Genomic DNA, 72089 nt, shown 5'->3' on the forward strand with positions numbered 1-72089 from the left:
AAGTTATTAAAATCACTGATGTGGCTTGAAACTATTTTTCTTTTGGTTTACGGATGATAGAGTAACCGATATTGAACATATATACCAAGTTTGAAATATTTTTAAATTCCAGAAGTATTTTTTCTCGATGTTTTGGTATGTGACTATTTCCCTGTGCTCCCATTGGTGCCAAATTGGGTCCACTTGAGCACAGTGTTTGAACATACGAAAAGATATTATAATTTAGTGACTTTTTTCTATTTTATATCACTGTGCTCACTGGCGCGCGCCAAATTGGGTCCACTTGAGCACAGTGTATTAACATATACGAAAAGATATTAAAATTCAGTGACTTTTTTCTATTTTATATCACTGTGCTCCACTGGCTCCAAATTGGGTCCACTTGAGCACAGTGTATTAACATACGAAAAGATATTAAAATTCAGTGACTTTTTTCTATTTTATATCACTGTGCTCCCCTGTCTCCAAATTGTGTCCACTTGAGCACAGTGTATTAACATACGAAAAGATATTAAAATTTAGTGACTTATTTCTATTTTATATCACTGTGCTCCACTGGCTCCAAATTGGGTCCACTTGAGCATAGTGTATTAACATACGAAAAGATATTAAAATTCAGTGACTTTTTTCTATTTTATATCACTGTGCTCCCCTGTCTCCAAATTGTGTCCACTTGAGCACAGTGTATTAACATACGAAAAGATATTAAAATTTAGTGACTTATTTCTATTTTATATCACTGTGCTCCACTGGCTCCAAATTGGGTCCACTTGAGCACAGTGTATTAACATACGAAAAGATATTAAGATTCAGTGAATTTTTTATTACGAAAATATATTAAAATTCAGTGATTTATTTCTATTTTATATCATTGTGCTCCCCTGGCTCCAAATTGGGTCCACTTGAGCACAGTGTTATTAACATACGAAAAGATATTAAAATTCAGTGACTTTTTCTATTTTATATCACTGTGCTCCACTGGCTCCAAATTGGGTCCACTGGAGCACAGTGTATTAACATACGAACATTTCTTTTGTAAAAAAAAAATACTCCTTGATTTCAATATATATTTCTTGGTATATTTTTAATTTAAGTTGCTCAATTTACAGGGAAAAAAATCGAATTTCTAACCGTTTTTTTTGTTGTAAAAATCATGATTAGATTTTAACATATGTGTCGGAATTGTATGTTTTTTCATAAGTATTATCTTAAGCAAACGCAAGTTATTAAAATCACTGATGTGGCTTGAAACTATTTTTCTTTTGGTTTACGGATGATACAGTAACCGATATTGAACATATATACCAAGTTTGAAATATTTTTAAATTCCAGAAGTATTTTTTCTCGATGTTTTGGTATGTGACTATTTCCCTGTGCTCCCATTGGTGCCAAATTGGGTCCACTTGAGCACAGTGTTTGAACATACGAAAAGATATTATAATTTAGTGACTTTTTTCTATTTTATATCACTGTGCTCACTGGCGCGCGCCAAATTGGGTCCACTTGAGCACAGTGTATTAACATATACGAAAAGATATTAAAATTCAGTGACTTTTTTCTATTTTATATCACTGTGCTCCACTGGCTCCAAATTGGGTCCACTTGAGCACAGTGTATTAACATACGAAAAGATATTAAAATTCAGTGACTTTTTTCTATTTTATATCACTGTGCTCCCCTGTCTCCAAATTGTGTCCACTTGAGCACAGTGTATTAACATACGAAAAGATATTAAAATTTAGTGACTTATTTCTATTTTATATCACTGTGCTCCACTGGCTCCAAATTGGGTCCACTTGAGCACAGTGTATTAACATACGAAAAGATATTAAAATTCAGTGACTTTTTTCTATTTTATATCACTGTGCTCCCCTGTCTCCAAATTGTGTCCACTTGAGCACAGTGTATTAACATACGAAAAGATATTAAAATTTAGTGACTTATTTCTATTTTATATCACTGTGCTCCACTGGCTCCAAATTGGGTCCACTTGAGCACAGTGTATTAACATACGAAAAGATATTAAGATTTAGTGAATTTTTTATTACGAAAATATATTAAAATTCAGTGATTTATTTCTATTTTATATCATTGTGCTCCCCTGGCTCCAAATTGGGTCCACTTGAGCACAGTGTTATTAACATACGAAAAGATATTAAAATTCAGTGACTTATTTCTATTTTATATCACTGTGCTCCTCACTGGCGCCAAATTGTGTCCACTGGAGTAGTTACCGTAGTACTATTTCTAATTCGGAAGTAAATAAAGGTATGGAACGCCGTTTACGCAACATTTCGATGATATGAATTTTATGACGCGATATGTGAATGAAATGCATCGATATGAATTAAATGGTGCGATATATGAATGAAATGTTTTGAATTGAATGCTTTGAATTGAATATTTTGAATGAAATGTTTTGAATGAAATGTTTTGAATGAAATGTTTTGAATGAAATGTTTTAAATGAAATGTTTTGAATGAAATGTTTTGAATGAAATGTTTGAATTGAATTGAAAAGTCAAACTATTGGTGGCGTATGTCATTCTCGCTCGCGATTATTTTCTCAACCTCTTAGGCCTAAGCCTGGGTACCCTCATCTCCTTTCTTCCACGCTGCCTTTACAGAGAATCCTAACAGACCTGGGTTCGGAAATATGTATTCCAATGTTTCAGGTCTGTTAGGGAGTCTCTGTAAAGGATTCATATTGATGACAGCGTTGAAAGGAGATGAGGGTACCCATGCTTAGGCCTATTAAGAGGTTGAAAAAAAATCGCGAGCGGGAATGACATACGCCGCCAATAGTTTGACTTTTCAATTCAATTCAAACATTTCATTCAAAACATTTCATTCAAAACATTTCATTCAAAACATTTTATTCAAAGCATTCAATTCAAAACATTTCATTCATATATCACGCCATTCAATTCATATCGATGCATTTCATTCACATATCGCGTCATAAAATTCATATCATCAAAATGTTGCGTAAACGGCGTTCCATATAAAGGCATAAATGGCGCTCCGTAGAAGTAGAGAATTGGTCGATCGTCGAAATGACGCTCTGAATATACCTCCTGTGTGTACAAATGATGTTATTTATGATAGGCCTACCACCGTATTAAAAGTTCGCTATTTGCCTGTTTTTGAGGAGCGAGTCGAACCACAGCTAAGTTTTAGCCTTTGTTTAGATTTATAAAGAAGATGCCCCTGCCTTTACCACTTCATCAGCAAATATTTATGCAGGTAGGCCTATTCCTAGCTAGGCCAAATACTAGGCCTAGGCCTAGGCTAGTAGATTCGGCCCTGCTGAGACAATTTGGCGCGACTATTTTTGGCCATGAGACGATTCGGCCCACTTTTTATTTAGGCCTACGTACGCGTGCATCATAGTCGCAGATGCAATCCAACAAAGAATGTAACAGCCGAGCCGGTCAAGTCGGCCCTACTGTCTCGGCCCTATACGTTTAGCAACAAAAATAAGAATGCTTTCACCAACTTTCTTTTATTAATTAATAATAATTATAAATTGATTTCAAATTGCGCAAATCATTCAAATTGCTCATAACAAACAATTTAATAATAAACATTAATAAGATAATATTAGTATATAGGCCTAATAGTCCTACTAACAATAAACATTTGGATAATATAATAGGAATCAATTGTTGTATTTTACCGTTGAGTACAGTTTTTCTGTTAACTTTATTTTTATAGCTCACGCATGTATTTTTAATGCTTTTATATAAACTTTAAATCATCGTTAGTGCAATATAATAATAAATCATATAATATAATTAAATAATAATAATTTTTATCTAATTTTAACAATTTTTAGCCTCTTAACTTTTTGTGTGTGTTTTTGTAAATTGTATTTTATATTTTTGTATTTTGCCAGTTTTCAAATCACATTTCTGTTTTTTAAATGGACAATAAAGTATATATGACTATGACTATGGTTCCAGATGATGTTGCCTAATGCATGTTGTACTGAAGAAATATCATTAGGCATAATTGTACATTTTTTGTAAATGGTGACGCTACGATTTACTAAAAAATACCTGCATGTGTTTATCTTACATGAGGTACTTCATACCGTAAAACCTCAAAAAGAAGCCCATGGGCTTAAACTTCGAAAAGAAGCCATCTCGAAAAGAAGCCCCCTCTACAGTTTGCAAATGTACTCCCGAAAAGAAGCCCATCTCGAAATTAAGCCCCCTGGGCTTCTTTTCAAGATAGTATGGGCTTCTTTTCGAGATAGACTACTATAATATTAAGAATGTAGGTTTATTAACTGAACGTCAAAGGAACAGAAATAAACAATACAAACACGTGATTAAGAGTTACTGTAGTAGGATAATTTAATGCCAGATACTTGTGATGCAGACTGATGATAATAATTAATATGTATGATTGCGTTTATCATACATTTATTTTACAGTTTATTGTCGTCCAAATGGTGCTTTGATCGCATCTTGTATATTTTTCTTGTCTGCTTTGTAATAATAATTGATGATTATGTGATGGGTAAGATATGCGCAAGCGATAGGCGAATTCTTATAACAAAGTGGGTTGGCAATGCCTGGTCGGTCCATGATGAACACAAATCCATCGCTGCAATTCGGTCGTTCAGAAAGTGTGAGATAAATGTAGCCCTTGATGGTTCTGAAAACAAAGAAGTATATGAGATGCCATCATCGACAGACAACACTCTTGAATATTCCATTGTGGATGATGACGACGATGATAACGAAATGATTGTATTTGACAGTGAATCATAGGACTTTTTTTTGCTTTTTATATTGTTTTTTAATTGGTATATTAAACATAATTTCATGGTTGAAAAAAGGTCTCAAAAGTCATATATTATTGTAGTAGAAATTCACAAAATTTACAGCATTTATTTCGAAAAGAAGCCCCCTCTACAGTTCGCAAAAGTACTCTCAAAAAGAAGCCCATCTCGAAAAGAAGCCCACCCAAGAGCGCTAAAAAAAGAAGAAGCCCATGGGCTTCTTTTCGAGGTTTTACGGTATTCATATCGGCAATGATATAATTTTTTTATGAGTATTTTGAAAATCGTGTATAGTCATTCATAATCATAATAAGATTAAATAATAATAGACATTGCACTTTTTGCGTTTTATACTTTATTGGGGCCGAATTGGATCGAAATCTTCAACCGACCAATCAGAACTGGGGAAATGGCAATAACTGGGTCCAGAGAGATAAATAATAATAAAGAGTTACAGCATTGGGTTAGGGGGCATAATTGTTTGATTATACGGTATTCGTTTACACTTTCATTATTTTATTTAATATATCAAAGGCTGATGAGAACCTTTGTTTTCAGGCAACAATGTTGTGTTAAAAAATTATAAGAACACCACAAATGATAATGATCTGTTGTTGTTCAATACTCATTGTTCACTCCTCTTAAAGGCACTATGGGCATGCCATAGACACTTTAGTTTCAATGAACAAAAACTTGTTTGTTGCTAAATTCAACAGTTTTAACATAAATTCAGACGATTTTTGCTAAAGAAGTTGGGTTTTGATCATCAATAAACAATTATCTACAGTACTCTTGTTTGATAGGTACTGTATTGCAACATTCTGAGTCTCGTTTGTTTTCATTTGTTTCCGTTTGGTAATTTATTTTCAATCATATCTAATACCCCTATCACATCAAACTTTGCTGTGATCTCCATAGACACTCCCAGGTTTGTGATCATTCACAACGTTGAGAAACTCCGGAGAGACGAGATTCAAATTGTAATTACCACCCTCTGCTGTTTGTTTACATCGCGATAATAGAATAATTTTGATGAAGAAGATAGTTACAAATAGTGCAGATAGAAAAGGATGTTTCGCTTATCATCCTCCTAACCTATTTGCCATTATGTATAGGTTTACTAATTAACTTGTAATAACTTGTATTTTAGGGCCCAGTTGAGCCTATGCAGGTTGATGCCCAACCAGAAGCTGAGGAAGTGGTTGAGGAACAATCATTTATTGTGGAAAACACTACATTGGTAACTTAGCTACTGTAGTCTTTTTAGTTAGCCTATTCGTATCAAAATTTATTGACAGATTCTGAAAGTAGAGCCAAAATTTATAATTTATTGCTTAAATGCCAAAATATTAAGTGGTTTGAAACCAAAAATAGAGGTGGGTGTGGCATAGCTTTAAACTACTGCAAATTGCATCTTAAATTTTGTTTAGCAAAATCAGAGAGGATAAACATAGACATATCTGTTGAAATTGATTGCTTACATGACCTAGTAGAAAATTCAACTTAAATAGATATTACTCAGCTATGCTTGATCAGATGATTTTTCTTAATTTGTATGTAGGACCTAGAAATGTACGGGAGTAGCTATACTGGCCTAGCTAAAGTCAACCGTCTTCTATTTATAAGTGACCACTGTCCAATTCTGAAAATAGAAGCATTAAGAATGGCATTGTCTTATATTCAAACAACATTCAACACACAGGCCTATCAAAAGATTCACAGAGAATTAGCAGAGGCATTGTAAGTTCAATCATGTTTATTGCATGTCAAAATCAATATATACAGTTGATATAAAGTTTGTGGTACACCACGTATAAGTTCTGTACTCGATTGTAATTCTCACTCCTGAGGATGATCTAATGATATGTACAGTTGATATAAAGTTTGCGGTACACCACGTATAAGTTCTGTACTCGATAGTAATTCTCACTCCTGAGGATGATCTAATGATATGTACAGTAGATATAAAGTTTGCGGTACACCACGTATAAGTTCTGTTCTCGATAGTAATTCTCACTCCTGAGGATGATCTAATGATTTCAACGTCAAGAAACACAACAGTTCTTTTCAGAACACTATATATGTGGTGTACTGCAAACTTCAATATGTTGATTTTCATCTTATGTTCTCCGCAATGTTTTTGATTATTCAGTGGGTAGACTCTCTGTTCTCTGTTATCAATTGTCTAGATCTGGATCATCAATTCTGCCAGATGCAGTAGCTGGTGCTCTTCATAACGTTCCGCCATTGGATTCACAATGGGTGGAAACAACTAACAAAAGTGCTGCTCTCAAATTGGAGAAGTTAGACTCTGATCTTAAGAACTATAAAACAAACTCAATTAAAGAAAGCATACGGTAAGAACATACAGTATATTGTTTGATGACAAAATTAGTACCACCCACATTATCTTCCCACGACTATATGAAAAACATGACTTTTTTTCATTTTTTTCATAAGTTGAATTGATTGTAATAAAAAAGAACTTGATTGCTTATTGATATATGATTACTAATTTAGGAGAGGTCATGATGACCTTGGAGACCATTATCTTGATCAAGGTGACCTAAGTAATGCACTCAAGTGTTACTCAAGGGCTCGTGATTATTGTACCAGTGCTAAACACATAGTGAATATGTGTCTCAACGTCATCAAAGTAAGTTTAATATCATTTCATCTACTAATATACCTAGATGCATTATATTTTTTACACCTAAATAGATTCCTATCATTTGATTGGATGATTATGCATCACATGATACAAAATAAGTGCACTATTTCGTGCTCGAGAGTGCATTGTCATTTTATATAGTTGATCAGAAAAAGAAATTTCTATATGGGCTAAGCTGAAATTGATGTGGATATAACTCAAGTAAGGTCTTCAAAGAAAGTTTTAAGACTTATTAATGGTAAACGATGTGGATATAATTCAAGTAAGGTCTTCAAAGAAAGTTTTAAGACTTATTAATGGTAAATGATGTGGGTATAACTCAAGTAAGGTCTTCAAATAAAGTTTTAAGACTTATTAATGGTAAACAATGTGGATATAACTCAAGTAAGGTCTTCAAAGAAAGTTTTAAGACTTATTAATGGTAAATGATGTGGATATAACTCAAGTAAGGTCTTCAAAGAAAGTTTTAAGACTTCTTAATGGTAAATGATGTGGATATAACTCAAGTAAGGCCTTCAAATAAAGTTTTAAGACTTATTAATGGTAAATGATGTGGATATAACTCAAGTAAGGTCTTCAAATAAAGTTTTAAGACTTATTGATGGTAAACGATGTGGATATAACTCAAGTAAGGCCTTCAAAGAAAGTTTTAAGACTTATTAATGGTAAATGATGTGGATATAACTCAAGTAAGGTCTTCAAAAAAAGTTTTAAGACTTATACCATACCTTCCAGAAATGACAATTTAGAACAACAGTTGATGTATCCATCTTCTGAGGGACAATGCCACTGAAATATAATTTTTGACATTTTCTATTAGATGTGATGAATGTTTTGTAAGGGATATAATAATACATTTTCTCAAAATCAGGTCAGTATACATCTTCAAAACTGGTCACATGTTCTCAGCTACGTAAACAAAGCAGAAGCGACTCCAGAGTTGTCAGAAGTAAGTGTAAGATCTGTGATGTATTTTAATTATTTATTTCAACACATTTTAAGAGGGTGACTCGGATAGTCATGAGCTAATTTTATCAACAAAAGAACCATAAAATATGAAGTATGTTGAATTAAAAAACTGTATAAAGCAGTTTTGTAACATTTAGTTTTTTCCATGTACAGTAAATTAACAGTTTAAAACTGTTTTTTATGTAGCAGCTCCACTAATATTGGGCTGATTTTAGGCATTTGAATGAGACTTCGTCCTCCCAGTCCGGTACAGATTTTTTAATATCAATTAGATAAAACTCTACATTCTTCAAGTCATGTTTCATGTGAATAAACAGCAGCGTCAATTAGAAGTGTTCAAAATGATTTTACGATCTTTACTTTACAAGATGGCCATAACCTGTTACTATTATCCTAGAAATACAAATGTTATTTGTTTCAGAGAGAATCAAAGGATAATCAAAAGATAGTAGCGGTTTTGAAGTGTTCAGCAGGATTAGCAGAATTAGCTAATAAGAAATACAAATCTGCTGCCAAGTATTTCCTCCAGGCTCCATTTGATTATTGTGATTTCCCATCTGTAAGTGTGTTTAAATTAAAATGCAATAAGATCAATTATTCAACCCTTGAATATCACTAAAGACGCTCCAATGTTTCGTTGAAAATTACAAAATACTGTGTATATAAGAAAAAACATGTACTTAAAAGTAGGCAAACTGGATTATTATTATTTACTAACTTTTTTTTTAAAATAGTGTATATATATTTTACCATTTATTATTATATTTATTTCTCTTCATAATATTATATAATAATTTGGTTTACTAAGAGAGACAAAAAAAAATCAGAGCTTGTGAGAGGCAGCCCATATATATGTACAGTATATTCAAACAAACAATATTAATTTCTACTACTTCCAAGATGTTATCTGCCAGCAATGTTGCCATTTATGGAGGACTCTGTGCATTGGCATCATTTGACAGACAGGAATTGCAGAAGAACGTCATCTCTAGTAGGTAATTATAGGTTTTCACTCAATAGACTAATAGGACTCTGTGCATTGGCATCATTTGACAGACAGGAATTGCAGAAGAACGTCATCTCTAGTAGGTAATTATAGGTTTTCACTCAATAGACTAATAGGACTCTGTGCATTGGCATCATTTGACAGACAGGAATTGCAGAAGAACGTCATCTCTAGTAGGTAATTATAGGTTTTCACTCAATAGACTAATAGGACTCTGTGCATTGGCATCATTTGACAGACAGGAATTGCAGAAGAACGTCATCTCTAGTAGGTAATTATAGGTTTTCACTCAATAGACTAATAGGACTCTGTGCATTGGCATCATTTGACAGACAGGAATTGCAGAAGAACGTCATCTCTAGTAGGTAATTATAGGTTTTCACTCAATAGACTAATAGGACTCTGTGCATTGGCATCATTTGACAGACAGGAATTGCAGAAGAACGTCATCTCTAGTAGGTAATTATAGGTTTTCACTCAATAGACTAATAGGACTCTGTGCATTGGCATCATTTGACAGGCAGGAATTGCAGAAGAACGTCATCTCTAGTAGGTAATTATAGGTTTTCACTCAATAGACTAATAGGACTCTGTGCATTGGCATCATTTGACAGACAGGAATTGCAGAAGAACGTCATCTCTAGTAGGTAATTATAGGTTTTCACTCAATAGACTAATAGGACTCTGTGCATTGGCATCATTTGACAGACAGGAATTGCAGAAGAACGTCATCTCTAGTAGGTAATTATAGGTTTTCACTCAATAGACTAATAGGACTCTGTGCATTGGCATCATTTGACAGACAGGAATTGCAGAAGAACGTCATCTCTAGTAGGTAATTATAGGTTTTCACTCAATAGACTAATAGGACTCTGTGCATTGGCATCATTTGACAGACAGGAATTGCAGAAGAACGTTATCAAATAGGTAGACTTGGTAAAGTCTATTGCATGCATATTGGCATATAAAGCCAATCAAATAACTTGGTAAAGTCTATTGCACGCATACTGGCATATTAAGCCAATCAAAAGACTTGGTAAAGTCTATTGCACACATACTGGCATATTAAGCCAATCAAAAGACTTGGTAAAGTCTATTACACACATACTGGCATATTAAGCCAATCAAAAGACTTTGTAAAGTCTATTTAAGCCAAGTTGATCAAGTCTTTCAAGAATTTCATGTCATAGATAATGGTTTATACAGAAAAATGGCAGCAAAGCTGAACTCATACTTATTTTGGAAAATAATGAGTACTCCTACAGTACCTTCTAGGGAACAATGTAATGTAATATTTTCAAATCACATTTATTTTTATTCTGTAAATGTCACATTTGGTACGTTACAATGTTTGTTTTTGAATATTAAATTAGTTCTTTTAAGCTGTTTCTGGAACTTGAGCCTCAGTTACGTGACATAATTCTGATGTTCCATGAATCAATGTACGCATCATGTCTGAAACTGTTGGCTTCAATCAAAGACAACCTCTTGTTGGACATGTACCTGGCACCACATTTGAACACTCTGTACTCACAAATAAGAAATCGTGCTCTAATACAGGTATGTGTAAGATGTATGGAAAGTATGTATGAATGAATGTATAGATTTGTAATACATTGTACTGTGGCTTCTATTTCAAGGTATTTTAATATTACACACACATCCATAAGTGAATGATGATGACTTGATTTGTTATTTTAGATTACATGGCCTGAGTATATAAAGTTAAAAATAAGATTTATTCTTATGAATCTATTACAGTATTTCAGTCCATATGTATCGGCAGACATGTGCAAGATGGCCACTGCCTTTAACTCAACTGTTGGTGATCTCGAAGATGAGTTAATACAGTTAATTCTTGATGGTCTCATCAATGCTCGAATTGATTCTCACAATAAGGTGTGTATGCACAAACAACCTACTGTATATGAGTTAAGATGAGTTGATACAGTTAATTCTTGATGGTCTCATCAATGCTCGAATTGACTCTTACAATAAGGTGTGTATGTACAAACAACCTACTGTATATGAGTTAAGATGAGTTGATACAGTTGATTCTTGATGGTCTCATCAATGCTCAAATTGACTCTTACAATAAGGTGTGTATGCACAAACAACCTACTATAGATGAGTTAATACAGTTAATTCTTGATGGTCTCATCAATGCTCAAATTGACTCTTACAATAAGGTGTATATGAGTTAAGATGAGTTGATACAGTTAATTCTTGATGGTCTCATCAATGCTCAAATTGACTCTTACAATAAGGTGTGTATGCACAAACAACCTACTGTATATGAGTTAAGATGAGTTGATACAGTTGATTCTTGATGGTCTCATCAATGCTCAAATTGACTCTTACAATAAGGTGTGTATGCACAAACAACCTACTATATATGAGTTAAGATGAGTTGATACAGTTAATTCTTGATGGTCTCATCAATGCTCAAATTGACTCTTACAATAAGGTGTGTATGCACAAACAACCTACTGTATATGAGTTAAGATGAGTTGATACAGTTAATTCTTGATGGTCTCATCAATGCTCGAATTGACTCTTACAATAAGGTGTGTATGTACAAACAACCTACTGTATATGAGTTAAGATGAGTTAATACAGTTAATTCTTGATGGTCTCATCAATGCTCAAATTGACTCTTACAATAAGGTGTGTATGCACAAACAACCTACTATATATGAGTTAAGATGAGTTAATACAGTTAATTCTTGATGGTCTCATCAATTCTCAAATTGACTCTTACAATAAGGTGTGTATGCACAAACAACCTACTATATATGAGTTAAGATGAGTTAATACAGTTAATTCTTGATGGTCTCATCAATGCTCAAATTGACTCTCACAATAAGGTGTGTATGCACAAACAACCTACTATATATGAGTTAAGATGAGTTAATACAGTTAATTCTTGATGGTCTCATCAATGCTCAAATTGACTCTTACAATAAGGTGTGTATGCACAAACAACCTACTGTATATGAGTTAAGATGAGTTGATACAATTAATTCTTGATGGTCTCATCAATGCTCGAATTGACTCTTACAATAAGGTGTGTATGCACAAACAACCTACTGTATATGAGTTAAGATGAGTTGATACAGTTAATTCTTGATGGTCACATCAATGCTCGAATTGACTCTTACAATAAGGTGTGTATGTACAAACAACCTACTGTATATGAGTTAAGATGAGTTAATACAGTTAATTCTTGATGGTCTCATCAATGCTCAAATTGACTCTTACAATAAGGTGTGTATGCACAAACAACCTACTGTATATGAGTTAAGATGAGTTGATACAGTTAATTCTTGATGGTCTCATCAATGCTCGAATTGACTCTTACAATAAAGTGTGTATGCACAAACAACCTACTGTATATGAGTTAAGATGAGTTGATACAGTTAATTGGTTTTAGTTTTTGTCTTTAGTGTTATAGCTTTTTTTTTTTGTATTAGATATTATATGCACGGGATGTTGATCAACGCAGTTCAACTTTTGAAAAGTCGCTTATCATGGGAAAAGCATTTCAAAGAAGAACAAAGGTATTTTTAATTAAAACATAATATTGTAGCAAATGTTTTGCTAACAAAATTGTTTCAAAATATTTAATTTACATTTTTTTAGGCATTAATTATGCGATCTGCAATGTTGAAGAACCAAGTCCACGTCAAGGTATTTATACATTTATACATTTCTTTTCAAATACAGTACTCACCTCTGTGTTTTATCAATGGATCCAATATCATAATCATATCAGATAATTATTATCTTTTGTGATCAGATCTTTGTAGTATTTTATTTTAGAAGACCTTTATTTCCTGCACACCCAGCCCACTATGATGTAACTGCTTTGTTTTTGTTTGTGTGCAGTTTTCCAATATGGCAGGCAATGGAGGTGAGACTGCATGCCCTTCCTTCCCTGCTCTAAAATGTACTTTTTATTTCCCAAATTAATTATTTTTTATTCATTTTTGCTGTTTTGTTAATTTTGTGCGCAGTAACCTGTTGATGGCATTTTGTCTATTCAGTGTTTTTATATTAAATATTTATGTATTTTTTTGGAAGCTTGGCCAAGCAGCCAAACATACTTGTATAGATACAAACAGTTTATATCTTTGTTGATATAGACAGAGTGAAATAAATGTATAGATATACCATTATAATTGCTCCATGCTTGAATTTTCTTTTTTATTTAATTAGAAAGCTGTTGTCAAGTAATATGCTTACTTATTTTTATAAATTTATTACAAAATGAATCCATTTCCTTTATAAATCCTTTTTAAATTAAGTATAATATTCAGTAAAATGGTTAACCTTTTTACTGTAAAGGGACAGTAAAAGTAGTCCATATACTTTGCTTCGTCTACACTGTTAGAGAATAATTGAGGGACAGTAAAAGTAGTCAATATACTTTGATTAGTCTACACTGTTAGAGAATAATTGAGGGACAGTAAAAGTAGTCAATATACTTAGATTAGTCTACACTGTTAGAGAATAATTGAGGGACAGTAAAAGTAGTCAATATACTTTGATTAGTCTACACTGTTAGAGAATGATTGAGGGACAGTAAAAGTAGTCAATATACTTTGATTAGTCTACACTGTTAGAGAATGATTGAGGGACAGTAAAAGTAGTCAATATACTTTGATTAGTCTACACTGTTAGAGAATAATTGAGGGACAGTAAAAGTAGTCAATATACTTTGATTAGTCTACACTGTTAGAGAATAATTGAGGGACAGTAAAAGTAGTCCATATACTTTGCTTAGTCTACACTGTTAGAGAATAATTGAGGGACAGTAAAAGTAGTCAATATACTTTGATTAGTCTACACTGTTAGAGAATAATTGAGGGACAGTAAAAGTAGTCCATATACTTTGATTAGTCTACACTGTTAGAGAATGATTGAGGGACAGTAAAAGTAGTCCATATACTTTGCTTAGTCTACACTGTTAGAGAATGATTGAGGGACAGTAAAAGTAGTCCATATACTTTGATTAGTCTACACTGTTAGAGAATGATTGAGGGACAGTAAAAGTAGTCCATATACTTTGATTAGTCTACACTGTTAGAGAATGATTGAGGGACAGTAAAAGTAGTCAATATACTTTGATTAGTCTACACTGTTAGAGAATAATTGAGGGACAGTAAAAGTAGTCAATATACTTTGCTTAGTCTACACTGTTAGAGAATAATTGAGGGACAGTAAAAGTAGTCAATATACTTTGATTAGTCTACACTGTTAGAGAATAATTGAGGGACAGTAAAAGTAGTCAATATACTTTGCTTAGTCTACACTGTTAGAGAATAATTGAGGGACAGTAAAAGTAGTCAATATACTTTGATTAGTCTACACTGTTAGAGAATAATTGAGGGACAGTAAAAGTAGTCAATATACTTTGATTAGTCTACACTGTTAGAGAATGATTGAGGGACAGTAAAAGTAGTCCATATACTTTGATTAGTCTACACTGTTAGAGAATAATTGAGGGACAGTAAAAGTAGTCAATATACTTTGCTTAGTCTACACTGTTAGAGAATGATTGAGGGACAGTAAAAGTAGTCAATATACTTTGATTAGTCTACACTGTTAGAGAATAATTGAGGGACAGTAAAAGTAGTCAATATACTTTGATTAGTCTACACTGTTAGAGAATATTTGAGGGACAGTAAAAGTAGTCAATATACTTTGATTAGTCTACACTGTTAGAGAATAATTGAGGGACAGTAAAAGTAGTCAATATACTTTGATTAGTCTACACTGTTAGAGAATGATTGAGGGACAGTAAAAGTAGTCAATATACTTTGATTAGTCTACACTGTTAGAGAATGATTGAGGGACAGTAAAAGTAGTCAATATACTTTGATTAGTCTACACTGTTAGAGAATGATTGAGGGACAGTAAAAGTAGTCAATATACTTTGCTTAGTCTACACTGTTAGAGAATAATTGAGGGACAGTAAAAGTAGTCAATATACTTTGATTAGTCTACACTGTTAGAGAATAATTGAGGGACAGTAAAAGTAGTCAATATACTTTGCTTAGTCTACACTGTTAGAGAATAATTGAGGGACAGTAAAAGTAGTCAATATACTTTGATTAGTCTACACTGTTAGAGAATAATTGAGGGACAGTAAAAGTAGTCAATATACTTTGCTTAGTCTACACTGTTAGAGAATAATTGAGGGACAGTAAAAGTAGTCAATATACTTTGATTAGTCTACACTGTTAGAGAATAATTGAGGGACAGTAAAAGTAGTCAATATACTTTGCTTAGTCTACACTGTTAGAGAATAATTGAGGGACAGTAAAAGTAGTCAATATACTTTGCTTAGTCTACACTGTTAGAGAATAATTGAGGGACAGTAAAAGTAGTCAATATACTTTGATTAGTCTACACTGTTAGAGAATAATTGAGGGACAGTAAAAGTAGTCAATATACTTTGATTAGTCTACACTGTTAGAGAATAATTGAGGGACAGTAAAAGTAGTCAATATACTTTGATTAGTCTACACTGTTAGAGAATAATTGAGGGACAGTAAAAGTAGTCAATATACTTTGATTAGTCTACACTGTTAGAGAATAATTGAGGGACAGTAAAAGTAGTCAATATACTTTGATTAGTCTACACTGTTAGAGAATAATTGAGGGACAGTAAAAGTAGTCAATATACTTTGATTAGTCTACACTGTTAGAGAATGATTGAGGGACAGTAAAAGTAGTCAATATACTTTGATTAGTCTACACTGTTAGAGAATAATTGAGGGACAGTAAAAGTAGTCAATATACTTTGATTAGTCTACACTGTTAGAGAATAATTGAGGGACAGTAAAAGTAGTCAATATACTTTGATTAGTCTACACTGTTAGAGAATAATTGAGGGACAGTAAAAGTAGTCAATATACTTTGATTAGTCTACACTGTTAGAGAATAATTGAGGGACAGTAAAAGTAGTCAATATACTTTGATTAGTCTACACTGTTAGAGAATGATTGAGGGACAGTAAAAGTAGTCAATATACTTTGCTTAGTCTACACTGTTAGAGAATAATTGAGGGACAGTAAAAGTAGTCCATATACTTTGATTAGTCTACACTGTTAGAGAATGATTGAGGGACAGTAAAAGTAGTCAATATACTTTGATTAGTCTACACTGTTAGAGAATAATTGAGGGACAGTAAAAGTAGTCAATATACTTTGATTAGTCTACACTGTTAGAGAATAATTGAGGGACAGTAAAAGTAGTCAATATACTTTGATTAGTCTACACTGTTAGAGAATAATTGAGGGACAGTAAAAGTAGTCAATATACTTTGATTAGTCTACACTGTTAGAGAATAATTGAGGGACAGTAAAAGTAGTCAATATACTTTGCTTAGTCTACACTGTTAGAGAATAATTGAGGGACAGTAAAAGTAGTCAATATACTTTGATTAGTCTACACTGTTAGAGAATAATTGAGGGACAGTAAAAGTAATCAATATACTTTGATTAGTCTACACTGTTAGAGAATGATTGAGGGACAGTAAAAGTAGTCAATATACTTTGCTTAGTCTACACTGTTAGAGAATAATTGAGGGACAGTAAAAGTAATCAATATACTTTGATTAGTCTACACTGTTAGAGAATGATTGAGGGACAGTAAAAGTAGTCCATATACTTTGCTTAGTCTACACTGTTAGAGAATAATTGAGGGACAGTAAAAGTAGTCCATATACTTTGCTTAGTCTACACTGTTAGAGAATAATTGAGGGACAGTAAAAGTAGTCAATATACTTTGATTAGTCTACACTGTTAGAGAATAATTGAGGGACAGTAAAAGTAGTCCATATACTTTGCTTAGTCTACACTGTTAGAGAATAATTGAGGGACAGTAAAAGTAGTCCATATACTTTGCTTAGTCTACACTGTTAGAGAATAATTGAGGGACAGTAAAAGTAGTCCATATACTTTGATTAGTCTACACTGTTAGAGAATAATTGAGGGACAGTAAAAGTAGTCCATATACTTTGCTTAGTCTACACTGTTAGAGAATAATTGAGGGACAGTAAAAGTAGTCCATATACTTTGATTAGTCTACACTGTTAGAGAATAATTGAGGGACAGTAAAAGTAGTCCATATACTTTGCTTAGTCTACACTGTTAGAGAATAATTGAGGGACAGTAAAAGTAGTCCATATACTTTGATTAGTCTACACTGTTAGAGAATAATTGAGGGACAGTAAAAGTAGTCAATATACTTTGCTTAGTCTACACTGTTAGAGAATAATTGAGGGACAGTAAAAGTAGTCAATACAGGGCTCGATTTTTGAAATTTTACTAGCTAGACCACTGGGCTTGTTCAATGTGAGTTTCACTAGCCCACTGGATGTTTCACTAGTCCGCTTATTGACTAAATCTTACTGGGTATATACTGCACACCTGAATCAAAACTAACTAAACTACTGTAAGTTCTAGTTAGTTTATACAGTAGGCCTATGCTGTAGTTTAAAGGTCAATAACCATACTATCGGCTATTCTTGTACAAAATGTGCCATTAGACTGGATAGAAACACACATGTTTTAAACAATTTAAAACGAAAAAAAAATTCATAAGACCACAATTTTCAAAGTTATATTATTATTATATTAATATATTTGACTAATAGTTCAAAGGTCAATAGTTGTAGAATCGGTCATTTTTTGTAAAAACATTTCATTATAATAAATATGAATGTATAGTTTCTGAACAATTTGAGCCCTATTTCGTTTCTCTCCGAATATTGGTTACTGAGATACGATAAATCAAGGTCAAAGGTCAAAATGCCAGAAATAAGACTTGCATCCATTTTTTGAGAAAATGTGTCATTAAAGTGAATATAAAAACATATATTTAAAACATTTTGACACCAAAATTAATTATCTGTGACAAGTGGTTCTCGAGATATAGGGTAATTATAAAAAATGGCCGCCATTTTTAATTATGCAAATTAAAGGCTTAGATGGCCGAATTTCGCTTGGGATCCGCCATATTCGTAATCAGCAAGGTCGAAATATCCTACATCAAGTGGATCCCAGCTTCTACCCAAAAATGCTTCTTGATTCGTTTTCTAGGCTGTTTTTTCAGAAATCTACAACTTACAAGGCCTAGGCCTAGCTAGCTAGGCCTATAATAAATAATATAGGCTAGGGCTAGGCCTAGAACTAGGCCTAGAAATTAAAAACAAAAATTAAGTACCTGTATTTCACAAAGTAATACAAAAAAAATATTAATGACAAGTTACTAAGTATCATTTGAATATTACATCTTAAAAATGTAATTAAGGAAAGGGTATTTGGCTGTGTTTACATACGGCGGTCACACACGCGATGCTTGCTATACCCTAGACCAGCTGCTGGGATGGTGAGACTAGAGCACATGTTTTGTCACTAAATTTGGGTAACCAAATTGGTTGATTTTTTTCGGAGAAAAAAATTAATTAAAATTCCAAAGACAGAAGTGAAGAATCTTCCTCTAATTAATAAAAATAGGCCTACTTCTATTAAATTTTTTTTTTATTAACTATATTTTATACATTAAAATTGATTTGTTCAATAAAAGCAACCATTTGGTTGGTACTTGTTCTGGCTTAAAAGACTAGTTGAGGCATTTATCTGACACCGCACTGGATACACTGTGAGGTGTAATGGAAGTAAATTGGCACTTGAAAGCAGACAGGGGAATCCCCTTATTGATTGGTGATCGACTTCACACGCTGATTTAAGGAGCCTGATTAGTTGCTCTCCTTCGTTAACTTTAACGAGGAACGTGATTGCGAAGGCGCTCTATAAAAATGATGGACTACAAATTATTAGGCCAGTGGCTAGAGTATTTTAATAATGCATTTTAAAAGTCTAGGCCTAAATATTCTCTAGCCTAATTATTTACACACTAGACACCCGGGCTTGTTGGGTGGAAGATTGACTAACCCAGAGCAGTTTTAACTAGACATTGTACGCCGGACTAGTGAAATATCGAGCCCTGCAATATACTTTGCTTCGTCTACACTGTTAGAGAATAATTGAGGGACAGTAAAAGTAGTCAATATACTTTGATTAGTCTACACTGTTAGAGAATGATTGAGGGACAGTAAAAGTAGTCAATATACTTTGCTTAGTCTACACTGTTAGAGAATAATTGAGGGACAGTAAAAGTAGTCAATATACTTTGATTAGTCTACACTGTTAGAGAATGATTGAGGGACAGTAAAAGTAGTCAATATACTTTGATTAGTCTACACTGTTAGAGAATGATTGAGGGACAGTAAAAGTAGTCAATATACTTTGATTAGTCTACACTGTTAGAGAATAATTGAGGGACAGTAAAAGTAATCAATATACTTTGATTAGTCTACACTGTTAGAGAATAATTGAGGGACAGTAAAAGTAGTCAATATACTTTGCTTAGTCTACACTGTTAGAGAATAATTGAGGGACAGTAAAAGTAGTCAATATACTTTGATTAGTCTACACTGTTAGAGAATAATTGAGGGACAGTAAAAGTAGTCAATATACTTTGATTAGTCTACACTGTTAGAGAATGATTGAGGGACAGTAAAAGTAGTCAATATACTTTGATTAGTCTACACTGTTAGAGAATAATTGAGGGACAGTAAAAGTAGTCAATATACTTTGATTAGTCTACACTGTTAGAGAATGATTGAGGGACAGTAAAAGTAGTCAATATACTTTGCTTAGTCTACACTGTTAGAGAATAATTGAGGGACAGTAAAAGTAGTCAATATACTTTGATTAGTCTACACTGTTAGAGAATAATTGAGGGACAGTAAAAGTAGTCAATATACTTTGATTAGTCTACACTGTTAGAGAATAATTGAGGGACAGTAAAAGTAGTCAATATACTTTGCTTAGTCTACACTGTTAGAGAATAATTGAGGGACAGTAAAAGTAGTCAATATACTTTGATTAGTCTACACTGTTAGAGAATAATTGAGGGACAGTAAAAGTAGTCAATATACTTTGCTTAGTCTACACTGTTAGAGAATAATTGAGGGACAGTAAAAGTAGTCAATATACTTTGATTAGTCTACACTGTTAGAGAATGATTGAGGGACAGTAAAAGTAGTCAATATACTTTGATTAGTCTACACTGTTAAAGAATGATTGAGGGACAGTAAAAGTAGTCCATATACTTTGCTTCGTCTACACTGTTAGAGAATAATTGAGGGACAGTAAAAGTAGTCAATATACTTTGATTAGTCTACACTGTTAAAGAATGATTGAGGGACAGTAAAAGTAGTCAATATACTTTGATTAGTCTACACTGTTAGAGAATAATTGAGGGACAGTAAAAGTAGTCAATATACTTTGCTTAGTCTACACTGTTAGAGAATAATTGAGGGACAGTAAAAGTAGTCAATATACTTTGATTAGTCTACACTGTTAGAGAATAATTGAGGGACAGTAAAAGTAGTCAATATACTTTGATTAGTCTACACTGTTAGAGAATAATTGAGGGACAGTAAAAGTAGTCAATATACTTTGATTAGTCTACACTGTTAGAGAATGATTGAGGGACAGTAAAAGTAGTCCATATACTTTGATTAGTCTACACTGTTAGAGAATAATTGAGGGACAGTAAAAGTAGTCCATATACTTTGATTAGTCTACACTGTTAGAGAATGATTGAGGGACAGTAAAAGTAGTCCATATACTTTGATTAGTCTACACTGTTAGAGAATGATTGAGGGACAGTAAAAGTAGTCAATATACTTTGATTAGTCTACACTGTTAGAGAATAATTGAGGGACAGTAAAAGTAGTCAATATACTTTGATTAGTCTACACTGTTAGAGAATAATTGAGGGACAGTAAAAGTAGTCAATATACTTTGCTTAGTCTACACTGTTAGAGAATGATTGAGGGACAGTAAAAGTAGTCAATATACTTTGATTAGTCTACACTGTTAGAGAATGATTGAGGGACAGTAAAAGTAGTCAATATACTTTGATTAGTCTACACTGTTAGAGAATAATTGAGGGACAGTAAAAGTAGTCAATATACTTTGATTAGTCTACACTGTTAGAGAATAATTGAGGGACAGTAAAAGTAGTCAATATACTTTGATTAGTCTACACTGTTAGAGAATGATTGAGGGACAGTAAAAGTAGTCCATATACTTTGATTAGTCTACACTGTTAGAGAATGATTGAGGGACAGTAAAAGTAGTCAATATACTTTGCTTAGTCTACACTGTTAGAGAATAATTGAGGGACAGTAAAAGTAGTCAATATACTTTGATTAGTCTACACTGTTAGAGAATAATTGAGGGACAGTAAAAGTAGTCTAATATACTTTGATTAGTCTACACTGTTAGAGAATAATTGAGGGACAGTAAAAGTAGTCAATATACTTTGATTAGTCTACACTGTTAGAGAATAATTGAGGGACAGTAAAAGTAGTCAATATACTTTGATTAGTCTACACTGTTAAAGAATGATTGAGGGACAGTAAAAGTAGTCAATATACTTTGATTAGTCTACACTGTTAGAGAATGATTGAGGGACAGTAAAAGTAGTCAATATACTTTGATTAGTCTACACTGTTAGAGAATAATTGAGGGACAGTAAAAGTAGTCAATATACTTTGATTAGTCTACACTGTTAGAGAATAATTGAGGGACAGTAAAAGTAGTCAATATACTTTGATTAGTCTACACTGTTAGAGAATAATTGAGGGACAGTAAAAGTAGTCAATATACTTTGATTAGTCTACACTGTTAGAGAATAATTGAGGGACAGTAAAAGTAGTCAATATACTTTGCTTAGTCTACACTGTTAGAGAATAATTGAGGGACAGTAAAAGTAGTCAATATACTTTGATTAGTCTACACTGTTAGAGAATAATTGAGGGACAGTAAAAGTAGTCAATATACTTTGATTAGTCTACACTGTTAAAGAATGATTGAGGGACAGTAAAAGTAGTCAATATACTTTGCTTAGTCTACACTGTTAGAGAATAATTGAGGGACAGTAAAAGTAGTCAATATACTTTGATTAGTCTACACTGTTAGAGAATGATTGAGGGACAGTAAAAGTAGTCAATATACTTTGATTAGTCTACACTGTTAGAGAATAATTGAGGGACAGTAAAAGTAGTCAATATACTTTGATTAGTCTACACTGTTAGAGAATAATTGAGGGACAGTAAAAGTAGTCAATATACTTTGATTAGTCTACACTGTTAGAGAATGATTGAGGGACAGTAAAAGTAGTCAATATACTTTGATTAGTCTACACTGTTAGAGAATGATTGAGGGACAGTAAAAGTAGTCAATATACTTTGCTTAGTCTACACTGTTAGAGAATAATTGAGGGACAGTAAAAGTAGTCAATATACTTTGATTAGTCTACACTGTTAGAGAATAATTGAGGGACAGTAAAAGTAGTCAATATACTTTGCTTAGTCTACACTGTTAGAGAATAATTGAGGGACAGTAAAAGTAGTCAATATACTTTGATTAGTCTACACTGTTAGAGAATAATTGAGGGACAGTAAAAGTAGTCAATATACTTTGATTAGTCTACACTGTTAAAGAATGATTGAGGGACAGTAAAAGTAGTCAATATACTTTGCTTAGTCTACACTGTTAGAGAATAATTGAGGGACAGTAAAAGTAGTCAATATACTTTGATTAGTCTACACTGTTAGAGAATGATTGAGGGACAGTAAAAGTAGTCAATATACTTTGATTAGTCTACACTGTTAGAGAATAATTGAGGGACAGTAAAAGTAGTCAATATACTTTGCTTAGTCTACACTGTTAGAGAATAATTGAGGGACAGTAAAAGTAGTCCATATACTTTGATTAGTCTACACTGTTAGAGAATGATTGAGGGACAGTAAAAGTAGTCAATATACTTTGATTAGTCTACACTGTTAGAGAATAATTGAGGGACAGTAAAAGTAGTCCATATACTTTGCTTCGTCTACACTGTTAGAGAATGATTGAGGGACAGTAAAAGTAGTCAATATACTTTGATTAGTCTACACTGTTAGAGAATAATTGAGGGACAGTAAAAGTAGTCCATATACTTTGCTTCGTCTACACTGTTAGAGAATGATTGAGGGACAGTAAAAGTAGTCAATATACTTTGATTAGTCTACACTGTTAGAGAATAATTGAGGGACAGTAAAAGTAGTCCATATACTTTGCTTCGTCTACACTGTTAGAGAATGATTGAGGGACAGTAAAAGTAGTCCATATACTTTGATTAGTCTACACTGTTAGAGAATAATTGAGGGACAGTAAAAGTAGTCCATATACTTTGATTAGTCTACACTGTTAAAGAATAATTGAGGGACAGTAAAAGTAGTCAATATACTTTGATTAGTCTACACTGTTAGAGAATGATTGAGGGACAGTAAAAGTAGTCCATATACTTTGATTAGTCTACACTGTTAGAGAATAATTGAGGGACAGTAAAATAGTGCTTATGTATTGACCATGGTTATGCTTTTTCAGAGGGACAATATTTATATCTTTAAAAGATCAAGTTATAAAGCAGTACACCCTTTATTACTTACTAAAGGATAATACTTGTTGAACATCAGATATCCTTCAAAGGTCAAAGTAAATATGTCTACTTGAGAAAGGTTTCTATTTACAACAGCTTCACTAGAATAGTAGAAGAAAAACACATTTTTTATTGCAAATATAAATTGATATTTCGTGCCGTTCTAAATGCCTTTAATTTATATTTTATTTATAATTTATTAATTGGCAGTATTTTGTATACAAAAAGTGTTACATTTTTTGTTTTAATCTGAATCATTTTTATGTGTAAAAGTGGGTGCCATGAAAGGGAATAAAAATAAAATTTTTCTTTCTATTTTAGAGTCTGCCCAAGGAAGGTTTTAGCAATGAGCAAGCCGATCCAGTTATTGCACCGGCTACAACAAATCGATAATGATGTGACACTGACAGTAAATAATACAAATAGTAACAAGTAGTGCACTCGGTTTATTGCATGTCTATTGATAGACAAAGGGTACACGTTGTATAACCAGTAATTTCTCTTGCCTTGTATAACAAATTAATGTTACTCTAAACACTGTTAAAACACTTTTTTTTATAGCATAGCAAATTAACAGAAATAAGACTTCAAAGTTATATTCAATAGAACCAACGAATACACTTACTGTGTTTATACATGATAATACAATATTACACATATTTTGTAGTATAATATTCAGGGTACACCCATTGAAAATTAAAATGTACTAATTTATTCAGATTTCATAGACGGACAGAAGGTAGCAAATGCTGATTGTATAAAACTATACAAGATAGACCAAACTAGGCTACAAATAATTATTATTGTTCATGAATTCTGTGACAGGCTACTCAGTATAAGAATAATATTCTGTAGTACAAAATGGTGGTTATACATTAAAGTTTTGTTCATTGAAATGAATATACAGTCACAGAATTTCCTACCACCAAAGCGAGGTATTTGGGATTACAAATCGAATGTATTATCCACCAAAAACATAAACAATTAAGATTAATAAAATCAGACTTTGCATAGGCCATTTTGCAGTTTTAATCAAGTTATTCACTGATACATGTATAAAAAGATGAAATAAAGTTTAGTTTTTGTCACCCTTCATTAACCGTGTACATTGTGGCATAACGGGTAGTGTTTTAGTAACTATCATTTGAATTCTCTAAAAGCTGGGGTTTGAATCTCTACGATTTTTTTTTTAATGTATAAAAAAATGTTTTTCTTAGTCTATTTTATCTGATGAAATACCAACTGACACGCGTTACCCTTATCAATATCAGAAATCAGATATTTTGCTAAGAACTGGTAAAATTGAGATACTGTAGGACGGTATTTCATTGGACCCCTTTTTCAAGACTGGTTGAACTCGAGCACACTTTAACAGATTTAGAAATAGACAGTTATTAAATGATAAATTTAAATATATAACACAAGGGATTTAAAATATGTAATGATGCAATTGAAATTAATTTTGCTGGTAGACCATCTGATCCAGTTGCTTTATTTTGGTCGATTTTACAAATTAAATTAAATAAGTACCGCATTAACAGTGATAGATTCAAGAAAAAAAGAATTTGGAAAGGGATTGGCCAGATACCGAGAAAAACATTTTTGTGAGGGGGGAATTTCGTTTGCAAGTATATAATTCTGCTGCGGACTGCGACTATAATCGCAACCCACCTATCATCTAGTTTACACTGGATCTCCCGTTTGTAATGGAAAATAGAAAAAAATAAAATAACAGAAACTAAAGAGTTGAACGTAATATAAACGAGCCTATGTAATGGTATTAAAGAGCCACAGATGTTTTGGGAGAGGCGAATTGTAAAAGGACGAAAGGTAAAACAGCGGAAGAAGGCAGCAACGGCGTTCCATAGATCTCTACCAACGACGACACCGCCAGCTCGAGCTATATTTCCTATACCATCCTGGCTAGTTGAGAATTCTCAACTATTTTATGTTTTTTTCTACCTTTCTGGAAAATGATATAATCCAAATTGTATTAATACTACCAGTAGTAAACATTTAGAAACACTTGCATATCTTCACTAATTTTAGTTGTTTGTAGTTTAAGACAATCTTAGTGATATTTAAATGAAAACAATACGATAAAAACTATTGTGTCTGTATTTTACAAGACTATGACTTCCGTATAACGTGCATTGTGGGTACTTCAATTTTTATAGAAAAGCTAGGGAATCCTAATTTAGTAGGCAGCATATGGGGGCGGGGCAACCAAACTTGCTCATCAAATCAAAGCACAGTAAAGCAAAGGATAAAATTAATGTACAATCCAGTTTACCACTGTTCTCAACTATAGTCATTTTGGTATACTTGAGCACAGTGATAATACAACAGAAATTTAGCACAGTGTTTTACTATATAACCAGATAAATAATAGGAAACATTTAATAATTTGATAAATGACATTTAAATAGCAATTTAGGTAAATGTCTTTTGAAATGAAATTAAATAAATTATAACCAATTTGGTTAGAGTAAAACACAATGATAAAGAATAGGAAACATTTAATAATATGATAAATTACATTTACATAGCAATTTAGCACTGTGTTTTACTATAACCAATTTGGTTAGAGTAAAACACAATGATAAAGAATAAGAAACATTTAATAATATGATAAATGACATTTACATAGCAATTTATCACTGTGTTTTACTATAACCAATTTGGTTAGAGTAAAGCACAATGATAAAGAATAGGAAACATTTAATAATATGATAAATGACATTCACATAGAAATTTATCACTGTGTTTTACTATAACCAATTTGGTTAGAGTAAAGCACAATGATAATAGGAAACATTTAATAATATGATAAATTACATTTACATAGCAATTTATCACTGTGTTTTACTATAACCAATTTGGTTAGAGTAAAACACAATGATAAAGAATAGGAAACATTTAATATGATAAATGACATTTACATAGTAATTTATCACTGTGTTTTGATAGTGTTTTTGTAGTTTTTGATAGCACACATTGGTTAAATAATTTCTTTCTCAGTGACATTGGTATACTTTTGTCAGTCAAGTTATTAAAATCACTGATGTGGCTTGAAACTATTTTTTCTTTTGGTTTGCGGATGGAGTAATCGATATTGAACATATATACCAAGTTTGAAATATTTTTAAATTCCAGAAGTATTTTTTCTCGATGTTTTTGTATGTGACTATTTCCCTGTGCTCCCATTGGTGCCAAATTGGGTCCACAGTGTATAGTATTAACATACGAAAAGATATTAAAATTTAGTGACTTATTTCTATTTTATATCACTGTGCTCCCCTGGCTCCAAATCGGGTCCACTTGAGCACAGTGTATTACCATACGAAAAGATATTAAAATTCAGTGACTTAATTCTATTTTATATCACTGTGCTTCACTGGCTCCAAATTGGGCCCACTTCTTGAGCACAGTGTATTAACATACGAAAAGATATTAAAATTCAGTGACTTATTTTCTATTTTATATCACTGTGCTCCACTGGCTCCAAATTGGTTCCACTTGAGCACAGTGTATTAACATACGAAAATATATTAAAATGCAGTGACTTATTTCTATTTTATATCACTGTGCTCCACTAGTGCTAAATTTGGTCCACTGGAGCAGCTACCGTAGTACTATTTCTGTTTCGGAAGTAAATAAAGGCATAAATGGCGCTCCGTAGAAGTAGAGAATGCTCGATCGTCGAAATGACGCTCTGAATATACCTCCCATCCCACCACCACACACACACAGCATGCAGCACAAACTAGCACACGTCGTCACACGACACGCACGGGACGCGACGCGACGCCTAGGCCTCTAAGATACTCTGCTGGTAAAATGGAAGAAGACCTAACTTTGGAGGATTCGACGGTTCCCAGTAAATCTACTTATACTATTGAAAGTAACTCATCCATTATATATATAGTTTTATTTGATGATATAAGCCTTAAATTGTTTTGTATATATTATATTGAGAGAATTAATATAGGGCTAGGCCTAGGCCTACTAGGGAAACTTGTGTGCTCAACCATATGTTCATTAAATCATCGAGGAGGAGTCTAGGCCTTAGCTCCTCGTCTAGTAGGCTAGGCCACATGTCTAGACCTTGGCCTAGAGTAGTAGAACTAAGCGATTATTTTTGTCGCGATTTTTTTGGTAGCACATTTTGGACTGTGATAATGTAAATGTTAATCGCAATTTGAAATTGTGCAAAGATTTATTTTCCTTTGTCCAATTTTAACCAAAAATACTTTTGCGCATAAAATTAATTCGGATTGATGCAAATAAATCACGGTCAGTCTAATTACCAAAAATAACCGAAAACAACCATAAACAACCGAAAACAACCATAAACAACCGAAAACAAACCGAAAACAACATAAAATAATCTAAATACTGAAAACAAATTTGTATAATATTTTTTAAATGTCGCCCTCTATTGATGGGTGTTTCTAAATCTAAGACCATAACAGAGACAAAAAACCGCGCGCGCAAAAGCCAAGGAAGACCCTACGATGGTAGTGTGCACAAAATACAACTAAAAACCGTACAATCAATCAATTGATAACATCGCATTTACTTGCAGAATTTATAAAAATATTTTAATTTTAGTCTTTCGATTTTTGATCCAGAAACCAGCGCATTACTCCTTTACAATAATTATGAATATGTTAATCCATAGTATAGAAAGTAAATTGACTATGGTTAATCATGATCAATTTAATTATAGATTTTCAAATATAATTATACAAAGATACTAGGGACTATAAAGTATACTTAAAAGAAGCTCACTATAAAGGATTCACAATAAAATCTATTCAGTAAAATTACTGTAGTCGAGTAAATAACGTTTTTATCCTTAATCGCTTCAGTATTCACTTAAGTGACAAAACCGGGGACGAAAACGCAAAGTTAGGTAAAAATCATGCTTTGTTTTTTAAAAGACTAAAAACGAAATGTGTTTATAGATTTTGTAAGTAAATGTAGTCTACGGTGTATTTCATTGAATTTGTACGATTTTGAGTTGTATTTTAATTTTGTGCACACTACCATTTCGTAGGGTCTTCCATGATTTTTGCGCCTCTGTGTATGGTCTTAGCTTTAGAAACACCCATCAATAGAGGGCGACATTAAAAAAAATATTATACAAAATTTGTTTTTGGTATTTAGATTTTTAAAATTTTGTTTTCGGTTTGTTTTCGGTTTGTTTACGGTTGTTTTCGGTTGTTTGTGGTTATTTTCGGTTGTTTTCGGTAATTAGACTGACCCAATAAATCATGCATAACATAATTATAATATTCGCCGTGCGGCGTGGTTAGGATTCCGGCACCGGAACTCAACTGCCCACCGTTAGGGAATCCGACACGCTATTGCGCATGCTCAGAGCGAAGTAATTACAGCTTGCACTTCTAGTGCAGTGCTGCCACAGACCGCGCACCACACACGCCACCGAGAGTCGGAGTGTTAACTAGGGATTTACTGTAGCCTAGTTAGTCGTTGCACGGGGGAGAGAGCGATGGATGAAACTTGGCCTTGGCCATAAATGAATTAATAATTAAAATACGACTACGCCACGCGTTTAAATAATTATTTTGATATTGATAATAAGAATCAGTATCTATCTAGGAATCGTAATGCTGTAATTTTATTAGACAGAGGAAGTATGAAGTTCGAAACGGGAGAAAAACACAGGCCTGCCCTAGTGTCATAACGCTTGCGTATTTCAAGAAATGTACGAAAGTGAATAGCGTACTGTAGCGCTGCGACTAAGACTTCCCGAACAGTTCTGTTTTATCACATCGCCGCGCGGCGGCTGCTGTCAACAATTAAATCAACTTGTATACGATTGCATGTTATGTACAGTATAATGTATTATATGAAATCTTTTATTTTGTACTTGAAAAATCATAAAACTAGTCCTGTCAGATCGAGATATGCCTTTGTTGCAAATGCTATTCATATAATTAATTCACGTCACCATCGATAAAATTTTATGTAATACAAGACTACAGTATGTGTAAACAATGAAACTTTATAAAATGTTTTTATATATTTTTAATATTTTTAAACGTTTTTAGCATTTTTAGCCTATTTGAAATTTTAGCAATTTATAAATTGTAAGGTTTTAGGAACATTCTAATGGTTTGAATCCTTTTAAAGCTGTTTTAAACTATTTTAATCTCCTGAATCCTATTCAATTTTAATACCTTGTCATTTTTACACCGTGTTTCATAACTTATATTTTTTTTTTTTTGCAATTATGTGTGTGTACATAATATATTATATTGTATATATCTATTTATTATTTTACTAATAATTGTCAATCTTCAAGAAGAATTTCTGTTGTTATTTTATGATGATGGACAAATAAAGCTATTCAGTATGTAATTATAATTAATATTCATAATTATATGTAGTTTATATATGAATGAATTAAGCAACCACTTTTTAATTAATATTCATAATTATATGTAGTTTATATATGAATGAATTAAGCAACCACTTTTTAATTACGAAATAAATAGGCCCACTGGTCACATCTAGCTGGTAGGCCTACTACTAGTACTAGTATTAGTTAGTAGGCATCTAGGCTAGTTCGCCGCGTGGCGCAACCAACTATTAAATGATCCATCGCTGTTACAGTAGTCTTCTGTGCAGAGTATAGAGAGCCGCCGATTACCTCGCTCTGAGCATGCGCAATAGCGTGTTGAATTCCCTATCGGTGAGCAGTTGAGTTCCGGTGCCGGAATCCTAACCACGGCGTATAATATTTCATATTCTCCACTAGGCCTATATACAGTACATATTATAATATTATACCACTTTTTAATCAACTAATCAAAACTGGATTTATGTGCATCAATATTAAAGTAGAGGGCAATTCCCCCTTTTCCCCACAGGACGTGCTGACCGTTCGTGGGCAACCCACATTGTTTTTTTTGTACAACATAATTTTTTTATAATGTTGTCTGGCATTATCATCGTACATTTTAAATGGTTACCAAACTGACAAGCACTCGCTTCTTTTGGTATACTATTAAATATTGTAATGTACAATTTGTGAATAAATGTGTACATGAATTTATTTAAGCTGCTGATCATATCATTGAACAGGTGAAGTTTAAATTGTTTAGTTTGTTTGTTGCATTGTAGTTTTACAGATTCTTAAGGAAACCCAACAACAGCACGGGTTGCGTCATGGTGATTACCAACGATACAGGTATGTAGTGTGTACACTTTTTGTATGTTCACATTTTACTGTAGATGTAAGTGTGTATTTACTGTACTAACCAACTTTTCATACTTTTTTTTATAGAGGGTACTGTTCAAGACGATTGCGTAGAATGCGAAAATCTCTTAAATTTCTTCAAGGAAAGAGAAATAAGTTCATCAAACGTGAAATTACTGAAGAAATAGTTACAGATGTTCGGTAATTTCTTTTTTTTTTCAATATTTGACTCCCAGTAATGAGATTTAAAATAAATCAACATAATAATTTTCAATGTTTATGCAGCTGCTACTGTAGAAGCTACGATTTTTGTCCTAAAACAGTAACCAAATGCTACAGAAGACCTAATAACTTTTCTCTAAACACATAATATTGATTGTATAAAACAACAGTTAAAACATATATATTTTTGTATGTGTGCCTTAGGTTTCTCTATTTACCACTTATTCATTCGGAACGAGCATGGGGACATGCAATGCAACTGAAACAGGAAGCCAACACTGAACCAAGGAAACGATTTCATCTGACTGCTAGGCTATGTAAAGCTGTTAAGTATGCTGAGGAGCTAGAACTACTGTCACGTAGTGCAAAATGTGATGCCAGATCAAAGCTAGAAGCTCAAGTAAGTAAACAAATTAAACTATTGTTTATAGTGTTATTCTAAAGTCTACATATCCAAACCTGTATATTAACAACCATAGCAAATGCGTCCCACTATGCAGTACCATTTGTAAATTTATTCTGAATAACACGTAGGTTCTTGTTTTTTACTGTATGTTTTATTATTTTAAATGCTTGTTTGTAGGCATACCATGCCTGGATGCGAGGGACATTACTTTTTGAAAGAGAAAAATGGCAGGAATCAATAGAGGCTTTTACTACAGCTAAGTAAGTTTATTTATATCCTGATCACTTACAGTTACACATCTTCCAGTTTATCTCAAATTTATTGTTAGTATTGTTTTCAATAGTTGTGAAAGGAAGGTCACCAGTTATGATTAGCCAATTGAGTCATCAAGCCCTAAAATAACAATTCTATCAAGATTGTTACTTTTGTGCATACTGCAGTATGTTATAGATAAATTCTAAAAATAAAAGTTTTTACTTAATATTCAGTGTTCTCCCCAGGCCTTTTTAGCATCACTTTACCGTATCGTGATGCTTGAGCTCAATCCTGAGGAGAACACTGAATATTCATAATTTATTTCTGCAAATTTTTAGGACTATATATGAGAAACTAGCAGAAGCATTAAATGAAGAACAACGGGCAATTTATTTGCAACGAGTGGAAGAAATAGCACCAAACATCCGATACTGTGCATACAACATTGGAGATGAGACTGCTATTAATGACCTTATGCAAATGAGGGTCAAATCTGGAGGTGAAATGTCTTCTAATCTTGATGTAAGTACAGGTCAGGTAGATAGAAATAATCAAAATCAAATGACATTACTTTGAAGGCAGCAAGATAGTTCACTCACAATGTGAAAAATCTTGTACCAGTGTCAAATATTAAGACCAATTTTATGCTTCATTGAAATGATTTCTTTTGTAGATCCTACTTGCTCAAACAAGAGAAAAGCAGGCTGCAACTTTAAGTGAGGTTACTTGGCGAGGCAGGACTGTTCCTGTAAAATCTGAGCAGATTCGAGGATTTTTCTTAAGCGTACAAGAAACTGACAAAGAAGTTACTGCCGCCCCTGATGTAGAGAGCAAGATCTCTGTGTATGAGAGTCTACTCATGGGATGTAAAGATGCTCTTCAAATACTTAGGGATGAACTAAAAGCAGATGGAGTAAGTCAATATTATCAATATAGGATGTAAAGTTGGTCTTCAAATACTTAGGGATGAACTAAAAGTAGATGGAATAAGTCAATATTATCAATATAGGATGTAAAGATGGTCTTCAAATACTTAGGGATGAACTAAAAGTAGATAGAGTAAGTCAATATTATCAATATAGGATGTAAAGTTGGTCTTCAAATACTTGGGGATGAACTCAAAGTAGATGGAATAAGTCAATATTATCAATATAGGATGTAAAGTTGGTCTTCAAATACTTAGGGATGAACTAAAAGCAGATGGAATAAGTCAATATTATCAATATAGGATGTAAAGATGGTCTTCAAATACTTAGGGATGAACTAAAAGTAGATGGAATAAGTCAATATTATCAATATAGGATGTAAAGATGGTCTTCAAATACTTAGGAATGAACTAAAGGTAGATGGAATAAGTCAATATTATCAATATAGGATGTAAAGATAGTCTTCAAATACTTAGGAATGAACTAAAGGTAGATAGAGTAAATCAATATTATCAATATAGTATGTAAGGATGAACTTCAGTATGTATTTACCTTGTAACCATTTGTTTTCTATTAGAATGCTAAGCAGCGAACTCAAAGAGCAGAGAGCCAGGTATCAGGAGTACAATACCTCTACACATATGTCACATATATACGACTCACAAAAACCATTGAGCGCAACATGCTATTAGCAGAGTCTCTTAAAGAAAACTTGGTTGGCAGTCAAACATTTACAGAGAATCGTAAAGTCACTAAGCCTCAAGACTTGATAAGGATCTATGACATCATCTTGCAGGTAATGTTTATGAACTATCGGTTAGTGTCAGGCTTTCAAAAGTATAACATATTCCTCATTCAATCAATGCAAAACATTATGAAACAGTAATTTTTTATTCAATTAATCTGCTTCTTGAATCAAGGGCAGTCAAACAGTTGCCGCTCTTATTTTATAGATAGGTTAGTTTTCACGTTAAACCAACCAAAGTATACGTGTAGGTGTGTTGTTATGTATTCTATTATGAACTGTGTTCATTTACAGTTTATAAATTAAGATATATAAATATTTTCTTTGTACATTCATTTGTTAGAGTCTTGGTGAGTTACCATTGTTACCAGGTCTAGAAAACGATGAAGATATTCAACGAGAAGTAGAGGCTAAGACTTTAAAGTCTAAAGCATTTAGGTAAGTGAGTTAGGATAAAACAATTGTCATCACCACCCTTGAAGAAATGAGAAATTTCACTGCCATTTCAAATTAATACTAGTATCCATTGCAATTAGTCTCATACTTAGCTTACTTAGTGGTCAAGGAGGCCTTTAAGCTGGTTTTTGATAAAAGCATGCACCTAGAAACACCTGCTTGAGATTTTAGGCATCCTAATATGAAAAATGGTAACGTGTAATTTATTTCCAGATGTTTCTATCTTGCACGATCATACGCTTCTATAAAGAAATGGCGCGAGACATCTGCTCTTTATGAACAAGTGCTGACTTATATAAGTGGTGCTCTAGAGTTGTTTAAGAAAATTAGAACCAAGCCAACAAAGGTGAGACAACGTTGTATGGTTTATAATCTGGACTTATTTATCATTCTCAGTTTTCATAGTTGATTTTGAGCATAGATTTGTTTCAATACATTTATTTCAATTTAATATATCTCTTTTAGACTGATTTAAAGGAACTGCAAGAACTACTGAATACTGTTAATGGACTCAAGTATTCTGCACATGCTTCTTCAATTTTAGGTAATTTCATAAAATCATATGTTCATTTGTTTTGCCTTCTAATTACACAAATAGTTAGTCAGTAGCCACACAACAAAAGGTATTAAAGAGGTTCAATAGTCATTCCAATATCATATTTTATTGGTTCATTTTTTGTTCAATCAATCATTCATTTTTGTGTCTATTTCTAGATACTGAGGCACCAATAGCTGGTATAACAAACCTAGAAATCTCAGACAATCGCCCATTGATAGAGCGATTAGAAAAGTACCAAGAAGTTGAAAGTGTATCCTCAAAAAAGCCAAACCTGGTCACATTTCCACCGGATTTTAAACCCACTCCGCAAAAGCCTGTCTTCTTTGACATTGCTCTTAACCATGTTGATTTCCCATCTCTGGAAGAAATGCAAGAACAAAAGAAGGCAGGCGCTAGCATTGGAGGATTTTTAAGAGGATGGTGGGGAGGTGGAAAGAAATAGATTTAAAACTGGACGAATGAGCTAGCATTGGAGGATTTAATAGGGAATGTAGAACCATTTTAACACGTTTTAACATTCAAGTATCCTCCAATCATCAGTTTATTATTTTTTTTGCATGCATTTCTCTGCCCTGTTGATGTGTAACGTCGACGAGTTTAAATTTTGTGAAATTTTTTTTTCATGTCAACAAAAGATTACTTTTCATCATGAATTTTTAAAATGTTAAGTTGACCAAATTAATGAAAACTTGTTTGATGTAAGAAATAGGCCATGCCCCCTAGGAAATAGACCACACCTCCTTCTTGACAAACTTCTAGTTTTCTGAGGCTTATTAATTACTCTGCAAATCAATTCACAGTTTTTGTAGGGAAGTCATGTAATCATTGAGTCGCGGCAAACTCGAAAGGTTTGGTAGAGTTAGCAGTATATCAAATTATTACATTTTACTGTTGGATTTCCTGTTTGTGCATTGATAATGTATTGTTATATACATCAAAGAAATTATACAAACAAATGATGAAGAAAAATTAAAAGAAGGCAAGACAAAGATGACCTTTCTCTCTTGTATGTTTAGCGCCCTCAATTTAAAAAAAACAGTGTTTTATAAAAGGAAATTAGGACAAAATATAGAACATTAATTGTAAAGATGTTGATGCCTAGCCTGTTGTATTAGTCCAATCAAAGATTGTATAGTATGCTGCCTTTGGTCCAACTATGAAGTTGGACTAATCCGCCGCTGCCAGGCTAGGGGTGGAGTTGTAGAGACAAATGCACATCTCGATAGTTTAAAGCTCAGGTGCAGGCATGAATTTTAAATACAATATCTGGTTAATTGTACATAAATCAAATATTAGTAACAGAAATCAAGACAAAAAAACATGAATTTCCCTTAATATGGTCAAATACAAAATTCTGCCATAAAAACCAGGAAGACTTTTTTTCAGTAGTTAGGTGGTTTAACCTAATGTAATAGCATGTCTGGTGACTCCCTAGAAGGTGAAAAAAGATGGTGGATATACGGTGGATAATTTTTGCTATAGCATGAAAATAAAAATCTGAAGTTGATTAAAAATACCAGAAATGTAAAATTCAAGTTAGATTACCTATATTTAGTCATCTGATAACATTTTTTACCATGCCGTTTATTTTTCATAGCTTTTCAAAATGCCTCTCTATTTACAAAATTTGTGTACAAAAGAATAGAGATTTTACTGTGTAATTTGAACTATCCCCCCACTGATAAGTGCTTATTTTCAACAAGTTCGTGTAACATAAATAAAATCACAAAAATTATGAAACATAGGGGAAACTATAGATCGATAATTATTGGAATGTATGATCAATACAAATTTTTTGCCCGCACCTGGCCTTTAAATTTTAACATAGGTGATTCATTATTGTAATTGTTTTATGATGTGTACACATATTAAAATCAGTAATTAATATGCTTTTTTTGTGTGGCCGCTGTTTGTATTTATAATTTGCTACTGTTTGATGTAATGTCATGGGTCGCATGGCATGCATTATGCCTCGCTGATTCGCACTTTGCCAACACGCCATCCGGGAGCTATATTTCCTATACCATCCTGGCTAGTTGAGAATTCTCAACTATTTTATGTTTTTTTCTACCTTTCTGGAAAATGATATAATCCAAATTGTATTAATACTACCAGTAGTAAACATTTAGAAACACTTGCATACCTTCACTCATTTTAGTTGCTTGTAGTTTAAGACAATCTTAGTGATATTTAAATGAAAACAATACGATAAAAACTATTGTGTCTGTATTTTACAAGACTATGACTTCCGTATAACGTGCATTGTGGGTACTTCAATTTTTATAGAAAAGCTAGGGAATCCTAATTTAGTAGGCAGCATATGGGGGCGGGGCAACCAAACTTGCTTATCAAAGCACAGTAAAGCAAAGGATAAAATTAATGTACGATCCAGTTTAGCACTGTTCTCAACTATAGTCATTTTGGTATACTTGAGCACAGTGATAAGAATAGGATAAACTTAACAATATACAACAAATAACATTAATGTACGATCCAGTTTACCACTGTTCTCGACTATAGTCATTTTGGTATACTTGAGCACAGTGATAAAGAATATGATAAACTTAACAATATACAACAAATAACATTCATGTACGATCCAGTTTACCACTGTTCTCAACTATAGTCATTTTAGTATACTTGAGCACAGTGATAAAGAATAGGATAAACTTAACAATATACAACAAATAGCATTAATGTACGTACGATCCAGTTTAACACTGTTCTCAACTATAGACATGTTAGTATACTTGAGCACAGTGATAAAGAATAGGATAAACTTAACAATATACAACAAAAAACATTAATGTACGATCCAGTTTAACACTGTTCTCAACTATAGTCATTTTGGTATACTTGAGAACAGTGATAAAGAATAGGATAAACTTAACAATATACAACAAATAACATTAATGTATGATCCCGTTTAACACTGTTCTCGACTATAGTCATTTTGGTATACTTGAGCACAGTGATAAAGAATAGGATAAACTTAACAATATACAACAAATAACATTAATGTATGCTCCCGTTTAACACTGTTCTCGACTATAGTCATTTTGGTATACTTGAGCACAGTGATAAAGAATAGGATAAACTTAATAATATACAACAAATAACATTAATGTACGATCCCGTTTAACACTGTTCTCAACTATAGTCATTTTGGTATACTTGAGCACAGTGATAAAGAATAGGATGAACTTAACAATATACAACAAAAAACATTAATGTATGATCCCGTTTAACACTGCTCTCGACTATAGTCATTTTGGTATACTTGAGAACAGTGATAAAGAATAGGATAAACTTAACAATATACAACAAATAACATTAATATATGATCCCGTTTAACACTGTTCTCGACTATAGTCATTTTGGTATACTTGAGCACAGTGATAAAGAATAGGATAAACTTAATAATATACAACAAATAACATTAATGTACGATCCAGTTTAACACTGTTCTCGACTAAAGTCATTTTGGTATACTTGAGCACAGTGATAAAAAATAGGATAAACTTAACAATATAAAACAAATAGCATTAATGTATGATCCCGTTTAACACTGTTCTCAACTATAGTCATTTTGGTATACTTGAGCACAGTGATAAAGAATAGGATAAACTTAATAATATACAACAAATAACATTAATGTACGATCCAGTTTAACACTGTTCTCGACTATAGTCATTTTGGTATACTTGAGCACAGTGATAAAGAATAGGATAAACTTAACAATATACAACAAATAACATTCATGTACGATCCAGTTTACCACTGTTCTCAACTATAGTCATTTTAGTATACTTGAGCACAGTGATAAAGAATAGGATAAACTTAACAATATACAACAAATAGCATTAATGTACGATCCAGTTTAACACTGTTCTCAACTATAGACATGTTAGTATACTTGAGCACAGTGATAAAGAATAGGATAAACTTAACAATATACAACAAAAAACATTAATGTACGATCCAGTTTAACACTGTTCTCAACTATAGACATGTTAGTATACTTGAGCACAGTGATAAAGAATAGGATAAACTTAACAATATACAACAAAAAACATTAATGTACGATCCAGTTTAACACTGTTCTCAACTATAGTCATTTTGGTATACTTGAGAACAGTGATAAAGAATAGGATAAACTTAACAATATACAACAAATAACATTAATGTATGATCCCGTTTAACACTGTTCTCGACTATAGTCATTTTGGTATACTTGAGCACAGTGATAAAGAATAGGATAAACTTAACAATATACAACAAATAACATTAATGTATGCTCCCGTTTAACACTGTTCTCGACTATAGTCATTTTGGTATACTTGAGCACAGTGATAAAGAATAGGATAAACTTAATAATATACAACAAATAACATTAATGTACGATCCCGTTTAACACTGTTCTCAACTATAGTCATTTTGGTATACTTGAGCACAGTGATAAAGAATAGGATAAACTTAACAATATACAACAAATAGAATTAATGTACGATCCCGTTTAACACTGTTCTCAACTATAGTCATTTTGGTATACTTGAGCACAGTGATAAAGAATAGGATAAACTTAACAATATACAACAAATAACATTAATGTATGATCCCGTTTAACACTGCTCTCGACTATAGTCATTTTGGTATACTTGAGCACAGTGATAAAGAATAGGATAAACTTAACAATATACAACAAATAACATTAATATATGATCCCGTTTAACACTGTTCTCGACTATAGTCATTTTGGTATACTTGAGCACAGTGATAAAGAATAGGATAAACTTAATATTATACAACAAATAACATTAATGTACGATCCAGTTTAACACTGTTCTCGACTAAAGTCATTTTGGTATACTTGAGCACAGTGATAAAGAATAGGATAAACTTAACAATATAAAACAAATAGCATTAATGTACGATCCCGTTTAACACTGTTCTCAACTATAGTCATTTTGGTATACTTGAGCACAGTGATAAAGAATAGGATAAACTTAATAATATACAACAAATAACATTAATGTACGATCCAGTTTAACACTGTTCTCGACTATAGTCATTTTGGTATACTTGAGCACAGTGATAAAGAATAGGATAAACTTAACAATATACAACAAATAACATTCATGTACGATCCCGTTTAACACTGTTCTCGACTATAGTCATTTTGGTATACTTGAGCACAGTGATAAAGAATAGGATAAACTTAACAATATACAACAAATAGCATTAATGTACGATCCAGTTTAACACTGTTCTCAACTATAGACATGTTAGTATACTTGAGCACAGTGATAAAGAATAGGATAAACTTAACAATATACAACAAAAAACATTAATGTACGATCCAGTTTAACACTGTTCTCAACTATAGTCATTTTGGTATACTTGAGAACAGTGATAAAGAATAGGATAAACTTAACAATATACAACAAATAACGTTAATGTATGATCCCGTTTAACACTGTTCTCGACTATAGTCATTTTGGTATACTTGAGCACAGTGATAAAGAATAGGATAAACTTAACAATATACAACAAATAACATTAATGTATGCTCCCGTTTAACACTGTTCTCGACTATAGTCATTTTGGTATACTTCAGCACAGTGATAAAGAATAGGATAAACTTAATAATATACAACAAATAACATTAATGTACGATCCCGTTTAACACTGTTCTCAACTATAGTCATTTTGGTATACTTGAGCACAGTGATAAAGAATAGGATAAACTTAACAATATACAACAAATAGCATTAATGTACGATCCCGTTTAACACTGTTCTCAACTATAGTCATTTTGGTATACTTGAGCACAGTGATAAAGAATAGGATAAACTTAACAATATACAACAAATAACATTAATGTATGATCCCGTTTAACACTGCTCTCGACTATAGTCATTTTGGTATACTTGAGCACAGTGATAAAGAATAGGATAAACTTAACAATATACAACAAATAACATTAATATATGATCCCGTTTAACACTGTTCTCGACTATAGTCATTTTGGTATACTTGAGCACAGTGATAAAGAATAGGATAAACTTAATAATATACAACAAAGAACATTAATGTATGATCCAGTTTAACCCTGTTCTAAACTATAGTCATTTTGGTAAAGAATAGGATATACTTCGAATAAACAGCAAATAACATTAATGTACGATGCCGTTTAATACTGTTTTAAACTATAGTCATTTGAGTATAATTAATCACAGATAAAGAATAAGATCAACTTTAATACTATTTATTAAATAAAAAAAACTAATTCTATATTAACACATATTATTTACATATACTTTCACTGCTGATTTCTAGTATAAACAGGCCATAGGCCTATACATGGCTGCAGTCGCGTGCTCAAATTTGAGTTGGTGTTTACCGACCGACCGACCGACATAGTGAGCTGTAGAGTCGCGTTTGCACGCTACTAAAAAGTTCACAAAAACCGTAGGACGGTCACAGGGGAGTTTGTTCGAAACTCCAACCCCTCCCCTGGCTATGCGTTTAGATTTTTCATGCCTCCTTTACAAACCAAGATTATTAGAATACTATTAGGAGGATCAAACACAATTCTTGTTGCCAGATTTCATTGACATTACAGGTATGAAGTCTATCAATATACAGTACCGCTTAATACAATACTTGTTGAGGCCATATCCATCTATACATTTTAGTGTTATTCCACTTTAAAAAAGTCGATTTATACCAATACTCATCAACATACGATATAACGATAGAATTTATTGCAACTTGTCCATATCGTATTCATCTACAAATAAAGTGTCTATTACCGTACTTTTAAAAATCTATTTATATCAATACCTATCAACGTATGTACGTATGCATATTATATATACAAAAATATATACATCAACATAAATGTCATATAATCTACAGTCATTAGTGTTATTTCACTTTTAATATTAGTAAATCCAAAGGCAAAATACTGAAATAATAACAATGCTGTGGTCTCAATGGAGATACAAAAAAAGAAGCGAAAAGCTAAATCAAAACGATAAAGTAAAACAGCCAGAAAAGTTAGCAGAGTTTTCGGGCAACACTAGCCCTTCATCAGTGCAAGTGAGTGTACTTGTACAAGATATTGTTATTTAACGTTTAGTCGATTTATATCAATACACTCATCAACATATGTACGTGCAATTCACGTCATATTCATATATCATCAATAGTGCGTATCCGGATATTCACCCCCTGGACATTTACCCCCCGGAAAACTACCCCCCGAACAACCACCACCTGGACCACTACCCCCTTAGGACAACTACCCCTTTAGGACAACTACCCCCCGGACAAATACCCCCCGGACAACTACCCCCTTAGGACAACTACCCCCTTAGGACAACTACCCCCTGGACAACTACCCCCCGGACAATTACCCCCTAGGAACAATTACCCCCCGGACATTTACCCCCCGGACATTTACCCCCCGGACAATTACCCCCCCCCCCCCCGGTAATTACCCCGCGGACAACTACCTCTGACACAATACTCCAATACTCCCCGTAGGACAACTACCTCCTGGACCTGGACAATACTCCGAGGGAAAATAATCTTTTAGGACAACTACCTCCGTAGGACAACTAACCCCTGGACAACTACCACCCAGAAAACTATCCCTTTAGAACAACTACACCCCGGACGGACAACTACCACCCAGACCATTCAACAACCTGACGCTGCAACAGCGTATATAGGAATTAATAACTATATTTTAATTCGTTACTTTGACGAATTACTATTCATTATTGTAAACAAAAGTAAAAGATTGAACATAAATATAGCCTGGTATAAACTGAGGATTGTCACACATGATCATAGGATAGTCGAACGTATTATATAGTACTCCCTGTATTTACTGTAAAGACTGGGTTCGCTAATAATAATAATAATTTTTGCGTCAGGACAATGCTTCGATAACCACTGGTCTTAAAAGAATTAATTTTTGTCTCAAATTTGTCATTTGTATTTTTGTACACTTGAAGAATAATATCACTTTTGATATTTGACCTCAATGTTCACTCACCGAATAAACGGCGATCTTTAAATAAATTCCCTCAAATAAACGGTGACCATGTCACTCCCATGACACATCATATGGAATAATCGGCGTCTATTTCCATTAGATTATACCCCCTCCCATTGAATAAACAACTTTCTTCCAATAAATGTCCACCTAAAAACCACCTACAATAAACAGCCCAGGCCGTTTTTTCAATAAATACTGTACTTTAAATCTAGCACATCTAGGGTCTAGCGTGCTGTTAAACAGAATAATCGGTTAAAAACGGGTGTTTCGAAACTAGAGACCCGAGACCAGAGACCAGAGACCCGAGACCCAATACAAAAAGGGAGACCTAAATATACGAAAAGGGAGACCTAAATATACGAAAAGGGAGACCCACGTACGAAAAGGGAGACCCCACTATACGAAAAGGGAGACCCCACTATACGAAAAGGGAGACCCTAATATACGAAAAGGGAGACCTAAATATACGAAAAGGGAGACCAAATATACGAAAAGGGAGACCCAAATATACGAAATGGGAGACCCAAATATACGAAAAGGGAGACCCACTATAAGAAAAGGGAGACCTCACTATACGAAAAGAGAGACCACACTATACGAAAAGGGAGACCCTAATATACGAAAAGGGAGACCCAAATATAGGTCTCCCTTTTCGTATTGGGTCTCGTGTCAGGTCTCTGGTCTCGGGTCTCTAGTTTCGAAACACCCGTTAAAAACAGATGATTTCATTTTTACAGAAACCGGTCCTATATATTTGTCTACTTTTAGATTGGGGGTTGGGGGGGGGGCTAGTTGACCGGGGGGTAGTTGACCGGGGGGTAGTTGACCGGGGGGTAGTTGTCCTAAGGGGGTAGTTGTCCTAAGGGGGTGGTTGTCCGGGGGGTAGTTGTCCGGGGGGTTGTTATCCTAAGGGGGTAGTTGTCCTAAAGGGGTAGTTGTCCGGGGGGTAGTTGTCCGGGGGGTAGTTGTCCTAAGGGGGTAGTTGTCCGGGTGGTAAACATCCGGGGGGTAACTGTCTAGGGGGTAGGTGTCCTAGAACCCAATAGTGTACACTAATAGTGTTATTTCACTTTTAAAAGTCGATTTATATCAATATACTCATCAATAAATGTACTTGTCCACGTCATATTCATCTACAATCAATAGTGTTATTTCACTTTTAAAAGTCGATTTATATCAATATACTCATCAACATTATGTACCGTACGTGTCCACGTCATATTCATCTACAAATATTAGTGTTATTTCACTTTTAAAAGTCGATTTATATCAATATACTCATCAACATGTAAATCGTGTCCAAGTCATATTCATCTACAAATATTAGTGTTAATTTGACTTTTAAAAGTCGATTTATTTCAATATACTAATCAATATATGTAAATCGTGTCCAAGTCATATTCATCTACAAATATTAGTGTTAATTTGACTTTTAAAAGTCGATTTATATCAATATACTAATCAATATATGTACGTGTCCACGTCATATTCATCTACAAATATTTTAGTGTTATTATGTTTTTCATATTATCACTGTGCTCAAGTATATGAAAATGACTATAGTTGAGAACAGTGTTAAACAGAATCGTGTACATTAATGTTATTTGTTGTATATTGTGCTCAAGTATACCAAAATGACTATAGTTGAGAACAGTGGTAAACGGGATCGTACATTAATGTTTTTTGTGGTATTGTTAAGTTTATCCTATTCTTTATCACTGTGCTCAAGTATACCAAAATGACTATATTTGAGAACAGTGGTAAACTGGATCGTACATTAATGTTATTTGTTGTATATTATTAAGTTTATCCTATTCTTTATTACTGTGCTCAAGTATACCAAAATGACTACAGTTGAGAACAGTGTTAAACTGGATCGTACATTAATGTTTTTTGTTGTATATTGTTAAGTTTATCCTATTCTTTATAACTGTTCTCAAGTATACCAAAATGACTATAGTTGAGAACAGTGTTAAACTGGATCGTACATTAATGTTTTTTGTTGTATATTGTTAAGTTTATCCTATTCTTTATCACTGTGTTCAAGTATACCAAATTGACTATAGTTGAGAACAGTGTTAAACTGGATCGTACATTAATGCTTTTTGTTGTATATTGTTAAGTTTATCCTATTCTTTATCACTGTGCTCAAGTATACCAAAATGACTATAGTTGAGAACAGTGTTAAACTGGATCGTACATTAATGCTATTTGTTGTATATTGTTAAGTTTATCCTATTCTTTACAGTATCACTGTGCTCAAGTATACCAAAATGACTTATAGTTGAGAACAGTGGTAAACTGGATCGTACATTAATGTTATAATATTTGTTGTATATTATTAAGTTTATCCTATTCTTTATCACTGTGCTCAATACCAAAATGACTATAGTTGAGAACAGTGTTAAACGGGATCGTACATTAATGTTTTTTGTTGTATATTGTTAAGTTTATCCTATTCTTTATAACTGTTCTCAAGTATACCAAAATGACTATAGTTGAGAACAGTGTTAAACTGGATCGTACATTAATGTTATTTGTTGTATATTGTTAAGTTTATCCTATTCTTTATCACTGTGCTCAAGTATACCAAAATGACTATAGTCGAGAACAGTGTTAAACTGGATCGTACATTAATGTTATTTGTTGTATATTATTAAGTTTATCCTATTCTTTATCACTGTGCTCCAGTATACCAAAATGACTATAGTCGAGAACAGTGTTAAACTGGATCGTACATTAATGTTTTTTGTTGTATATTGTTAAGTTTATCCTATTCTTTATAACGATTCTCAAGTATACCAAAATGACTATAGTTGAGAACAGTGTTAAACTGGATCGTACATTAATGTTTTTTGTTGTATATTGTTAAGTTTATCCTATTCTTTATCACTGTGCTCAAGTATACCAAAATGACTATAGTTGAGAACAGTGTTAAACTGGATCGTACATTACTGTTTTTTGTTGTATATTGTTAAGTTTATCCTATTCTTTATCACTGTGCTCAAGTATACCAAAATGACTATAGTTGAGAACAGTGCTAAACTGGATCGTACATTAATGCTATTTGTTGTATATTGTTAAGTTTATCCTATTCTTTATCACTGTGCTCAAGTATACCAAAATGACTATAGTTGAGAACAGTGTTAAACTGGATCGTACATTACTGTTTTTTGTTGTATATTGTTAAGTTTATCCTATTCTTTATCACTGTGCTCAAGTATACCAAAATGACTATAGTCGAGAACAGTGTTAAACTGGATCGTACATTAATGTTATTTGTTGTATATTATTAAGTTTATCCTATTCTTTATCACTGTGCTCAAGTATACCAAAATGACTATAGTTGAGAACAGTGTTAAACGGGATCATACATTAATGTTCTTTGTTGTATATTATTAAGTTTATCCTATTCTTTATCACTGTGCTCAAGTATACCAAAATGACTATAGTCGAGAACAGTGTTAAACTGGATCGTACATTAATGTTATTTGTTGTATATTATTAAGTTTGTCCTATTCTTTATCACTGTGCTCAAGTATACCAAAATGACTATAGTTGAGAACAGTGTTAAACGGGATCGTACATTAATACTATTTGTTTTATTGTTAAGTTTATCCTATTCTTTATCACTGTGCTCAAGTATACCAAAATGACTATAGTCGAGAACAGTGTTAAACGGGATCGTACATTAATGTTATTTGTTGTATATTGTTAAGTTTATCCTATTCTTTATCACTGTGCTCAAGTATACCAAAATGACTATAGTTGAGAACAGTGTTAAACGGGATCATACATTAATGTTATTTGTTGTATATTATTAAGTTTATCCTATTCTTTATCACTGTGCTCAAGTATACCAAAATGACTATAGTCGAGAACAGTGTTAAACGGGATCATACATTAATGTTATTTGTTGTATATTGTTAAGTTTATCATATTCTTTATCAATGTGCTCAAGTATACCAAAATGACTAAGTCAAGAACAGTGTTAAACGGGATCATACATTAATGTTATTTGTTGTATATTGTTTGTTAAGTTTATCCTATTCTTTATCACTGTGCTCAAGTATACCAAAATGACTATAGTTGAGAACAGTGTTAAACGGGATCGTACATTAATGCTATTTGTTGTATATTGTTAAGTTTATCCTATTCTTTATCACTGTGCTCAAGTATACCAAAATGACTATAGTTGAGAACAGTGTTAAACGGGATCATACATTAATGTTATTTGTTGTATATTATTAAGTTTATCCTATTCTTGATCACTGTGCTCAAGTATACCAAAATGACTATAGTCGAGAACAGTGTTAAACGGGATCATACATTAATGTTATTTGTTGTATATTGTTAAGTTTATCCTATTCTTTATCACTGTGCTCAAGTACACCAAAATGGCTATAGTTGAGAACAGTGTTAAACGGGATCGTACATTAATGTTATTTGTTGTATATTGTTAAGTTTATCCTATTCTTTATCAATGTGCTCAAGTATACCAAAATGACTATAGTTGAGAACAGTGTTAAACTACATCGTACATTAATGTTATTTGTTGTATAGGCCTATTGTTAAGTGTATTCTTTATTCTTATTAATTGTACTAAATTATTAAAAGAAACAGTAGTAAGCATAACATTTCCCCACTCCTACATTAGCATGGTAAGACATTGTAATGGTCGCAGGTGGCTCAACTTTATTACTGCAATGGGATGGACATGGTCCTTACCATCCAATAGGATTCCAGTAAATTTCCTTTACTACCAATCATAATTCAGTAATTAAATGACTCCTTAAGTTAACAAGGAAATCAGCCTATTTCATTATACCGGTAGGCTTCGTAGTACAGGCGCACTGCGGTAATAGTTGAGAATTCTCAACTAGCCAATTTGGTATATTTTATATACCTGCATCCGGGGACTTCACATCGCCGGCCATTTTCTTTCCTAGGTAGTACCAAAGCAATCTTTGGTAGTACGTAGGTAGCTGCTGTTGTTCTCCTCTCTCACCACCGCACCGGCAAATTTGTTTCTTTTCGAAACAAGATGATGTTGTCACGGTCCTGTTTAGTGTATAGGCCTAGGCCTATATCAAGAAACATACCGGTAAATTCTAGGTAGCCTCCTAGCCAGGCTAATAGGCCTATCTCCTAGCTAGCCTAGGCCTAGGCCTATACTAAATAGCCTTAGTTAGAGGGTAGGCCTAGCGGATGCTAGTCAAGTCGCCCCATCGCAAAGTCGCCCCATACAAAGTCGCCCCTTACACAGTCGCCCCATCGCAAAGTCGCCCCAAAACAAAGTCGCCCCGACACAGTCGCCCCATCGCAAAGTCGCCCCATCGCAAAGTCGCCCCATCGCAAAGTCGCCCCATCACAAAGTCGCCCAAAACGTTAAAAAATAGTTTACAAGTGCGTAAAATGTCGCAATGATACACAAAATAACACGGAACGTGTAGGCATAAAAGGGGAAGCCCCGCCATGTAGTCTCAGGTCACACGATCGGCACGCACCCCCATCATCAGAGTGGAAACCCCGACTAATCACTCAGCGGTCGCACTAACGTGCTATAGCTTACCAGCAGAGGGAAACCCCGTAATTACTCCGCCGTTGTCGCACTACAACGCACCATTCTGAAGATGGGGAAACCCCGCCGGAGTTTTACAATGATATCAGTCGCGTTCGAAATCGGTCGCGTTTAATTTTGGTCGCGATAAAATGATGTTATACGATCTAGATTATTTTTACTTTGGTCGATGAATATTTATTGTTATTATTAGGCCTATATTAATAATTGATTTTTGTTTTTATTTTACAGGTCAGTATGATGGGAAAGATGTGTGCCTTAAAAAAATGACAATTTGTAAACATAGTTTAAGATTATAGTATTATCCAGCATAATGTCATTTGACAGTACATAATTATTTAAATGTGAAATATTTTATAGGAAACGTAGACTGCGTCTGTGTCTTTTATTTTATATGCAACAAATTACGTAAAACAATTTATTTATAAACATTCAGTTTACTATTATTATACATAGTATTACATACAATGGACATTGATTGTAAGCCTGGAAAGGCAATCCCATCATTATATCAATTATAAAATTGCATCATATCACCACTATATGTCGTAAATGACGTGCGTGTGTGTATTCGTCGTACGTATTATTCCGTGCCTCTTCACTGTCTTGTTTAATTTAAAATTAAATATACACCCGATATGAGGATATTTATTAGGCATGTTAATTAGAATGTTCTAAAACCAAAAGGGTTGAAAAGAATTTCTTCAGTAAAATGATCATTGTGCTGTTAATAAAAGGCGACTCGCTATCTGAAACATTCTCTGAAACCAATCGGAGCTGCGCCTTCTGGTATCTGTTTCCTCACAGCTGCTACGTCTTTCTGCTGACCGTCGGGGATTCCCCTTTTTAAAAAACACGCACACGATACTGTACGATGGTTTTTCCATGGTCAAAATGTAGCGTTTTAAATTTTACTAAAATACCTGCATGTAAAACAATCATATCGGCGATGAAATCCTTTTTTTCCCCTTCATTTTGAAAAGTCATTATAAAAGTAAGACACATAACTTGTCAATAAATGCAAAATGATCAATAAGTAGCCTATAACACTCATTGTCTTACAACACTGTTTTACAACTCATTGTCTTACAAATCTATACGAAGGCCTACACGTTTATACATTTATTATATTATCCTAAAAAATGAGCTGGTATCCAGGCGTAGGTTGAAGAAAGATTCGTAATTGTGGCTCTGGTAACTAATTTAACATTTTCGAAACTATAAATCAGGGATAATCTTTTTAGAACTTTCAAACAAGGGACTATTTTTTTAATGATTTTTAAAAAGCACATCACTCCATTAAAACCTGTAAAATAAAAATTTTATGTATATAATAGGATAAACATTGTAATGTAGGCCTATACGACATTTAGCGCGACCAAAGTAACAAACGCAATCGATATCAAACGCAACCGATATGAAACAGCGTACTACTACGGCGGCGCTTCATTATCATACCGAAATAAAACCGTGGTCGACTTTGCGATTGGGCGACTTTGCGATGGGGCGACTTTGTAATTGGGCGACTTTGCGATGGGGCGACTGTGCCTGGGCGACTTTGTTTTGGGGCGACTTTGCGATGGGGCGACTTTGTATTGGGCGACTTTGTATGGGGCGACTTTGCGATGGGGCGACTTGACTGGATCCCGGCCTAGCTAGTACTAGCCTAGGCCTAGTACTAGGCTAGTAGTAGGCCCCACTTGGCCCAAGAAGGGCCTACTACTAGGGCCTAGCCTAGGCTATATTTGAATTAATTAACTAGCCTATGCCCCTAGCCTAATTAGTTACTCTAGTAGGCTAGCCCTGTCCTGAGGCCAGCCTCCCGCCTCTACCAGGCCCGGGCTAAGAGGGCCTAGGCCTACTCCTAGCCTAGCTAGGCCTAGGCCTATTCTATACGAAGTGGTTAGGATTCCGGCAGAATGAACGCAATTTATTGTTCAATTGAAAATCGATCATTCATGCACATTTTTATAACATCATGTACACAGTTCAACACCAATTTTTCCGACTGGTTGGATGGCTTTAGTGGTGTGGTACTGCGGCTAGAGGTTTTGCTGGTCATTGTAGGCCTAGGTTCAATTCTCGATCAATTTTTTAATTTTTTTTTTTAATTCAAAAAATTGTATTTTATTGACCATCGTCTTTATTCATCATCATCTTTACCCACCATTGCCTAGAGGGATGTTTTTTTTTAGTTTTAGGTTTTAGTTCTCAGTGGAAAGTTTCTGTCGGAATCTGTTACAACAATGGGCAGTTGAGTTCCGGTGCCGGAATCCTAACCACGGCGTATTCTATATCATATATCATGCATACTAGGCCCTAGCCTACAGTATATACTTATCTAGGCTAGGGCCTAGACTACTACTAGGCCTATCCTAGAGTAGTAGTATGCCTAGCTAGGCTAAGGCTACTATTACTACAAAATACAGCTAGCTAGACCTAGACTAGGGCTAGATATAATTAATAGCTGGCCTAGGGCTAGGCTAGGCTAACTCTTTTTTTTTACACAACACTGGCTGCATGATGCAGTCGATTATGCTGCAAAACAAGGTATCAACAATGCACTGTCCAAAAAGTCGGCCTAGGCTAGTATCCTAGGCCTAGCGTAGAGGGCCTAATAATAGGCTACGGTACCATACCAAGCACATGCACTGACCATATCGATGATCGTGATACGATAGCTTTATTCTTTTTTTTGTATAACAGAAACGTTTTCAATCGGCTCAAGCTGCAACAGCTCAAACAGACCGGATCCCTCTACCAGCCCAAGATGCCCAAGTATCAAAACTAACCAGTGGACTTACCATTGCCTCACTTGAAAACTATTCACCAATTAGCAGAGTTGCAGTCATAGTCAATGCTGGCTCCAGATATGAAAGCACTAAAAATCTAGGTTCTTCTCACTGTTTAAGAGCATTTGCTAATCTGGTAGGTATACCATAAAAAAAGCTAGGTATACATTACAAATTCATTCTGCTTATTCTGCAATTTCTTTTTACGTATAATTTGCTTAGTTTTATTTTATTTAGTGTTTCTTCTTCTCTCAGACATGTACAGGTGCAAGTACATTCAGTATCACAAGAGGCCTCGAGGCTATTGGAGCAACGCTTGAAGCAACAACAACTCGTGATCATCTACTATACTCTATCAAATGCTTACGTGACAATGTGTACGTTGGTTTTTCTCATTTCTAGTATTGTATGTCCGTAACTAATGCTTGTTCTAAGTTGAGCCAGACAAAAAGTTTTCTATGAAATTTGTGACTTTTCTTTGCATTAATTTAAGGACATTAATACTAATAGAGTAGGAGCTCCCTAAATTCTATTCAGAAACATACTAAAATTGATATTTTCCTTCCTGCTGTTTTTTATTAATGATGTTATTGATATGTATAGAGATGTAGCTGTAAACTATTTAACAAGCATTGCTGGAGGTCAAGAGTTCAGAAGGTGGGAGGTCAACGACAGTAAATACAGAGTAGACCTTGATTTGGCCCTAGCTGAAGTAAACCCTCAAATTGGTATGAAAGAATGTATTTATTATATTGTTATGCAGCTCAATTGACAAAACTAGCCCTTATATAGAATGTGGTTCATTATTCATATTGTTCTTTGAGCCGTTACTATTTCATTGTTGTTTACAAATGACAATGAACTTAATCTTAATTATTTGTAGAAGAATGAAAGTCAAATTGTCAAATTAGGTATTGATTGTTATGTGTTAAAAGAACTTATTCCTTCTTCTAGTTTTGATGTATAATGTGTTATAGTAAATTTCACAAATTATTACTTTTGCTAATTATTTGATCATAAAAGCAGAATATATACTGGATTACAAATTTACATTGGCATAGTTGACAGCACTAAAGCAGACCTTTGTGAAAGAACTCTGCCTGCCCTAGCCAGAAACTTAATATTTATTTTTTAACTTTTTCTTAGATGTGATGGAGAAACTTCATGGCACAGCTTTTAGAGGCAATCTTGGAAATTCTTTGTTCTGCCCAAAATACATGCTAAATGAATTCACACCAGATCTACTCAAAGAATTTGTGGACACTCAATTTACTGCTGAGAATATGGCTCTTGTAGGACTTGGTAAAGTTACTCCTTTCATCTTATTTATTTATTTCAAATCAGACCAACAACAAGTCATTACCACTAACAGGCTTGGCTGGTAAGAACCACAAAGATAAATATAATTGTTCCTACAATACAAGTAAATGTAAAGAATGGAAGTAAGTAACCAATATCAACATTGAGAATTGTAAGAAAAAGTGAACAACAAAAGAAAATGCAACATAAAATGTTGGACATACATATTAATTGAATTAATACATTTTACATACAACATTATGTTAATGTGTAAGAACATCTTTGGCATGGAGAATTGATTGACATGGACAATTCAAAAAATTGTAATGCTATACTCCTATAATTGTCAAGACATTCATCTTAACATTTGATAATGCTTACATTATATGTACATTGATAAGTAATTGATTTATTTTTTAGGGGTTGATCATGATACACTTAAGGCTATGGGTGAAAAGTTGTCTGTCAACCAAGGATGTAAAGTTAATACTGTATCAAAATACTATGGTGGTGAGTTGATTTCATTATTTTTATTATTATAACTTTTTACAAATGTTTCAAGGGGAAACAACATAGACAAATATAAGTGACATAAACAATTTTGTTGACAGGTACTGAGAGCAGAGTACAGAATAACAACAGCTTAGTGCATGCTGCTTTGGCTGTACAAGGAGCTGGAATCCACAGTGAGGATGTACTTACACTCTCAGTCATGCAGTATTTATTAGGACCTCAACCTTCTATTAAATGGGGATCACACATGGCCACATCCAAGCTAAATCAAGCTGCGGCTAAAGTTACACAATCTCCATTTCATGTAAGTGTAAGGTGACATTCTAAATGTTTTCAAAGGTGGTAGTAATGACATTTCCAAGCACAAGTGTTTTCAAAGGTAATAGCAAAGAGACGTTTAATATGAATATTTAGTAACAATTTTGATGATGGTTACTCAATGGTAGATATTTAGTGTGTGGATTACCATACAATTCATGCTGTATAGTATTATACATTAAAATGTGTATTTGTTTTTTCAGGCCAGCTGTGTGAACATGAGCTATGCTGACACTGGTTTATTTGGATTCTATGTACTTGGGCATGCCAGTGAAATGGAATCTGTAAGCATGTTTCATTTCAATTGTTATTGTATATTATACAAATGACTAATGTTTTATATGTTGATTGAATTAGGAGAATATCTTGAAAGATTTTGACAAGGTAGAGGACAAACTTTTGATGAATGAATGGTTAGTCAAAACATTCATTACAACACACCTACAGATTCAAAAATAAACTTTTATTAATCAGCTCCCATCGATGTCAAGACTAGACTAACGCCCGTATTCTTAAACCGGACTTTAGTCGTAGTTCGAAGTTCGACTTGAAAAAGTCGTAGTTCGAGCTATTCAAATTCGATTCAAAATCGAAGTAGTCGAAGTTTGCAGTTCGACTTAATGAAGTCGAGCTTTTAGTCGAGTTGCACACGTCTGGGTGACAAAGGCTATACATTGGCCAATGACAAGAGAGTATTTGAGAAGCAGACCAAATTTTGTGCATTGATATCACTTTCCATTTTCTTACAACACTTTTTACGCATCAGGACTATATACATGAAAAATAATTTTAATCGTTAATTATTAGAACAAGATCAGTATCAATTTAACAGTGAAGTACTTTTGATTAACAACAAACAAAATATTCAAAATATATTCAGGAACCATGGCGGTACGGTAACTTTTATATTTTCTAGGCCCCCAACAAAGTATGATCGCGACGAACCACGCACTTCATAGCGTGACAAGAAAGCGCTAGGCCCCCTAAACATTTCATCGCGTGGTGAATTTCCGCATCTGCCATTGTCACTATGGCGTCATGTAGTTCAAGTCGGACTTGCGCGAAGAAAATAATGTAATTTGTATACGGTTGTCAAATAAAGATGATTTTCATTATTATAACTTATACCAATGTATATTTAATTAAGCTAGTATAAAAATAGATATTTCATTCTTCAATATCTGGCCAATATAACAACTCAATGACTGTTACGTTTTTCATAAACATGGTTTAAAAACCATTTAGTCGACCATTTAGCCTGCCCCCTCCAGGACTAAAAAAATCGATCAAAATTCGTCTCGATTTAGTCGAGGTTGGCCTGAATTAGTCGGCGATTTAGTTGAAGTTCGGTTTATGAATTAAAATGACGTCATTTTTAAAGTTTTAGCTCGAACTACGACTAAAGTCCGGTTTAAGAATACGGGCGTAAAAGAAAGACAGTGCTCATATTTCTGCTATAGACATTCATGTTGGTTTAGCAGCCTCAAGTTAAACAAAAATCTAAAAATGCTAAAGTGCAATAGAACAATTACAGTATATCCTCAGGTATAATCCCACCCTCTACTGTATGTCTGATTTAATATTCCAAAGTAGTCCCAGTATTGACTTTTGGTTTGGCTGTATAGGTATAGGTCTCTGTGAGTATAGTCCAACACCACAAGGCTATTTGTGTTCTAGGGGACCAAAGGAAATACGGTAATTAGAACTTTACCCTACATAAGATACAAAATGAACTAATCAGATAGTAAGAATACACTTCATAATTCTTGACAGGTGTTGAAAGCAACAATGGGACAGTTTGGTGGGTTAACAAAAGGCAATATTGATGAGAACGACTTCAAGAGAGCAAAGTAAGTTGAAAACAGTTACAAAATGGTTCTATCAATCAATCAATCAATCAATCAATTGACTTATAAACAGTTATGATGAGGAAACCCATTTGAAGGAGAATGTGGTACATTAAAGATTTTTGATTGTTGTATTATGTTATGTTTTATTTATTTATACTACGTGTATGTTATATTAATTTGTTATGGTAGTATGTGTATGTTATATTAATTTGTTATGGTAGTATGTGTATGTTATATTAATTTGTTATGGTAGTATGTGTATGTTATATTAATTTGTTATGGTAGTATGTGTATGTTATATTAATTTGTTATGGTAGTATGTGTATGTTATATTAATTTGTTATGGTAGTATGTGTATGTTATATTAATTTGTTATGGTAGTATGTGTATGTTATATTAATTTGTTATGGTAGTATGTGTATGTTATATTAATTTGTTATGGTAGTATGTGTATGTTATATTAATTTGTTATGGTAGTATGTGTATGTTATATTAATTTGTTATGGTAGTATGTATATGTTATATTAATTTGTTATGGTAGTATGTGTATGTTATATTAATTTGTTATGGTAGTATGTGTATGTTTTCCTCCTGGAGTAATATTTGTTAAAAACTGCTGTCACTACTTTATCATGACAATACCAGTTATGTATTCTGCTTATTTTATTCTACTTAATGTTTTCCTTAAATTTCTTTAGAAATCAGTTAAAATCTTCTTTGTTAATGAAGTGTGAGGATCAGGAGAGTTTATTGGAGTCTGTAGCAGTACAAAGCTTAAGTACTGGAGCATACCAACCAATTGAAAGTGTACTTGCTAAGATAGATAACTTAAAACCACAGGATGCAGTTAATGTAAGTTGTATTCACGTTTTGTGAGATCTACATGTTTGAAGCTATTAGACTCTCATCTATATTACATGGTATAGGATTTATTATAAAACTGGGTTAAGGAGGGCAACATAATTGGTATGTGTATGAAACAAGTAATATGCTAGTGATAGCAACAGCAGTGGCTATTAGACACACTCATCTATATTACATGGTATAGGATTTATTATTAAACTGGGTTAGGGAGGGCAACATAATTGGTATGTGTATTAAACAAGTAATATGCTAGTGATAGCAACAGCAGTGGCTATTAGACTCTCATCTATATTACATGGTATAGGATTTATTATAAAACTGGGGTTAAGGAGGGCAGCATAATTGGTATGTGTATTAAACAATTAATATGCTAGTGATAGCAACAGCAGTGGCTATTAGACTCTCATCTATATTACATGGTATAGGATTTATTATTAAACTGGTTTAAGGAGGGCAACATAATTGGTATGTGTATGAAACAAGTAATATGCTAGTGATAGCAACAGCAGTGGCTATTAGACACACTCATCTATATTACATGGTATAGGATTTATTATTAAACTGGGGTTAAGGAGGGCAACATAATTGGTATGTGTATTAAACAAGTAATATGCTAGTGATAGCAACAGCAGTGGCTATTAGACACTCATCTATATTACATGGTATAGGATTTATTATTAAACTGGTTTAAGGAGGGCAGCATAATTGGTATGTGTATTAAACAATTAATATGCTAGTGATAGCAACAGCAGTGGCTATTAGACTCTCATCTATATTACATGGTATAGGATTTATTATTAAACTGGGTTAAGGAGGGCAACATAATTGGTATGTGTATGAAACAAGTAATGTGCTAGTGATAGCAACAGCAGTGGCTTTATTTTTTTAATAGTAATTATTAAAAACTATGTTTTTTTTTAACAGGTAGCAAAGAAAGTTTTCAACAGTAAACCTGTGATGGCTGTTAATGGTGATTTAGGAAATACACCATATTTGGATGAACTATTATAGACCACAATAACACACCATATTTGGATGAACTATTATAGACCACAATAACACACCATATTTGGATGAACTATTATAGACCACAATAACACACCATATTTGGATGAACTATTATAGACCGCAATAACACACCATATTTGGATGAACTATTATAGACCACAATCACTATACAATTTATAACAACACAGATCATATATATATTTACCCCTGTTATTGCTTGTAACTCAGGATTGTGTTGAAACTACTATTTTGACCCCTACAGCTTACCATAGTGTGATGTCTTTTTTGTGTTCCTTTAAACATCGTACATATTAATTCAGAAATAACATGTGAGATTTTATCTAACAAGTTTCTTTTGTTCTTGTTGGTAACAATCATAAAAGTATATAATGCAGTCATTTAATTAGTAGAGTTGCTGTTTGGTTCTTGTTGGTAATAAAAGAATAAAAGGATAAAATTTATGAATAGAATTTGTTATTTTTACATTTAGTTTTCTATCTTACAATAAATGCATGTAAATGTCAGCTGATTTGTGCCATATGCTGTATTTTTAATGTTATGCTTTGAGCAACAGTCTATAAAAATGTAACACAGCCAGTCATTTCCTATGTTGATTTTATTATTCATTGGTTATTTATCAAGTGTGTGTATGTCACAAAGAAAAACGCAATGTTATTTGGCCCTCATTGAAGAATAGGAAACAATTTAAAGAAATCATTTAATAATACCAAATTATGTGGGTACATTTGCATGGCGTTTCACTTAATATTCACTATTAATATAATGAGAATGTCTGTTGTTACAATTCGTCGTGTTTTGGTCCACTGAATTCCTCCCATGATACCTCTCCATTACCGTCCCTGTCATCTCTTTCTAAAGCTTCTTTCGTCATCTTCTGGTTTAATTCCTCATCAGTAAATATACCCTCGGACATGATGAAAGCGGACATCTATTGAAAGGACGTGAATATAGCTACTATTAAGGCTCGATTTCATTTATAAGCTGCCGTTGTATCTTTAGATCATATTGTACATTTTAAAGAAATTCTTAAATTTAACTAGATGGGTTGTATGCAACTACTTACTTCTTTAAATGATATAACCTTGTCGTTGTTTGCATCGATCATTCTGAATGTATTTGGCATCCCATGTCGCCAGTTAGGTTTGAACTCAATCATCTCCACATCAAATATTACGGTTGCTCCCGGTGCTACCTTGCCGTCTTAAAAGAAATATTTAAAATCGGTGGTTACAATACAATATTTATTATAATTCGTACGGTGTGTTATGCACATAGACGCAATTGTAGCAGATTGGGCTAACGTGGATAGTTCAAGTTTTTCAAGTTTATTGTTTCACACAATACAAAATACAATATAATAATACAGAACATAAATTAATAAATACAATTGTGTGAGGAGGACGCATTAAGCCAAGGCTTTAAGTTTGGTCCTCCAATAGTTGTAGCCTACTAATTAAGGTTTATTTTTTCGCTTTCTTTTTAATTGATGCGACAGTCTCGTGGGTTGTTATCCATCAATCTATTTGAAATAACATTATCTGTTTACGTTTATTTATCTAGTCACTTAAACCTGCCAGACGTAGCTTTGTTGTGAAATCCCACGATAAAGCGTCATGCACCGAATTGCAACCAGGTTTAGGAGGCTATGCAAAGATAACACCTCCTTCTTAGCACCAACAAGGGTGAACGGGCACGAGATACATAATAATGTGTATATAGGCCTACTGTCGATGAGATGAGAAGAATGTGCAAATCCCATCTTATCGGACGTAAATTGCAGGAATAGGCCTATATATTATAGGACTGCTTTGTGTTTTTGCATGATGTCGGCGGATCTAATATAGAACGCACCTTTTCCTTGTTCACCATAAGCAAGACTCGATGGTACTGTTAATCTTCGTTTTTCACCAGTACACATGTCTACCATCCCGTAATCCCAACCTTTCACTACTTCTTGCAAACCAAGCGGAAACTCGATTGGTTCAGAGTCTTCATTTACCCGACTAGAGGATAGAATACATTCAAATTTAATCAGAAATACATCGTATATCTTATAAGTTGTGCTGTTAATGTCAAAAACAAAGAATATTTACTAATTTGATCAAATCTAAGTGTTACCTGTTTGTTGTATTGTTTTATGTTTCAAACCTGTAACGGTAGAATAGCGGTAATTATCGTTGTTGGTGGTTTTGAATGAATGATAATAAAATAAAATAAAATCGAAAGAAAAAGAAGAACCGAGGCATTGTAGGCCATATACCATATTCATTACACTTAGAATTTATGTCCCGAATAAAATAATATTGTGTGTGGATTATACTTACCTGGTTTCAAATACTGTCCCGTCCTCTAACCGTCCTGTGTAATGAATAAGCACCATGTCCCCATGACTCGCTGTTTTCTTACAATCATCTGGTTTGAACGTCACCTCGATCTTTAATTCGTCGGGGATTTTAATCGACCCTGTTGTTTGTGAAGAGTAACATGAGTAAAAAGTAAACAGAAGGAAAAGGAACACACTTTTTTTAAAAACCATGATAATCACTCGGCTCAGCGGTTTTATGACGGAGGCACGTTGTAGTACTAGTAGGCCTACAGAGATGAGAGATTGAAGCTTTTATTCGGAGGCAGCGGGTTCTTATCTCGTTCAAGCAGGTGGCCAGAATCACATCTGATAATGTGCACAATGTATACGTGTACATGACCAGGGCCGGCCCACATATGCTCACATCTGAGTCAGCGCCGTTTAATTGATTAATGAGAAGCCACACATGTACAAACTACCATCCGGAGACTCATTTGCATAAATATAGAAAGAAAAAAACATATTAGCTATTTTATCAATTAGTCTAATATAATTTCCGCCTCATATTTTGTTAAATTGTCTACATATCGCGCTTGGTCCGCTCGCTAATTGAGTTGCGCATACGTGGCATGTGCGCCACCAGTGGCTTTGTAAATTCCCAAATACGTGGAAAATAGCAAAGGTCACGCCAATTTTTAAGAATGGTGAAAAAACTAACCCTAATAATTATCGTCCCATTTCCGTCCTACCTATACTTTCAAAAATAATTGAACGAGTCGTTTTTAATCAACTTTATGCTTTTTTGAATAATAATAATCTGTTATGTATAAATCAATCAGGTTTTCGACCATCATACTCAACATCTACTGCACTTACAAAAGTGACGGAAGACTGGTATAGTGCAATAGACGAGGGTAAGCTGGTCGGAATCTGTTTACTAGATTTTAAAAAGGCCTTTGATACGGTAAACCATAACATACTATTAAGCAAATTGAGACTTTATGGTTTAAGTAAATATGTTTTAAAATGGTTCGAGAGCTATCTGTCTGAGCGAAAGCAATTCACAAATGTAAATAATACATTGTCTGACTATACACACATCCAATGTGGAGTGCCTCAGGGGTCAATCGTGGGCCCACTTGCTTTCCTCTTATATATAAATGACCTATCGAAAGTTGTAAACAAATGTAAAATAAGTATGTATGCTGACGATACTATAATTTATTGTTCTTCAAAAAATGAAAATGAAATATACCAAAGTATAAATGAAGAACTTATACAAATCGACGATTGGCTAAAAAATAATAAATTGAGTCTAAATGTCTCTAAATCCGAGTTCATGTTGATCGGATCGACAAACCGATTGGCAACCACCAAAGAAAAAAATAGATCAGTTAATATAGATAACGATGTTGTACCACGCGTTCGATATTGCAAACACCTCGGTATCATAATAGACGAACATTTATCATGGAAAAATCAGATTGAATACATTCGAGGTAAAGCTCTAAATGGATTGGGTATGCTTAGACGATGTAGCTATTATTTTCCACAAAACATATTAAAACATATTGCAAACTCTATTGTAATACCTTACTTGAGCTATTGTAACATAATTTGGGGAAATAGTAGTCAAACTCTAATGAAAAGAGTTCAAACTATACAAAACAGAACAGCTCGAATCGTGTGTGGTCTAACATGGGACACACCTAGTAGTGAGGCACTAAGGCAAATTAATTGGTCACCTTTATTTTATCAAGATAGATATGAATGTTGTATGGTTATATATAAGGTTTTGACAGATAATGCCCCACCTTACCTAAATAATGTATTTACATTCAATGATATAAATTATAGTCTAAGGCACAGTGATACACATCTATTCATCCCAAAGCCAAAAACCGATTTTAAAAAACGAAGTCTGTCTTATCGTGGAGCAATTATATGGAATAGTCTCAATGTTGATACCCTTCCAAATTCAGTTAAGTTGTTTAAAACGTATCTGAAAAATGCATTGTAAAACATAATGGTATGGTAATCTACGATCTACATCCAACTTTTAAAATGGCTAAATACTATGTAAAATGTGTGTTTTATCACTATTATTTTAAGGTAAATGAAATCCAAAAGACTTATTATGTATTACAGTTGAATCCCCATGAATTCTACACTTCGATAAGGGTTTCCGTTTACACAGGAAGTACCGGTATGGTGTACCCTAAATAGAGGTGTCAGATGAAGGGGATTCTGCTGTAATTTTGTTTCTTTTCAATTTCAATTTTTTTCGTTTCTGTTGTATTTATATGGTGTTGATTTTTTTTGTTTTGTAATACAGTATCACGAACTTGTGTAAAAACAATCAATATTGATTGAACGAGTTGTACTGCACATCAGTCTCGTGTCTAAATAAAGTTTATATATATATATAAAGCGTGGTTCCCACTAGCGACGCAACGCAAGGACGTAACGCAACGCAAGTGAATTGACCAATCACAAGCGATGGCTTATTCGCTTGTGATTGCTAACTGTCTATAACATCTCTTGTCATTGGTTAAAACGCTTGCGTTGCGTTTACGTCCTTGCGTTACGTTCTACTGGGAACCAAGCTTAAGTGGGCAAAAATTGTCATGGGTTGCGATGGTGTTTAATTTTCATTTTATTTCATTATTTATGAATTTCTCCATTTTTTTCTGTATTTACATAACAAAAACAAAAAAACTGAAATTTGGTCAACCTAAGTGAATTAATCAATTGCTGATTTTATACACGGAGCTGCCCTTTAATCATTATTTGTCAGCAGCATTCATCACACACACACACACACACGTACCTAACCATGGATTATAAAGAGAGATAAAGATCTTTCGGTTTTCCCGCCTCAACGTTGGTGGCGCACCTCCGGGTTGTAAAAACTCAAATTTGATTGACGATCGATCGTCGTGTGTGTGTGAGAGAGGAGAGAGAACAACCCAGAGAGAGCCTATAGCTAGGCGCAGCTGAGAGCCCGAGAAAAGTAGGCTTTTATCAACTCAAAACCACATTTTTTTACGATATGGCTCCCCACAAACAATCATCTGTTCGGTGTAGTCCTAAGAAACTAAAAAATGAAGAAATAGAAGCGGATCATGAACTATTTCTTCAGGCATTTAAAAGTAAGTGTATCTATTTAAATTTGTCACACACACGGGTCACGGTGTCGTTTGTTGATGTTGGGTTCTTAATATTATTAATAAATAAGCCTAGCTAGGCTAGGCCAGGCCGACCAAGCATGTTGAATCACTTTTTGACTAATCTACCTAGGCGTAGTCTATGGCAGCAAGTCGACACTAGGTGTGTGAACTCGACCCCAACAACCAACCAAGTCAACTTGGTCTCAATAAAACCCATCGATGCCATTTTAAACCATTTGTTTTTACTCACCATCCATATCTTCTTTCTTGAACATCGACTTTTTTTGTCACCATTTTCCAAGACTCAAAAGAGGAATGCGTTTTTGTTTAGTTTTTTTTTATGGCCGGGGGCACGAGTGGGCTGTAAGTAGTCATTCATTGATTGCGCATGTACTATAAATTGTCGTAATGATGTTCGGCGCTACATTTTACGACTCATATTGGATAGCCACAGCGTTTGTTTTGTTTTTGAGGACCAGTAGCCTGAGTTATAGAGCATGAGGCCCAATTGTCTCATAGATAGACTTACATGGATCAAATTTAGTTTTATTAGAACACATATATATTTTTTTGTAGAACCTACTCAAATATATCGGTTCCTAAGAACACGCAACCTCATTGCTGTAAGTATAAATCATTAATAATTCATTTATTTATCTTTACATACGTTTTGTAAAGAATAGTTTGTTTTAATGCTACAACGAACATTTCTATTCTTTCACTCGGATTAAACATATATAAAAATACAAACAAATTTACTCGCAATTAAGGGAAGAGAAGAAGAACACACAAAAACAATGTGAAATTTAATAGATATTCAGTACATGATTTATACTGATGTGTATAACCTTATGAATTGGGTGGAACAACTTGGTACTCTTATGGTTAGTAACTAACAAACAATGTGAAATTTAATAGATATTCAGTACATGATTCATACTGATGTGTATAACCTTATGAATTGGGTGGAACAACTTGGTACTCTTATGGTTAGTAACTAACAAACAATGTGAAATTTAATAGATATTCAGTACATGATTCACTAAATACTGATGTGTATTATCTAACCTTATGAATTGGGTGGAACAACTTGGTACTCTTATGGTTAGTAGTTCACTAAATACTGATGTGTATTATCTAACCTTATGAATTGGGTGGAACAACCTGGTACTCTTATGGTTAGTAGTTCACTAAATACTGATGTGTATTATCTAACCTTATGAATTGGGTGGAACAACTTGGTACTCTTATGGTTAGTAACTAACAAAAAATAACAATGTGCCCACTTTCTTTTCCTAAAAGTCCATAACCATTTTTTGTTGTTAGATTTTCATTCATTTTAAATAAATTTTACATTAATTTCTTTTTGTCAGCCGGTATTTCTACACAGATCACTGACCTACCTCAAGAAACGAAATTCCAGAGATAATAAAAGAAGGTGAGACAAATCAATAACAAAATTAATCATTTTGTCCACTATTTTGACTTTTATCTAGTCCTCAATGCGGAATTTCATGAAATTGGTTTTATGTGTTTTAGAAAAGTTAAACATGTTGATGACATTTTAAAAACAGTAGAAGAAAAGCATTCAGAAAATCATAAAGACAAGTAAGTGCATTCTGAATTAATAATGCTTGATAAATAAGTACATACATAATAAAGACATTTTGAGTTCTCTATGACCTCATGATTAAGTAAGTAAGTCTCTATAACCATTAGCTATAATAAATACTTGCTTGATAAGTAAGTGCATTCTGAATTAATAATGCTTGATAAATAAGTACATACATAATAAAGACATTCTGAGTTCTCTATGACCTCATGATTAAGTAAGTAAGTCTCTATAACCATTAGCTATAATAAATACTTGCTTGATAAGTAAGAACATTCTGAATTAATAATGCTTGATAAATAAGTATATACATAATAAAGACATTCTGAGTTCTCTATGACCTCATGATTAAATAAGTAAGTCTCTATAACCATTAGCTATAATAAATACTTGCTTGATAAGTAAGTGCATTCTGAATTAATAATGCTTGATAAATAAGTATATACATAATAAAGACATTCTGAGTTCTCTATGACCTCATGATTAAATAAGTAAGTCTCTATAACCATTAGCTATAATAAATACTTGCTTGATAAGTAAGTGCATTCTGAATTAATAATGCTTGATAAATAAGTATATACATAATAAAGACATTCTGAGTTCTCTATGACCTCATGATTAAGTAAGTAAGTCGCTATAACCATTAGCTATAATAAATACTTGCTTGATAAGTAAGTGCATTCTGAATTAATAATGCTTGATAAATAAGTATATACATAATAAAGACATTCTGAGTTCTCTATGACCTCATGATTAAGTAAGTAAGTCTCTATAACCATTAGCTATAATAAATACTTGCTTGATAAGTAAGAACATTCTGAATTAATAATGCTTGATAAATAAGTATATACATAATAAAGACATTCTGAGTTCTCTATGACCTCATGATTAAGTAAGTAAGTCTCTATAACCATTAGCTATAATAAATACTTGCTTGATAAGTAAGTGCATTCTGAATTAATAATGCTTGATAAATAAGTATATACATAATAAAGACATTCTGAGTTCTCTATGACCTCATGATTAAATAAGTAAGTCTCTATAACCATTAGCTATAATAAATACTTGCTTGATAAGTAAGTGCATTCTGAATTAATAATGCTTGATAAATAAGTACCGGTATATACATAATAAAGACATTCTGAGTTCTCTATGACCTCATGATTAAGTAAGTAAGTCTCTATAACCATTAGCTATAATAAATACTTGCTTTATAAGTAAGTGCATTCTGAATTAATAATGCTTGATAAATAAGTATATACATAATAAATAAAGACAATTTCTGAGTTCTCTATGACCTCATAATTAAGTAAGTAAGTCTCTATAACCATTAGCTATAATAAATACTTGCTTGATAAGTAAGTGCATTCTGAATTAATAATGTTTGATAAATAAGTACATACATAATAAAGACATTCTGAGTTCTCTATGACCTCATGATTAAGTAAGTAAGTCTCTATAGCCATTAGCTATAATAAATACTTGCTTGATAAGTAAGAACATTCTGAATTAATAATGCTTGATAAATAAGTATATACATAATAAAGACATTTTGAGTTCTCTATGACCTCATGATTAAGTAAGTAAGTCTCTATAACCATTAGCTATAATAAATACTTGCTTGATAAGTAAGAACATTCTGAATTAATAATGCTTGATAAATAAGTATATACATAATAAATAAAGACAATTTCTGAGTTCTCTATGACCTCATGATTAAGTAAGTAAGTCTCTATAACCATTAGCTATAATAAATACTTGCTTGATTGATAAGTAAGTGCATTCTGAATTAATAATGCTTGATAAATAAGTATATACATAATAAAGACATTCTGAGTTCTCTATGACCTCATGATTAAGTAAGTAAGTCTCTATAACCATTAGCTATAATAAATACTTGCTTGATAAGTAAGAACATTCTGAATTAATAATGCTTGATAAATAAGTATATACATAATAAAGACATTCTGAGTTCTCTATGACCTCATGATTAAGTAAGTAAGTCTCTATAACCATTAGCTATAATAAATACTTGCTTGATAAGTAAGAACATTCTGAATTAATAATGCTTGATAAATAAGTATATACATAATAAAGACATTCTGAGTTCTCTATGACCTCATGATTAAGTAAGTAAGTCTCTATAACCATTAGCTATAATAAATACTTGCTTGATAAGTAAGTGCATTCTGAATTAATAATGCTTGATAAATAAGTATATACATAATAAAGACATTCTGAGTTCTCTATGACCTCATGATTAAATAAGTAAGTCTCTATAACCATTAGCTATAATAAATACTTGCTTGATAAGTAAGAACATTCTGAATTAATAATGCTTGATAAATAAGTATATACATAATAAAGACATTCTGAGTTCTCTATGACCTCATGATTAAGTAAGTAAGTCTCTATAACCATTAGCTATAATAAATACTTGCTTGATAAGTAAGTGCATTCTGAATTAATAATGCTTGATAAATAAGTATATACATAATAAAGACATTCTGAGTTCTCTATGACCTCATGATTAAATAAGTAAGTCTCTATAACCATTAGCTATAATAAATACTTGCTTGATAAGTAAGTGCATTCTGAATTAATAATGCTTGATAAATAAGTATATACATAATAAAGACATTCTGAGTTCTCTATGACCTCATGATTAAGTAAGTAAGTCTCTATAACCATTAGCTATAATAAATACTTGCTTGATAAGTAAGTGCATTCTGAATTAATAATGCTTGATAAATAAGTATATACATAATAAAGACATTCTGAGTTCTCTATGACCTCATGATTAAGTAAGTAAGTCTCTATAACCATTAGCTATAATAAATACTTGCTTGATAAGTAAGTGCATTCTGAATTAATAATGCTTGATAAATAAGCATATACATAATAAAGACATTCTGAGTTCTCTATGACCTCATGATTAAGTAAGTAAGTCTCTATAACCATTAGCTATAATAAATACTTGCTTGATAAGTAAGAACATTCTGAATTAATAATGCTTGATAAATAAGTATATACATAATAAAGACATTCTGAGTTCTCTATGACCTCATGATTAAGTAAGTAAGTCTCTATAACCATTAGCTATAATAAATACTTGCTTGATAAGTAAGTGCATTCTGAATTAATAATGCTTGATAAATAAGTATATACATAATAAAGACATTCTGAGTTCTCTATGACCTCATGATTAAATAAGTAAGTCTCTATAACCATTAGCTATAATAAATACTTGCTTGATAAGTAAGAACATTCTGAATTAATAATGCTTGATAAATAAGTATATACATAATAAAGACATTCTGAGTTCTCTATGACCTCATGATTAAGTAAGTAAGTCTCTATAACCATTAGCTATAATAAATACTTGCTTGATAAGTAAGTGCATTCTGAATTAATAATGCTTGATAAATAAGTATATACATAATAAAGACATTCTGAGTTCTCTATGACCTCATGATTAAATAAGTAAGTCTCTATAACCATTAGCTATAATAAATACTTGCTTGATAAGTAAGTGCATTCTGAATTAATAATGCTTGATAAATAAGTATATACATAATAAAGACATTCTGAGTTCTCTATGACCTCATGATTAAGTAAGTAAGTCTCTATAACCATTAGCTATAATAAATACTTGCTTGATAAGTAAGTGCATTCTGAATTAATAATGCTTGATAAATAAGTATATACATAATAAAGACATTCTGAGTTCTCTATGACCTCATGATTAAGTAAGTAAGTCTCTATAACCATTAGCTATAATAAATACTTGCTTGATAAGTAAGTGCATTCTGAATTAATAATGCTTGATAAATAAGCATATACATAATAAAGACATTCTGAGTTCTCTATGACCTCATGATTAAGTAAGTAAGTCTCTATAACCATTAGCTATAATAAATACTTGCTTGATAAGTAAGTGCATTCTGAATTAATAATGCTTGATAAATAAGTATATACATAATAAAGACATTCTGAGTTCTCTATGACCTCATGATTAAGTAAGTAAGTCTCTATAACCATTAGCTATAATAAATAATTGCTTGATAAGTAAGAACATTCTTTTTAGTTATTGGCCTAATAGTTCATTCTTTTAGAGTGGTCTGATAAGTAAGTACATTTTTTATAATAGTGGGCTATTGAAAAAGAAGTACATTCCCTATCACTCAGTGCATTTACACTCCCTGACATGTTTATGTCTAGAGCATAATTATGTTTGCCTACAGATTTACTATACAGTATGTGAAATCAAAGTATAATTTGGTGGGGTGTTTTTTTGTTGTTTTTTTTCCAGATTTTTAGGAGATTTTTTGGAGCTGAAATTTGGTGGATTTTTTCCAAATGATGGTATGTTGCACATATTTTGCACTAATTTGTGATACATTTTAGTATAAAGGGATAGGCAGTTTTTGAAATATCACATATTTTAGATTCTAATTTTTACAAATACTGTATAAAAAATGTAAGCACCATTGAGTGTTTTAATATGATGTTTATTTTGACAGTGTAGTTACATTAGTATTTAAGTAACAAACTCATAAATGCTGTATATCTAAATGATCTATAGTATTTAATTCACAAACTGATCAATATAAATATCTTATTTTGTAGTTCCAATACTTTCCCAAGAAAGTTGTGCCACTCTTGAAATATCTCTAATTAAAATTTGTCACAAGCGTAGAAAGGTGAGTTGTTTCATAAAACCAAAAAGACAGGTAACTAAGTATCCTATTACTATACAAAGCTTTAAACTTTATTGTCTAACATCATACATACTTTAAATTTAATATATTATTTATATTATTAAATAATAATAGTAATTTGATAATCAGTGAATGAGTTTTTTCTGTTTCTGCAGGATACTTCACCGTATGAACCCATACAAGTAGGAAGATGCCGTGTACCAATTGACCCAGCTGACCTTTCCACTGAGTTGCATTCCACAATATCCATAAACAGCCAGCTTTTGGACTCCACCAATGGCCACACTCCTAACTCATATGTGCTACATTTTAAAGTCCATTTCCAAATTTTGACGACAGAAAAACTATGCAATTATGTTTCTGAAGAGTGTTCTCTGGGTAATTACATTAGTTTAGTATAACAACAATTATTAACTGTACTGTATAATTGTTGTTGAAACTAAGCTATATAAGATATCAAATATTTATTGTTCCATCATAAAATATGTTGGAAATTAATTTTACAAATGGCATACAAATACAAAAATACATATAAACAATACAAATGTAAATATAAAAAGAAAACATGTACTTACACTAAATAGGTGAACTGGATACGTTCATTAATGCTAAACCACCATTGACAACTTTCAGTTTTACTTTTGTAGATGAAACACCAAACAAACGTAGACGTCCCTCACGTTCACAAGACACAATGGAAAACATAACATATACCTCAGAGCTAGCCGTTCTTGATAAGTATGGTCGATGTCAACTAACTCCAGCAAAGTATGAACTTGTCTTCCAAGAAACCAAAGTTAAAGGAACCAAAAATGCATCATGGGAAACAATTATGGAAGGCAAAGTATGAAATAATTTATTATAATTTCATGTTTGTTTATGAACATTTGTAGTGGGTATGTGTAAGCTTGATAGAGGATTTGTAAACACAAAGGTTCTGAAATATAGTTTTAGTATGACTTTCCAGGACTTTCTATGCGGTGATTTATTCTAGATATAATGGTCATTTGGCTCAACGTATTGGAAATATCTAATCTGTGCAAACTCCACAGCCATTTACAAAGTTCTGAAAAACATTCTTATTAAGACTAGCAAGTTGTGGATGAGAGCAAAATATTCTTGGAAAAAATTAGTTTAAATACAAATTTAATGTTATGATCTAGTTTTTACAAATACTTTCTGTTTCATCATCATCATCTTCCGTTACGCTATTCGTCTTGGGTAGACATTACGTACGCTAATCGTTTCCATGACTCTCTTTCGGTGGTCTGATGGTCTGTCATTAATTTTGCGATCGATGTATTTGCTTTTTTGAGTTCTTTATTTATGTTTCCTATCTGTTTATTCACTAAAATATTTGATTCTAATAATGTCTTTATACACAGAATGTTCAACCTTTTGAGCTGATCAACAAAGGCCCTGTTCTTAAATTCCATACTGTTTGGCACCGGGAACAAAATGGAGTTTTAAACGGCTCTACAAACATACCAAATGGTTTAAACCATTATTCATCAGTTGAAGATGATGAAGAAGATATAACAGGTAATGCCAGAAAACAAATTAACAAAGCATACTATCCTACATACTACTGCATTAGATCTATGCTTATCACCACTATTTTGCCAGTCAAAATTCCCTATAGTTGAAGTATCCAGAATTTCTGTAGTTTTAAACTTAGGCATTTTTATTCAATAAATATTCAAATATGTGTATATTAATATGACTATTATTACTATTTAAAGCAATAAAAAATAAGGAGGCAGTAGTAGAGAAACTTGGTAAAGATCTCAAAATGGTTTCTGAGAAAAGAAAACATCGAGTATTTTACCAATTCCTGTATAACAATAATACAAAACAACAAACAGAAGCTAGAGAGAATATGCATTGTCCATGGTGTTCACTCAATTGTATGCAGCTGTATGGCCTGCTTAAACATCTTACTCTCTGTCACAGTAGATTTAACTTTACGTATATTGTAAGTATACACTATTGTTTGTTTTTTAATCAATTAATGAAAATTAATACATTATTGAAATAAATTGAATAATTATTTATATATGGTAAATCGATCATTTGTAATTTTGTATTTTTTTTATAGCCTTGTGAATCAAACACAAACATAAATGTAACATTAAATGAGCATTTTGTACTTTTCTTATAGCCATGTGAATCAAACACACGCATAAATGTAACATTAAATGAGCATTTTGTACTTTTCTTATAGCCATGTGAATCAAACACACGCATAGATGTAACATTAAATGAGCATTTTGTATTTTTCTTATAGCCATGTGAATCAAACACACGCATAGATGTAACATTAAATGAGCATTTTGTACTTTTCTTATAGCCATGTGAATCAAACACACGCATAGATGTAACATTAAATGAGCATTTTGTACTTTTCTTATAGCCATGTGAATCAAACACGCGCATAAATGTAACATTAAATGAGCATTTTGTACTTTTCTTATAGCCATGTGAATCAAACAAAGGCATAGATGTAACATTAAATGAGCATTTTGTACTTTTCTTATAGCCATGTGAATCAAACACACGCATTGATGTAACATTAAATGAGCATTTTGTACTTTTCTTAAAGCCATGTACGTGAATCAAACACACGCATAGATGTAACATTAAATGAGCATTTTGTACTTTTCTTATAGCCATGTGAATCAAACACACGCATTGATGTAACATTAAATGAGCATTTTGTACTTTTCTTATAGCCATGTGAATCAAACACACGCATTGATGTAACATTAAATGAGCATTTTGTACATTTCTTATAGCCATATGAATCAAACACACGCATTGATGTAACATTAAATGAGCATTTTGTACTTTTCTTATAGCCATGTGAATCAAACACACGCATTGATGTAACATTAAATGAGCATTTTGTATTTTTCTTATAGCCATGTGAATCAAACACACGCATTGATGTAACATTAAATGAGCATTTTGTACTTTTCTTATAGCCATGTGAATCAAACACACGCATTGATGCAACATTAAATGAGCATTTTGTACTTTTCTTATAGCCATGTGAATCAAACACACGCATAAATGTAACATTAAATGAGCATTTTGTACTTTTCTTTTAGCCATGTGAATCAAACACACGCATTGATGTAACATTAAATGAACATT

At 32.9% G+C, this 72089-nt stretch overlaps 5 protein-coding genes across 6 annotated transcripts in view; 4 read left to right on the forward strand and 1 right to left on the reverse strand.

The window, feature by feature from the left end:
- The first annotated feature begins 3030 nt into the window (after window positions 1-3030).
- On the forward strand, window positions 3031-25081 carry LOC140051551 (COP9 signalosome complex subunit 1-like). Its single transcript, XM_072096805.1, has 13 exons — window positions 3031-3245; window positions 5942-6031; window positions 6353-6531; window positions 6981-7148; window positions 7312-7447; window positions 8334-8411; window positions 8853-8990; window positions 9332-9426; window positions 10811-10997; window positions 11199-11336; window positions 12911-12997; window positions 13080-13127; window positions 24330-25081. The coding sequence occupies exons 1-13, from the start codon at window positions 3204-3206 to the stop codon at window positions 24399-24401; spliced, it is 1458 nt and encodes a 485-aa protein (XP_071952906.1). The 5' UTR covers window positions 3031-3203; the 3' UTR covers window positions 24402-25081.
- Window positions 25082-27773: 2692 nt separating this feature from the next.
- LOC140051560 (signal recognition particle subunit SRP68-like) lies at window positions 27774-36693 on the forward strand. 2 transcript variants are annotated; one of them, XM_072096816.1, is made up of 12 exons: window positions 27774-27912; window positions 31164-31230; window positions 31327-31440; window positions 31666-31861; window positions 32045-32127; window positions 32461-32644; window positions 32796-33035; window positions 33626-33844; window positions 34137-34231; window positions 34463-34595; window positions 34715-34793; window positions 34964-36693. In XM_072096816.1, exons 1-12 carry the CDS (start codon window positions 27849-27851, stop codon window positions 35248-35250), a joined length of 1761 nt encoding a protein of 586 aa, XP_071952917.1. In that variant the 5' UTR covers window positions 27774-27848; the 3' UTR covers window positions 35251-36693. The 2 variants fall into 2 exon arrangements, with proteins under 2 accessions (XP_071952917.1, XP_071952925.1); XM_072096824.1 differs by having other exon boundaries at window positions 27777-27888.
- Window positions 36694-47819: 11126 nt separating this feature from the next.
- Window positions 47820-57633, forward strand: LOC140051577 (cytochrome b-c1 complex subunit 2, mitochondrial-like). The gene is made up of 11 exons (XM_072096835.1): window positions 47820-47983; window positions 51167-51388; window positions 51508-51629; window positions 51856-51980; window positions 52399-52554; window positions 52972-53061; window positions 53163-53368; window positions 53586-53666; window positions 55156-55232; window positions 55931-56084; window positions 57021-57633. Exons 1-11 carry the CDS (start codon window positions 47924-47926, stop codon window positions 57105-57107), a joined length of 1380 nt encoding a protein of 459 aa, XP_071952936.1. The 5' UTR covers window positions 47820-47923; the 3' UTR covers window positions 57108-57633.
- Window positions 57634-57656: 23 nt separating this feature from the next.
- On the reverse strand, window positions 57657-59855 carry LOC140051586 (uncharacterized). Its single transcript, XM_072096848.1, has 4 exons — window positions 59450-59855; window positions 58977-59128; window positions 58189-58325; window positions 57657-58053 (listed from the first exon to the last, which is right to left on the reverse strand). The coding sequence occupies exons 1-4, from the start codon at window positions 59659-59661 to the stop codon at window positions 57904-57906; spliced, it is 651 nt and encodes a 216-aa protein (XP_071952949.1). The 5' UTR covers window positions 59662-59855; the 3' UTR covers window positions 57657-57903.
- A 2536-nt stretch (window positions 59856-62391) lies between these two features.
- LOC140051595 (polycomb protein suz12-like) overlaps window positions 62392-72089 on the forward strand; it is a 27375-nt gene continuing 17677 nt past the window's right edge. The window contains exons 1-10 of the mRNA XM_072096859.1: window positions 62392-62582; window positions 63177-63223; window positions 63974-64038; window positions 64140-64208; window positions 68525-68577; window positions 68842-68915; window positions 69089-69311; window positions 69581-69777; window positions 70319-70475; window positions 70676-70908. Of these exons, the coding sequence (XP_071952960.1) occupies window positions 62483-62582; window positions 63177-63223; window positions 63974-64038; window positions 64140-64208; window positions 68525-68577; window positions 68842-68915; window positions 69089-69311; window positions 69581-69777; window positions 70319-70475; window positions 70676-70908 (1218 nt within the window). The 5' untranslated portion in view covers window positions 62392-62482. The remainder of the gene's footprint in view (window positions 62583-63176; window positions 63224-63973; window positions 64039-64139; window positions 64209-68524; window positions 68578-68841; window positions 68916-69088; window positions 69312-69580; window positions 69778-70318; window positions 70476-70675; window positions 70909-72089) is intronic.

Source organism: Antedon mediterranea, chromosome 1, assembly GCF_964355755.1.
Source record: "Antedon mediterranea chromosome 1, ecAntMedi1.1, whole genome shotgun sequence".
Classification (NCBI taxonomy): Eukaryota; Metazoa; Echinodermata; class Crinoidea; order Comatulida; family Antedonidae; genus Antedon; species Antedon mediterranea.

Coding starts and splice junctions, on each gene's coding strand:
- LOC140051551 (XM_072096805.1), top strand. CDS start 3,204: ATGCCCCTGCCTTTACCACTTCATCAGCAAATATTTATGCAG. Junction 8,412..8,852: donor CGACTCCAGAGTTGTCAGAA/GTAAGTGTAAGA, acceptor TATTTGTTTCAG/AGAGAATCAAAGGATAATCA. Junction 9,427..10,810: donor AAGAACGTCATCTCTAGTAG/GTAATTATAGGT, acceptor ATATTAAATTAG/TTCTTTTAAGCTGTTTCTGG.
- LOC140051560 (XM_072096816.1), top strand. CDS start 27,849: ATGGAAGAAGACCTAACTTTGGAGGATTCGACGGTTCCCAGTAAATCT. Junction 27,913..31,163: donor ATCTACTTATACTATTGAAA/GTAACTCATCCA, acceptor GTTGCATTGTAG/TTTTACAGATTCTTAAGGAA. Junction 31,441..31,665: donor GAAATAGTTACAGATGTTCG/GTAATTTCTTTT, acceptor TGTGTGCCTTAG/GTTTCTCTATTTACCACTTA.
- LOC140051577 (XM_072096835.1), top strand. CDS start 47,924: ATGATGTTGTCACGGTCCTGTTTAGTGTATAGGCCTAGGCCTATATCA. Junction 52,555..52,971: donor TATGGCTCTTGTAGGACTTG/GTAAAGTTACTC, acceptor TTTATTTTTTAG/GGGTTGATCATGATACACTT. Junction 56,085..57,020: donor AACCACAGGATGCAGTTAAT/GTAAGTTGTATT, acceptor TTTTTTTAACAG/GTAGCAAAGAAAGTTTTCAA.
- LOC140051586 (XM_072096848.1), bottom strand. CDS start 59,661: ATGGTTTTTAAAAAAAGTGTGTTCCTTTTCCTTCTGTTTACTTTTTAC. Junction 58,326..58,976: donor TTATGGTGAACAAGGAAAAG/GTGCGTTCTATA, acceptor ATTTCTTTTAAG/ACGGCAAGGTAGCACCGGGA. Junction 58,054..58,188: donor AGGTTATATCATTTAAAGAA/GTAAGTAGTTGC, acceptor TCCTTTCAATAG/ATGTCCGCTTTCATCATGTC.